Source organism: Sphaeramia orbicularis, chromosome 8, assembly GCF_902148855.1.
Source record: "Sphaeramia orbicularis chromosome 8, fSphaOr1.1, whole genome shotgun sequence".
Classification (NCBI taxonomy): domain Eukaryota; kingdom Metazoa; phylum Chordata; class Actinopteri; order Kurtiformes; family Apogonidae; genus Sphaeramia; species Sphaeramia orbicularis.
This window is the reverse complement of record NC_043964.1, coordinates 19181743-19251950: the sequence shown is the minus strand read 5'-3', so window position 1 is coordinate 19251950 and position 70208 is coordinate 19181743. Positions and strand designations below refer to the sequence as shown.

At 37.4% G+C, this 70208-nt stretch overlaps 1 protein-coding gene and 11 non-coding genes across 12 annotated transcripts; 4 read left to right on the top strand and 8 right to left on the bottom strand.

The window, feature by feature from the left end:
• Nucleotides 1–43094: 43094 nt before the first annotated feature.
• Nucleotides 43095–43166, top strand: trnac-gca (transfer RNA cysteine (anticodon GCA)). Its single transcript has one exon. It is a non-coding gene; the product is annotated as a tRNA-Cys (tRNA).
• Nucleotides 43167–43992: 826 nt separating this feature from the next.
• trnac-gca (transfer RNA cysteine (anticodon GCA)) lies at nt 43993–44064 on the top strand. Its single transcript has one exon. It is a non-coding gene; the product is annotated as a tRNA-Cys (tRNA).
• Nucleotides 44065–44411: 347 nt separating this feature from the next.
• On the top strand, nt 44412–44483 carry trnac-gca (transfer RNA cysteine (anticodon GCA)). Its single transcript has one exon. It is a non-coding gene; the product is annotated as a tRNA-Cys (tRNA).
• A 2309-nt stretch (nt 44484–46792) lies between these two features.
• Nucleotides 46793–46864, bottom strand: trnac-gca (transfer RNA cysteine (anticodon GCA)). The gene has a single exon. It is a non-coding gene; the product is annotated as a tRNA-Cys (tRNA).
• Nucleotides 46865–47996: 1132 nt separating this feature from the next.
• Nucleotides 47997–48068, bottom strand: trnac-gca (transfer RNA cysteine (anticodon GCA)). Its single transcript has one exon. It is a non-coding gene; the product is annotated as a tRNA-Cys (tRNA).
• Nucleotides 48069–48656: 588 nt separating this feature from the next.
• trnac-gca (transfer RNA cysteine (anticodon GCA)) lies at nt 48657–48728 on the bottom strand. The gene has a single exon. It is a non-coding gene; the product is annotated as a tRNA-Cys (tRNA).
• A 552-nt stretch (nt 48729–49280) lies between these two features.
• On the bottom strand, nt 49281–49352 carry trnac-gca (transfer RNA cysteine (anticodon GCA)). The gene has a single exon. It is a non-coding gene; the product is annotated as a tRNA-Cys (tRNA).
• Nucleotides 49353–50564: 1212 nt separating this feature from the next.
• On the bottom strand, nt 50565–50636 carry trnac-gca (transfer RNA cysteine (anticodon GCA)). The gene has a single exon. It is a non-coding gene; the product is annotated as a tRNA-Cys (tRNA).
• A 584-nt stretch (nt 50637–51220) lies between these two features.
• On the bottom strand, nt 51221–51292 carry trnac-gca (transfer RNA cysteine (anticodon GCA)). The gene has a single exon. It is a non-coding gene; the product is annotated as a tRNA-Cys (tRNA).
• Nucleotides 51293–52157: 865 nt separating this feature from the next.
• Nucleotides 52158–52229, bottom strand: trnac-gca (transfer RNA cysteine (anticodon GCA)). Its single transcript has one exon. It is a non-coding gene; the product is annotated as a tRNA-Cys (tRNA).
• A 286-nt stretch (nt 52230–52515) lies between these two features.
• On the bottom strand, nt 52516–52587 carry trnac-gca (transfer RNA cysteine (anticodon GCA)). Its single transcript has one exon. It is a non-coding gene; the product is annotated as a tRNA-Cys (tRNA).
• Nucleotides 52588–60880: 8293 nt separating this feature from the next.
• On the top strand, nt 60881–69971 carry lfng (LFNG O-fucosylpeptide 3-beta-N-acetylglucosaminyltransferase). Its single transcript, XM_030141488.1, has 8 exons — nt 60881–61422; nt 65240–65288; nt 65511–65613; nt 65697–65850; nt 65933–66018; nt 67177–67342; nt 67436–67521; nt 68391–69971. Exons 1-8 carry the CDS (start codon nt 61027–61029, stop codon nt 68455–68457), a joined length of 1107 nt encoding a protein of 368 aa, XP_029997348.1. The 5' UTR covers nt 60881–61026; the 3' UTR covers nt 68458–69971.
• The last annotated feature ends 237 nt before the right edge of the window (nt 69972–70208 follow it).

Below are 70208 nucleotides of genomic sequence, written 5' to 3'. Positions count from 1 at the left end.
ACTTCAACATAAAGCAACACATTAGATCAGATATGGATGGGAAAGTGACCTGCTTTAAGAGTAAGAGTTTCTTTGCTCTATTTATTATTACTGTGACTTAAAATGTTCAAATGTTCTTATCCTGTTTTTTTTATCCCAGACTGTTTTTATGTCCTCTGGGTTTTTATTGTGTTTTATTGCATCTTGTTTTTATTTATTTGATCTTATTTATTTATTGTATTCTTTTACTTATCCACTCTGCTATACTGATGAATGGTGGAACACCGAACACTTTTTGTCCTGTCTTTTTGTCCTGTCTGTAAGCTCAATCAAGTACCTGTCTAACACGTTCAATGTATGTCTTGCTGTAATGCCAAAGCAATCACCTCGACTGCAAAACAAATCTACCCACGGGTACAAATAAAGTAACCTTGAACCTTGAAAGGGAGAGCTAGCAGTTCTACTTTAACATGTCCTAGAAAAGATTACAAAGGCTAATTTCAGGGCGTATATTGTGTACAACTTTGCAACTTTTCAAGCTCCACTAAAAATAGACATGTCTTTGTGTTGTTTAATACATAAAGACCCAAACCTCCACTGGCATCCAAAAGCATCCACTGAACTAAACTGTTTAACACCTGTTGATCCACTAATCCTATCAATACATGTAAATAATTGGCGTAAAATATCGTTTTTTCATCTTTTCATGGCCATCAGATATGACCCATTTGGACGTTCAGAGGCTCCGTAGTTAACGTGGAAACACCGTCATCTTCTATAATATTGATTCACCACAAAAACCCATGGAGTTTGATCAATGACAGTGAATGGAGACACTTGTCTTTACATTCACTTATTGGTATCTGCTCTGAAAAAGTCACTTTTTCTACAGTTTTCTCTGTTTTGATGTATTAACCTTTGAATTAACTGAGTTTTCATGAACATCTAAATTAAATGTAGGAAATTAACTATAGGAAAATACATGCTTTACAGTGAAAAATGCAAAATACAGAGGATAATTTAATAATAAATGATGATGAAACCACTTAAGAAAGGTTAACTCAGGGGTGTCAAACTCATTTTGGTTCAGGGGCCATATTTAACTCAATTTGATCTCAAGCGGGCCAGACCAGTAAAATAATGACTTAATAACCTATAAATAATGACAAATCCAAGTTTTTCTTTATGTTTTAGTCCAAAAAAAACCCAATCAAATTATGAAAATATTTATATTTTACAAAAAAGATGTGAATAACCCAAAAAAACAGAAATTTCATTTTGAAAATTAGTGTAATTTGAACAATATTATGCCTTGACTCATTATTTATACATGTACATTTTCACACAATGTTCCATAAACATTTGGTAACAGGCAGAATATTGTTAAAATTTTGGAATTTGGAACTAAAATTTGAACAATTTCTACAATATTCCATCTCTTATTATTAACACAACTACAGATCACAGTGGATCCATAAATGCACAAAACATTTAGTAACAGGCAGAATATTGTTCAAATTGCACTATTCAGGTTGTTCATCTTTGTTTTTATTTATGTATTTATTTGAGTTTTATTGTGAAAGAATAGTTTTGTAAATGTAAATATTTTGACAGTGCAATGTTATTTTTTTCACTTCAATATTTTCCACATAATTTTTTACAAAGAAAATTTGTCGTTGTCATTATTTATGGGTTACTGTGTTGTTATTTTTACTTGAGATCACATTGGTCTGTATGTGGAACCTGAACCAAAATGATTTTTACAACCTTGACTGTTCAGGTTCATTTTTGCACTTTCACCCTGCGGGCCGGAATGGAACCTTTGGCGGGCCAGATTTGGCCCCCGGGCCGCATGTTTGACACCTGTGGGTTAACTGGAGAGAAAAACTACAAAACTCACACTGGGTTAAGAACATTATGTGATATAAATAAACCTATTTAGCTAAAACAAGTAGCATACAAATGCTCTTTTGCTGTAAAACATTACACCTCATCTTTAGTAAAGACATAAATCTTGCCACTAATTGCAAGTTTAGACTTGAATACAATTAAAACATGTTCAACAAGGTACATCACACCACAAAACAGATTCTGTTTCTACTTCATATGTGCATAAACTTTTTTATTAGGCATATACTGTAGCAGCACAACCTTGTCTGTCTTGTTTGATGAGGATGCATTTCATATCCTGTTGTGCTGCAAATATAAAGGGAAGGAAATGAGTTTCACAATGATCTGTTTCATTACTGGTTTCTATATGAACAGAAAAAAAGAGTATCTTCTTGCTTCAGTAAATTGCAGCAGAGGAGGGAACAAAAGAGATCAAATGGAAAGAGCACACCCAGTGATTGTCTGACTGACTTAAACTGTGTTCCCTTTGTAGTCATACTATAATATATAACCGAGAGAAACAATGGTTTTCTTTACATCTCACACAATGCAAAGAGAAACAGTGTGTCTTCTGTGTCACAGCTGATCTGTCGCAAATGTGACCTTATACAACATTAAAGTAAAGGTCACTTATTGTCAGCGTCTCCAAATCAGCCTGATTATAAGAGGATATGAGCCTTAACTCTTGTACTGTTTTACATCAGTCTTTCTGTTTCAGTGACCTTTGCTAACTTAGAAAAACAACACACCCTAAAAATATGTCTACATAAGTAACATATGGTGTTTTCAAGTCCAGAAACAACTCCCACACATGACCTGCAATGATATATTTACAATATCATATGTGATTATATCAGTGCTGGTAGGACGTTGTGCAGGAGTTACTTTTCAAGTTTTGATCCAGTCGTTCCCTTTGTTATGCAAAGTTTGGTTGCTTTTGGTTTGTAATTTCTGTAATTGTGAGATTATAAAGATTTCCCTGTTTGGATGAAGATCAGGAGGCTCAATTAAACCTCAAGGCCAGGGAAAACTCAACGGAGAGCAGTATTTTACAACCAGAAAATGATACATGTTCGAGATTTCTGTATCAGATAATGTTGTTAGTGTAGACGGGAGGTTCCAAACATATCTTTTGTGTCTTCTACTATGCTCCAAGAAGAGAACAACATTAAAAAAAGTACAAAAAATACACAAAAGTAGTAATTTTTGTACATTTTTTAAAAATGTTGTTCTATTCTTGTAGCATCTTAAATGCAATTTTAATATTTTACTTAGTTTTAGTGTCATTATATTTAAAGGGGTCATATTTTGCTAAACCCAATTTTAATTAGTCTTTGGTACGTTTATTTGTGTATTTGGGGACTAATAGTTAAAAAAATATATGAATATGAACCCTCCAGGTGCTGCAAAGCTATCTTTATATTCATTCTGGCAAAAACTGAGTGGATTTCTACAGCCCATTTCAATTCATTCTTAATTTGTTACGTTTTATAACTAGTTACGTCACAACATTTGTACATATAAGGTCAAGACTTCTGACAAACATTTCTCCGAGTATGACATAATTGTTTGTCAGCAGCAGCCGTTGTAGTAAAAACTGAAAATATGTCCAAACTTTGAGCCGATTACCTAAAATGTTCAGTTGTTGGTTGAACGGGACAGAGCAATGCATTCAACAACCTGGAGGGGGTGGGCCGTGAAGTGGCTCATTTGCATTTAAAAGGCTAGTGCTCAAAACCCCCCTTCCCCCCTTTGATGTCATTACTCAGAAATAGGGTTGAAGATGGACCTGTGGAGTTCAATTAATGAAGAATTCAGATCCAAGCATAGCATTTACAGTTTATGTAGACCACAGGGAAATGTTTGAAAATGCATAATTCTATTTTAAAAAGGTAAAATATCACTCCTTTAATGTTATTTTCATCTTTTTGCATCTTTTTTCTCCCACCTGCATTTGTCATGGCTTCGATAAGGTCATCATTTACAAACTTTTGCAAAGAATTCTTGTCTTCTATCTGATTAACCCTCTGGTATCCGGGTGCACCTTTTAGGCACACTTTGCACTTCGTTCTATAAAAACTTTATATTATTTTTCACAATTTAAATAAGGTTAGGATTCAAAAGTTGTTCATTTTTGCATGATCTTTAAAATTCTGGTCACCAACTAAAAATTACACATTGTAAACAAAAGAAAATTACAAGACTAGCATCTGTCTCCCAAGTGTGTCTAAAATGCACTATTTCTTCCATTTGATATGTATGATTAGGGCTGGCCTTGATTTACTAAAATAAAATCAAATTAGAGCAGAAAAAAAAATCAATATATAATATTTAATAGTTCGATTTATGGGTGTGCCTTTTTGGCACACTTGGTGACAGATGCTATTATTTTTGAACATTTGACTTAGCGCCAAAAATAATAATGCAAATTAACCAATGTTGGAGTTAATCATTTACATATGCCAGGCTGCAAAAATCAAATAATATGTGATCCACTTTTATGTAGTGTATTGAAAAAAATATATTTTTTTGTGTTTTTTGCATCTAAAAAATGGTTTGTTTACATTACAAACACGGCATTTAAAGGGTTAAAAAATGTGACAGTTATTGAGTATTTGGTATTTTTATTTACAGCTCAAGTTGATGAAATAGAAAAAAAGTGTAAAAGAATTAAACACAAACTGTATGAAATTCTTTTTTGACATTTTTCCACAAGTGTGCCAAAAAGGCACACTTGGTGCTTAGTAAGGGCCTTGCTGGACGGGATACCGGAGGGTTAAGCAAAATGAATTCATGTATCATGTTGTTGTGATGTATTAGTGATCTGATAAAAACACCTCTGCAGCCTATTTTGGGTCCTAAATTTGGGAAATCCAAGTACAGGCTGGTACTTTGACTGAATTATCATTTTTGTTCTTATAGAGGAAATTGTATAGTTCAGGGTCATTGGAAAACATACATCTTTGTTTGACGTCTGACTGCAAGAATTTGAAAAACCCCAACCCCCCCTCCTTGAAATGATGTCTTTGTGTGAAAAATGGAAACGAACATTTCCATTGAAAACACACAGAGGGCATGACCTCCTTGTCCTCAGCAGTATGGCCCCAGATGACATGGTTTTCTGCAGGAGAAAAAATGGAGCGGGACCCCCTCCCTGAGAAACAGAATGGGGGGTTTCACTGCAAAGAGAAGCTGAAGTGACAGAGCTGATAACCCTGTGCCATTGTGTGTCTGCCTGCCAAGCCTCTCTGTTTCACTGCAGTGTGTAAAACATGATGGAGATAACAGCAAACCCCAAACATTCCCCAAAAGAAAAAACAAACCCTGCATTTTTCACCCCTGCTTAAGCAAACACCATTGCTGACCGCAACAGTAAGACCACCGCATTTCAAAGAGAGGAAAATTTTGTTTTGCTATAGGGACAAAGTGGCGTTTGGGAATCTAATAGGAAAATATACTGTCTTTAAACAGAGAACATAGTGGTACATGCTGTTGAATAGGCTCATCCAGAGGCCAGTTCCTACAAAAAAGTGCATTTTAGTCTCACTTTCAGTTTACTTTAACCCATAAAGACCCAGTGTTACTTTCACAGTAGTTCACAGATGATTTTTTTTCTCTCCATTTAACCTTTGTTAGGTAATTTATCACAATTTAATATAATATTATCCTTTATATTTTTGCCTTTTTCAGTGAAAATCAGGTATTTTCCAATATTTAATTTACTGATCATATAGATGTTCATAAAAGCTTAGGTTAAAGTTGAGGTTTTTTATATTGAAAACAGAAAACTGAGGAAAAAGTGATGTTTTCATTGATCCAACTCCATGGGTTTTACTGGCGAATCAATGCTGTAGAAGATGACGGTGTTTCCATGCTAACTACGGAGCCTCTGAACATCCAAATGGGTCAAATTTGATGACCATGAAAAGGCGACAAACTGCATTTTACATCAGTTATTTACATGTATTGATAGGATTAGTGGATCAACAGGTATTGAACAATTTAGATCAGTAGATGGTTTTGGTCAGTGGTGGATGTTTGGGTCTTTATGGGTTAAAGGGGTCATATTTTGCTAAACCCACTTTTATTTGCCTTTAGTACATTTCTTTGTGTATGTGGACCCTAATACTTATAAAAGTTTGAATTTGAACCCTCCACGTGCTGCAAAGCTATCTTTATATTCATTCTGGCAAAAATCAAGATTTCTACAACCCGTTTTATTTCCTGCTTAATTTCTCACGTTTTATAAAAAGTTACGTTACAATATTTGCACATATAAGGTCAAGACTTCCAACGAACATTTCTCCGAATATGCCATAATTGTTTGTCAGCAGCAAAGGTTGTAGCAAAAACTGAAAATATGTCCAAACTTTGAGGCGATTAACTAAAATGTCCAGTTGTTGGTTGAACGGGACAGAGCAGCACAGCCAATAATGTGGAGGGGGTGGGATTTGAAGTGGCTCATTTGCATTTAAAGAACCAGCACTCAAAATGACCTCTCTAGTGTCATAACTCAGAAATATTGTTGAAGATGGACCTGTGGAGTTGAATTAATGAAGAATTCAGACCCAAGTATAGCATTTACAGTTTATGTAGACCACAGGGAAATGTTTTAAAATGCATAATTCCATTTTAAAAAAAAGCAAAAATTTCACTCCTTTAACACTTCAAATGTGATGTTTTGCTTATTAATGTATAGTATGTTACTTCTAAGAACAAACTAGTTTACGATATATACCAGTTATTCCATATGGTATTGCTAAACACTATAACACAATGAGCTTTAAGCATGAATCTGACCCGGAAAACTAAATGACCTCTGAACCCCTGACAGTTATTGGAAATGGGAAATATCTGCAGGCAAGTCATGCTTTCCTGAGTCATGTTCAGATTTATTTTCCTATTCTTGAGCCAGTGTTCATTACAATTGAGACAGTGTGTCTTTCATTTATTTGTATTACTGGTCTGCTTTTGGAAATTCATTTACATTTTTTAAATCAATTTTACCATTTTAACAATAGGAGACATCTGTTTTAGATGTCCCATACTAAAGCTGCTGAAAAAACATGTTTTCCCCTAAGTTAAACCCAATTGTACATGCATGCATTTCAATATCCAACCTTTGTAATGTGATTTATCACCATTTGATATAATATTGTTTCCACATTTTGCATTTTTCAGCATAAAAAAAGGTATTTTCCAGTATTTAATTATATTGTATTGTAATTTACTGATCATGTAAGATGCTCATCAAAGCTCAGAGTAAATTCTAAGATTATTAAAAGGGATTAACTGAAACAAAAAGGACTTTTCCAGCAAAATTCCTACTGCCATTTGTATACAAAAACTACATGGGTTTTAGTGGTGAATCAATGTTGCAGAATATTCATGTTTTCTTGTTAACTATGGAGCCTCTGAACACCCAAATGGGTCACATCTGATGTTTCTGAAAAGCTGAGAAAATGCATTTTACCTGAATTATTTACTTGTATTGACAGGATTAGTGGTTGAAAAGTTATTAAACGTTGTAGATCAGTAGATGTTTTTGTTTAGGTGTTATTTGTAATGTGATTTATCACCATTTGATATAATATTGTTTCCACATTTTGCATTTTTCAATACAAACAAGGTATTTTCCAGTATTTAATTATATTGTATTGTAATTTACTGATCATGTAAGATGCTCATCAAAGCTCAGAGTAAATTCTAAGATTATTAAGAGGGATTAACTGAAACAAAAAGGACTTTTCCAGCAAAATTCCTACTGCCATTTGTATACAAAAACTACATGGGTTTTAGTGGTGAATCAATGTTGCAGAATATTCATGTTTTCTTGTTAACTATGGAGCCTCTGAACACCCAAATGGGTCACATCTGATGTTTCTGAAAAGCTGAGAAAATGCATTTTACCTGAATTATTTACTTGTATTGACAGGATTAGTGGTTGAAAAGTTATTAAACGTTGTAGATCAGTAGATGTTTTTGTTTAGGTGTTATTTGTAATGTGATTTATCACCATTTGATATAATATTGTTTCCACATTTTGCATTTTTCAATACAAACAAGGTATTTTCCAGTATTTAATTATATTGTATTGTAATTACTGATCATGTAAGATGCTCATCAAAGCTCAGAGTAAATTCTAAGATTATTAAGAGGGATTAACTGAAACAAAAAGGACTTTTCCAGCAAAATTCCTACTGCCATTTGTATACAAAAACTACATGGGTTTTAGTGGTGAATCAATGTTGCAGAATATTCATGTTTTCTTGTTAACTATGGAGCCTCTGAACACCCAAATGGGTCACATCTGATGTTTCTGAAAAGCTGAGAAAATGCATTTTACCTGAATTATTTACTTGTATTGACAGGATTAGTGGTTGAAAAGTTATTAAACGTTGTAGATCAGTAGATGTTTTTGTTTAGGTGTTATTTGTAATGTGATTTATCACCATTGATATAATATTGTTTCCACATTTTGCATTTTTCAATACAAACAAGGTATTTTCCAGTATTTAATTATATTGTATTGTAATTTACTGATCATGTAAGATGCTCATCAAAGCTCAGAGTAAATTCTAAGATTATTAAGAGGGATTAACTGAAACAAAAAGGACTTTTCCAGCAAAATTCCTACTGCCATTTGTATACAAAAACTACATGGGTTTTAGTGGTGAATCAATGTTGCAGAATATTCATGTTTTCTTGTTAACTATGGAGCCTCTGAACACCCAAATGGGTCACATCTGATGTTTCTGAAAAGCTGAGAAAATGCATTTTACCTGAATTATTTACTTGTATTGACAGGATTAGTGGTTGAAAAGTTATTAAACGTTGTAGATCAGTAGATGTTTTTGTTTAGGTGTTATTTGTAATGTGATTTATCACCATTTGATATAATATTGTTTCCACATTTTGCATTTTTCAATACAAACAAGGTATTTTCCAGTATTTAATTATATTGTATTGTAATTTACTGATCATGTAAAATGCTCATCAAAGCTCAGAGTAAAATCTAAGGTTATTAAAAGTGATTAACTGAAGCAAAGAGACTTTTTCAGCAAAATTCCTACTGCCATTTGTATACAAAACTACAAAATTCCTGCAAAATTCCAACTACAATTTGTATACAAAAACTACATGGGGTTAGTGGTGAATCAATGTTGCAGAATATTCATGTTTTCTTGTTAACTATGGAGCCACTGAACATCCAAATGGGTCACATCTGATGTTTCTGAAAAGCTGAGAATAAGCATTTTACCTGAATTATTTACTTGTATTGATAGGATTAATGGTTGAAAAGTTATTAAACACTGTAAATCAGTAGATGTTTTTGTTTGGGTGTTTGAGGGTTAAAGGATTAGTATCTAGATCTAGTGATACAGTGGTGATTTTTTTTGCGGCAGTCTTCTTAAACACAAACTAACCAACTGAACAAACTCAGATTAACGCTGTATTGTTGCAGTCGATTACTTCATCGCTCATTTTAGGTCTTCTCCTCATTGAACTGTTTGTCCAAGAGCTACATCCTGCTCACCATCAGTAACAACAGAACCAATTTGTTTGCTTTTTACTTATCACAAGAAATTAAGACTTATTTAACGACACACAGAGTAGAAGAGAAAAAAAAATCAAAGCTGCTCTGCATCCTAGCGAGGTGGCCCCAACATAAACAGCGATCTGTTGAGCAGCAGAGTAAACTTCCTCTGCTTGCACTGGTGCACACACTTCCTGAGGGGATTGAGAGATGCATCAGACTGAACCCGGTTCTCCATAACGACTGGAAGTGTTTCACTCTGCAAGCAAATGAGTCAACCAGGCAAATTCAAACCACATGCTGATTGCACTTCCCTCTCCATCCTCACATGTTTTTCTGAATAAAACCTCCTGAGATAAACTAAAACAAGACTGAATATTTGTTTAATTTTACCTTAAGAGTATTGTCATTGTGAGACATTAACTCCTTATGTATCCTTTATATTCATCTTTTAACTGTCAAAGACCTAAAAGACCAAACACTTCTATTTATCTAAAATGTTTAATAACTTTTGAACCACTAATCCAGTGTTTTTCAACCTTGGGGTCAGGACTCCATGTGGGGTCACCTGGAATTCAAATGGGGTCGCCTGAAATTTGTAGAGAAAAATAAAAATAAAAACCTACTAAAAAAAATATATGGTGAGTCGAGAGAGACAATCACAATACATAAAAGACATGACAAACTGTGAAGCTGAAACTGAAGCACTGTGGTTCTGTTTATCTGTCAAATGTTCATTGTGGTCAATTTCAGATGCTGCAGCTCTTTCATAATTCATAGTTTAAGTTCTTGTTTGTTCAGTATTAATTGTCAGCCTTGTAAATCCAAGCTGGACTGACTGGACATATCCTGACCAAGGAAAATAAAATTCTCACTTTGTGCAGTAATCTACACCTGGCTTTTCTGCCTCCGTCCATAATAATATACATTATATAGACTAAATGTCATCTAAAATTGACGTTCATTTGCAACATAGTATAGCAAACTATTATATGATCAAAAACAAATTAATTTTAGCCCAAAAAAAAAAAGAAAAAAAGGCTCTGTTTTGAATGTCTTGAAATTTGTGATGTTAAAATGGGGTCACGAGCCAAAAAAGGTTGGGAACCACTGCACTAATCCTCTTATTGTACTGAAATAATTCAGGTAAGGTGCAGTTTCTCAGCTTTAAATATGTCTTTTTTGGACATTCAGATGCTCTGTAGTGACCATAGAAACGCTGATTGTCTGCAACATTGATTCACTAATAAAACCCATGTAGTTTGACAAATGACAGTGCTTGTAGAGGCTTTCTAAAAATATGTTTAGGATATATTTTGCTGAAAAAGTCCCTTTTTTGCAGGTTTGTCTGTTCTAATATAGCAACTTTTAAATCTACTATGAGCTTGTATGAGCATCTTCATGATCAGTAAAATAAATGAAGGAAAATATCTAATTTTCACTGAAAAAAAAAAACAAAATTCAGAGGATAATATTATAATTAACCCTTTCATTCATAGTGGACACTACAGTGGACAGCTATTCTACAGCTGTTCTCTTGTGTATTCATGGGTTTTGTTGTTTTAGTTCCATATCATTCAACACAGTGGACGCTTATGCACCATCTCATACACTGCAATTCATATCATTACTGTAACTTTTCTGATCTTGATAAACCTGATCTGCAGTAACATGTTTGAGAGTAAATCAATTACTAGTTGTTATTAGACTGTAATTAACAGTTTTCTTAAACACAGAGGGGTTTTTTTGTATATTATCTCCATGAAGTGAGTAATAACTAGTATTAGAGCATGCTAAAATCTGAGAAAACATCAGATTAGCGGCATTAAAAATGTTTTTATTTCATAGTTTTCACACAGTATGTCACTTTCTGATGATGGGTTTTAAATATGTGTTTCTTTGCTTCAAAAATTAAACATATGGTGTCCATCTGAGTGGACATTTTTGTAACTCCATCGAAAAATAGGTTCATGAAAAAAACCTCAATTGCATTTTTTTTCCCCAGATGCTTAAAGAGGAATAAAATCACTCAAAAAAAATATTGACTAAGGTTCTCATAATTCGTGCACGAAAGGGTTAATGGCGATCAATCACTCAGTAAAGGTTACATATCTAGAAAAAAAATCCTCAGTGTGTCACCACCGAAATAGTGTGTGGACTTTAAGGGTTAACAACACTTTTTTTTTGCACACTCTTCCGACAATGCCGTGTTTGGACAAATTTCCTCTCTTTAAGATGAGTTCAGCACTAACATGTTTTCTGAGAAACATGTCTGTCACTCGGTTGTTATGGTCAAAGTGGATTAACTAGCTGTTTCTACAAATTCAGTGCGTTTATTTTTGATTTCCTGCTCCATGACTGCAGATTAATATCTTTAATGGCACCAGCCCAACTGTAACAAACCCTTAACTACGAGGGTCTCGATCCTCAGCACCCTGAGAAACACTATAGCCAGTGAGAAAGTATAGTGCTGCATAACCGGACACATATCTACTTGGGAACAGTAGATATGTATGAGTTTTATCGGCCTGGGGGAGTCCCACCCAGGGAGACAGGAGAGGAAGCTGTGCAGATGGAGGTCAGAGTCGGGTGGCTCACATCCTACGCTCTATTTGTCCTGTTATTCCGATCTTCGCCAAGACATAGACAGAACCCTGACGGGGAATAATGTCTGGGGAATCTTCCCAAAATGCCTTTTTTTTTTTTTAAGCAGGGGATTTTTACTGTCAACATGACCATTTCATGACATGACACTTGGTAAGCCACAAGATTCCACTCGTATGAGGAGCTGCTCAGTGTGATCGCACAGATAAAATTGCCACAAAATCGCAAAAGTCACATAAAGTAGTGAAACTAGAAATCAGCTGGGTTCAGAACCTCCATTTGTCATCGAAATAGGCCCCTGATGCAACGTTAGCAGCATAAATTGGCACATGTAACATCCTCAAAGACTTTGAAGATCCTCCAACTAGTGTTCATCACTTCCATACATGATATCCCCCTGCGACTTCCTTCTTGTATTATGTTATTTCCAGGCTGTTGCTGGAATTGGCTAAAGGATGTTTGTCTTGACTTAAACAGGCACAGACCATCCTCAGATGTTAAATATATCTATATGGACATTAATCTTAACATTGCCTTGTTTTGGCATAGAATATTTCAAGAAGAGAGTACGTGTAATTATGGCCAGGACTTCCACATATTCCCCTGATTTGTTTTTGTTTCCTTTAACCCTTTATCAGGCAAATGACTATTTTTGGTCATTTCCAAATGCATTACAAGACACTAGTCACTTTTCCATTGGACATCTGTGCAAAACTTTACCAATATTTACTTAATGTCGAAAAAACAGAAGTGGGTAATGTCAGTTTTTCGATTAAATCACAAATGCGATGATTTGTTTATTATATATTGTTGTATGTGTTGTTGTTATATGTTTGTATATTATTTATTATATAACAGACAAACAGACAGACAGACAAACCCTGATGAAAACATAACCTCTGCTGTTTCACTTGGCGGAGGTAAAAATATCCAGGCCAGTATTTACAACATACAGACTACAAAGTCACAATGAAGAGTCTTCCTGAAGATGTGACCATGTTCACGTTGTCCTGCTCAGGTCATGGTGATACTTTGGCCAAGTTTAGTTGAAGCAGCAGCCGCGGTGGTGACCTGGGAAATCAGGATCTTTCCGTCAATACTTCAGAGACAAAGAGATGTCAGAGGATGATGACCTTTTCCTGTTAATCAGGGAGAGATTTGCAGAGCGGAAAAGACTCCTCCCCTCTGCTCCACCTCTGCTCAGCGTGATGAGGTTTCCATGTTTGTGTTGGCCGATGGCGGGATGAAGGTACCTGTATCCTATCTGGCAGAAGACTGGGATACACACACTTATCTCCTGGCTTTGTATGGAAAAGAGGAACTCCAAAACTTTATCAGTCCAGCTTGTTTATTATCCTTTGAGTTTTGGGCAAATATCCACATTACAGTCACGGAAAATAATACTAGACCACCTGTTGTTGTCTTCAATTTCTTGTTCATTTTAATGCCTGGTACAACTAAAGGTACATTTGTTTGGACAAATATAATGATAACAACAAAAATAGCTCATAAGAGTTTAATTTCAGAGCTGATATCTTGTCATTTTCCATGTTTTCTTGATAATAACCATAATAACATCAATATCTGTGGTGTTGTACTGCCAAAAACAGTGCTTTTTGGCATTCCCTGTTTTCTTTTCTGTCTGTTTTAGTCACATGATACACACAGGAGTTAGTACTTGATTACATAACCATTGTTTTTGATGACTTTTGATGGTCTAATAATTTTTTTCTGTGACTATATAACCCAGAATTACTCAGGGTAAGCACTCAAATAGATGCCAACATAATTCAGAAATACTCTAATTCAATCATTATACACCCATTTTTAATCCTTTTATAGAAATATCCTTCATACTGAGTTAAAGGTTTAATATCTACCATTTCTGTCATTAACCCTGCCATGTATGAATTGTGACAACCTTAGTCAAGATGTTTTCCTGAGTGTTTTTATTCCTCTTTAGGCATGAAAAAAACTATGCGATTGAATTGTTTTTAATGAACACATTTTTCGTGGAATTACAAAAATGTCCACTCAGCTGGACACCATGTGTTTAATTTTTAAAGCAAAGGAACATGTATTTAACACACAATATAAGAAAGTGATCTACTGTGTGAAAACTATGAAATAAAAACATTTTTAATGCTGTTAATCTGATATTTCTCACATTTGATCATACTCTAATACTAGTTATTACTCACTTCATGGAGATAATAATAAGAAAAAAAAAAAAACTTGTTCAAGAAAACTGTTAATTACAGTCTAATAACAATTAGCAATTGATTTACACTCAAACATGTGACTGCAAATCAGGTTTATCTAGAACAGCAAAGTTACAGTAATGGTATGAATGTCAGTGTAAGACATGTTGCATAAGCGTCCACTGTGTTGGCTGATATGGAACTAAAACAAAAAAAACATGAATATACAAGAGAACAGATGTAGAATAACTGTCCGCTGTCGTGACCACTATGTTAAACGTGTAACAATTCATTCATCAGTGTTATATTTTTATGGATTTGCTTTCTCAACAATGCTCAGAGAAATATATATATTTATTTGTGCATTTTATTTAGTTATCGTGCTTACAGGGAAACAGAAAAACACTGGATAAAACATCAGAGACACAGTAATAAAATGGAAGCAATAACTGTAATACAGCAGTGTTTTGGCTGCAGTGCATTTTTCCATCATTTATATGTCATTTTTTTGTTTACCTCCGCTATAGAAGGTACTGTAGCTTTATTGTGTTGTAATATTGTATTGTACTTGTACACTCTTGGCCGTAAAGTTGGAATAATTTAGTTTTCAGACATATTCCTCTTTTAATTCCTATTCATACACATCAGTAATCACCTTTGACCAGGTGTAATGGTTACACACTGAGTCCCAGTTACATTTTATGTATCAAGAATAAATCACATTTTCACAATTTCATGAGGTGATTTACAAATATTCTATTACAATTTTATGTGTTGTTGAAAGGCACTATTCTTAATACACTAAATGCATTTTTTTTTTTTTTTTTTTGACAGGTTGTGTTTCACGCCCAAATGTCTTTGAACTGGAGACTAAAAATCGTGAATCATTGTATTATAATCACGGTTGTTTCACTGTACATTATGATAAAAAAACACATAATAATAGCCTACACTGGCAAACTATAATGACTTAGTAGCCACTTATTAGTTGTTTAACCCTTAAATTTTGCTCTGATTTTAGTGTCCAATAGCCCTTTTTCCACCAGATTCCTGGGAACTTTTGTCTTAACGATACCAGGAATTAATCTACCTGGAATCTTTACCAAGAATCATTTGTTTTTGTTTTGATTGAGAGACCCCTCGCAGCACAAATTACATTCTGTGTTTCTTGGAGGAAAGCCACTTCTGATTTGTTTCACATGCACAGAGATCTCCAATGTGTTTTTTTATTGTATTTACTTTTTTTTTATTTTTACTTTCCATTAAAGAAAACATATTCTTCCATGAGCTGTAAACCTGAGGATCACAGAACTTTAAGAAAAAGAACTTCAGATTCACTTCGTCATTTGTATCCCAATATGAAACTCTTTGTGTCCTCCAGAGAAGTTCCTTCAGTTCTCCCAACAATAGCTCCATAGAAATGACCGGGAACTTTGAGGGCAGCCATTCATTGAGCTCTTTTCAAACATTATGGCCGAGCATTGGCTGAAGATGCATATCTAAGTATGATTTGACCTGAGCTTTCTTCGTGCCGGCTGAAGTTCAAGATTTGTCCAGAGCCCTGACCCACTTTCTTTCATTTACCCGTATCATGTTGACCGTGGGCTGTGACCCTGGTAATGTTATACAAATGTCATGCGTCACAGGACTGATGGCTCCCGTGGAAGAGGTTAGGAATAGAGGTATTGTCAGAGGGGCCTTTGTAGAAACATGCAAACCTCTAGAAAAATGAACAATGCAGGGAAAAATCCAACCAGAGAAGGGCAAAAACACATCAAAGTCTACTTAATACGAGCTACAAATGACTGCAGCCACACCATGCATCCAAATAAACTACAGTATTTAAATACTTTTGAATCTGGGTGCTTCTATGAAACTGGTCCCTAAAAACAGGACATGAGGGCTCAAAATTAACCTGATGTAGACTAATGTTATGAAGCAAGTTTGGAAGCACTTTGGGTCTATTTTAAAAATAAATACTTACTGAGATAAAAGAGAAACTATTTTTCAGATAAAACACATTTCTATATTATTTTACATTTTTTTGTAATACAAAGATTCGCATGTAACATGGTCAAAAGACACAAAAATTATACACTACTGTTTTATTGAATATCTCTTTATTCTCTCTCAGGTACATTTTGGGAATTGAACTAATTATGCAAGGCAGAGTGTTTCACAAAAATGTCCGCTGTTGTAAAATCAATTGCGATTTATATGCGTTTAACTGGGCAGGTTCCGCATGTAACACCAGTGGACACGATGGGTTACACACAAAACCTGGAATGAGACTGAGATTCATGAAAAACCTACATGTTTGGATTGGAAAAACCACTAGGATCAACAAATTTAACACAGTGTCTTTATTTATAGTGCTATATAAGACCATTTCAAGTCATGTTTTCGAGATCAAATGCACTGACACCTAGGTAGTTTTTCCTGTCCCAATTTTGGTCCTATTTTTGGCCCAAATATTTGATGAAAAATTAATTAATTTTGGGATGGCACAGAGCAAGAGTATAATTTTTTTTTGCATTTATCTGAGGTCATCATTAGGTACATCCTGGGGGGTGATTTGTCTACATTTGTCTTTTATTATTGGGTCTAAAAAAGCTGGCAAAGTGCAAGGTGCCAAAATGTACCCAGTTTCATAGAAGCACCCAGCTTATTTTACTTGAGTTTACTAAGTGAGCTGATAAAGTGTACAATGTCTGAGTCTAACAAGAATTTCCATAAACTACACAGTCAACAAATCAATATTTTTATCTGTCTCACAACTGACATCCTAATATATCCTTATGGTCTGTCAGATAACAGTGAATTGTTGAAGTAAAACCTCTTAATGACACATATTTGTATCCTAATCTATTCTTTTCAATGCTCAGTAACATTTGAACTTATTTAAAATGTTAGAGGTCAACTCTCTTTGAAACCAGATGTAATTTTTGATCATTTTCAGTCATTTAATGCTGTTATTTGTGTGTTTGATCATAATACAGTTGCATAGTTTATATGCTGGGAAAAATGCCATTGTGTACGTACTACCTCTGCCAATAAATTAGTATTCAAGAAGCAGATGACCTTATCACGTATGGTGCTTTCTGATCCTGCATGTAATGTAATGCTGCACCCAACAAAGACTTTTCAAGACTGACAGAAGGATAACAATTGTATGAAGATACACTCTTGCTCATAAAGTTGGAATAATTTCTTTTTTTTAATCTTTTCTCATGAAAAGATTGTGACAATGTGAATTATTCATGATAGATAAAGTGTAACTAGGACTCAGAATGTAATCATTGCACCCGGTCAAAGGTGATTACAGATGTGTATGAATAGGAATATAAAGAGGAATGAACAAATCATTGCATTTGTGATTTAATGGAAAAAAACACATTACGCGCTTCAGTTTTTTTGATATTTAGCAAATATCGGTAAAGTTTTACGCATATGTCCAATGGAAAAGTGACTTGTGTCATTGTAATGTGTTAAGACTCGACTCTTGGTGTGGACCCAAATGCACGAGACGCAATTGTCAGTGGTCAAAAAAGGATTTATTTTAACAAAAGTTCTCAAAGTACAAAAGATTAACAAAAAGAGAAAGCACAACGTGCTCTAAAAATTTCTAACAACAAAAGGAGAAGTACAACGTACTTTAAACAAACAAAAAGCCATGAGTAGAAAACATGGAGTTCAAGATTCTCAAGACTAGATACTTAACAGAACGCTCTTCACAAGACCACAGATAACGACGCACTGACAAGAGACAAAGGGAGCGGGGAGAATATATAAGGGAGGCAGGGATCACAAACAGGTGTGGACAATTATGAGGAGACAGCAGGTGCAGGCAATGATGGGACAGGGAAGACAAAGACAAGACTGACAGAGTGCAGACAGAACAGGAAGGAAACCACCATCACCAAAATAAAACAGGAAAAGACAAAAACCCAAAACTAAATCAACATAAACGTCGACGCATGACAGTACCCCCCCCACCAGGTCCGACTCCTGGCGGACCAGGAGAGGCAGACTGTCCAGAATGAAAGTCTCTGATGAGCTGCTTGTCCAAAATGTCTCTTGAAGGAACCCACATTCTTTCTTCTGGACCATACCCCTCCCAGTCCACCAAGTACTGGTGACCTCTGCCCCTCCGTCGGACTGCCAAAAGTCTCTTGACCGTGTAGACTAGACCCCCATCAACAGTCCGAGGCGGTGGAGGAGGCGTGACTGGAGGAACCAAAGGACTCTGGACAACTGGCTTGAGCCGGCTTACGTGGAAGGTAGGATGAACACGAAGTGACCTGGGCAGACGGAGACGCACGGATACAGGGTTAATCACCTTGGAAACTGGGAATGGTCCAACAAACCTGGGAGCGAGCTTCCTGGATTCCACGTTGAGCGGAAGATCCCGGGTGGAGAGCCAAACCTGCTGCCCCGGTCTGTACCCCGGTACCGCGCGCCGCCGGCGATCAGCCACCATTTTCATCCGAGAGGCATTGCGAGTGAGAATCTTGCGGGCAGCAGCCCACACCCGGTGGCATCTCCTCACCAAGCTATGCGCGGACGGCACCACAACCTCTTTTTCAGCACTAGGAAACAAAGGAGGTTGAAAACCATAGGCACAATGAAAGGGGGACAGACCGGTAGCAGCGGTAGGCAAGGTGTTATGGGCATACTCCACCCAGGCCAGGTGCTCACTCCAGGATGCCGGATTCTGCGACACCAGGCAACGTAGGCAGGTCTCGAGCTCTTGATTAAGGCGCTCCGTCTGCCCATTCGACTGTGGATGGTATCCTGATGTCAGGCTGGCTGTGGCACCTAGAAGAGAGCAAAACTCTTTCCAAAATTTCGAGGTGAACTGGGGGCCCCGGTCAGAAACAACATCTTTAGGTATGCCGTGGAGTCTGACTACTTCAGTAAGAAGGAGTTTAGCCGTTTCCTTAGCTGAAGGCAGTTTAGTCAAGGCCAAAAAATGAACCATCTTAGTGAATCTATCCACAATAGTTAGTATTGTAGTATTGCCCCTCGAGGGAGGGAGACCTGTGACAAAATCTAGAGAGATGTCTGACCATGGTCGGCTAGGGACAGGCAGAGGCTGGAGCAAACCTTGTTGTGGCCTGGAGGAGGTCTTATTACGGGCACAGATGGTGCATGCAGCCACGTAGTTCTTGACATCTTGGTCAAGGGAAGGCCACCAGAACTTCTGGCGAACCACAAACGAAGTTCTGCGAGCCCCAGGATGACAAGTCAGCAGGGAGGTGTGAGCCCAGTGAATGACCTGTGACCTTAGTGAGGAGGGAACAAACAATCGGTTAGGTGGACAACTGCTAGGTGCTGGACTCACACTGGCCTCCCGCTTGACCTGATCTTCTATAGGCCAGCTGACCGCTCCGACCACATTGGAAGGTGGAAGGATGGGTTCAGGGTCTTTGGCCATCGGCACTGGCTCATATAAACGAGAGAGAGCATCCGGTTTCCCGTTCTTGGACCCTGGTCTGTAAGACAAGGTAAAATTAAAACGGTTGAAAAACAATGACCACCTAGCCTGTCTGTAATTCAGGCGTTTAGCCTTACGAATATACTCCAAGTTTTTGTGATCGGTCCACACAATGAACGGTAACCGGGCCCCCTCTAACCAGTGCCGCCACTCCTCCAGAGCCACCTTCACGGCTAACAGTTCCTTGTTTCCTATATCATAATTTTTTTCGGCTGATGACAGTTTGCGTGAGAGAAACGCACATGGATGGAGCTTGTTGTCATGGGGAGAACGTTGAGACAAAACCCCTCCAATCCCCTCATTAGAGGAGTCAACCTCCACTACAAATTGCAACTCAGGGTTAGGAATGGTGAGTATGGGGGCCGAGGTGAAGGCTTTTTTAAGACGTTCAAAGGAATTGTTGGCTTGTTGTGACCAGACAAAGGAGGAATTTACTGATGTTAATGCATGTAAGGGAGCAGCCACAGAGCTAAAGTTTCTAATGAATTTTCTGTAGAAGTTTGCAAAACCTAAGAACTGTTGCACCTTCTTACGAGAATCTGGGACCGGCCAATCTCTCACAGCCTTCACCTTGGCGGGATCCATTTTCACCTTTCCTGGGGAAATGACAAAACCAAGAAAGGTTACAGAGGTGGTATGGAACTCGCACTTTTCTGCTTTTACAAACAATTGGTGTTTGAGTAAACGTTCTAACACCTGAGTAACATGCTGCTTGTGGGTCTCTAAGTCCTTTGAAAAAATCAAGATATCGTCAAGATACACATACACAAAACGGTTCAAGAAGTCCCGTAACACATTATTTACCATGCCCTGGAACACAGCTGGAGCGTTTGCCAACCCGAACGGCATGACAAGGTATTCAAAATGTCCTGATGGGGTGTTAAAACCGGTTTTCCACTCATCCCCTTCACGTATGCGGACCAAGTGATAGGCATTCCTTAGGTCTAATTTAGTAAAGTATTGGGCTCCCTGTAGCTGATCAAAAGCAGACGCCATCAATGGTAGGGGATGGCGATTCTTAACAGTGATTTCATTAAGAGGGCTGTAGTCTATACATGGACGGAGCGATCCATCTTTCTTAGCTACAAAGAAAAACCCTGCTCCCGCTGGTGAGGAGGAAGGACGAATCAACCCGGACTTAAGTGACTGTTCTATATATGCTTCCATTGCCTTAGTCTCAGTCTGTGACAAGGAGTACATGCGTCCCTTAGGGATAGGAGCCCCAGGCAACAGATCAATGGGACAGTCATAGTCACGGTGGGGGGGAAGAGAGGAAGCCCGAGACTTACTAAACACTTCCCTCAAGTGGTGATAGTGGGCAGGTACATTAGGTAAATCTGAACTCTCGGATTTCCCCTGATTCTGTGTGGTCATGGGTCTCTGGGAAAAGGAGGCAGTGGCTACATTGTGTTTGCTGCTGACGCAGTTATCCTTACAGTCTTTTCCCCAGGCCTCGATCCTGCCTGTGGCCCAGTCTATGGAGGGAGAATGTCTTTTAAGCCAGGGAAAGCCTAGCACAATGGGGTGAGCGAGTGATCTTACAATTTGAAAATCCACCAGTTCATTGTGGTCATCTATGTTCATCTGCAGGGGTTCTGTGTGATGAGAGACCTGAAAAAGTTCCACCCCAGTAATACCCCGAGCCGTGACCTTAGAAGGAAGCTCACACACCTTTAAATTCAAGCTTTTCACTAGAGCTTCGTCCATCAGGTTCTCATCTGCCCCTGAATCTATGAAAGCCCTCAACTCTACCCTGCTATTACGTAAAGTAAAAGTCACTGGAGTCAGAATGCGTCTGGGTGAGCTAGGAAGGGGATGTATGGTTGTGAGTTCTTGAAGTTCTGGAGAGAAACGAGGTTTTCTTACCCGACAGGCAGCCCTCAGATGTCCCTGCTGTCCGCAGTAAAAACAGCTCCCCTCCTGTCGACGGCGCTGCCGTTCTGCTGGGGAGAAGTGTGTGCGACCCAACTGCATGGGTTCCTCCTCTCCAGCAGGGGGCACCGAAGGAACGTAGGGTCTTGACGCAGATGTGGTTGAGTGTGGAGGAGCTGATTGGAACGAGCGCCTGCTGTCCTCGAAACGTCGCTCCTGGTCTCTCTCCCGATTTCGGATGTCCAGGCGGGTTGCCATGGTGATCAAGGTATCCAGGTCTGGAGGCTCCTCCAGCGGCGCAAGTTGATCCTTTAGGACTCCCGACAGCCCCCGGCGGAATGCGTCCTTCAAAGCCGCATCGTTCCAATCAGTGTTGTCTGCTGCTGAGCGGAAACGGATGGAATATTCTCCCACACTGAGGTTCCCCTGCCGTAGGTTCTCGAGCCTCCGGACCGCTTCACGAGTTGGAGCGACGTGGTCGAATACCCGCCGGAGAGCAGCGAAGAATGCCTCAGCAGACTGGCAGGAGGCGGCTCCCCGGTCCCACTCGCTGGTAGCCCACTCCGCTGCCCGTCCGGTGAGGTGGGATATGATGAACGCCAGCTTGGTATACTCAGATTCATAGATTACGGGAAACAGTTTAAAGTGTAGGTCACATTGAAAAATAAATGTTCTGCAGTCACCTGATTGTCCTGAGAATTTGTCGGGAGGGGCGAGCTGTGGCGAGGACCGGGGAGAAACGCTGACGGTGGGTTCGGCTGGCGGAGGCATTGAAGAGACGACAGGAACCATCCTGACGGGCTGGGTAGGAACCGCGTTCCCATGTTCCAGGTGAGTTAACATTCTATGCATGGTGTGATTCATTTCCAGAATCTGATTTGACATTTCCTGCTGGTCTCCTCGCTGCTGCTCTCTGAGCTGCTGCACAGCTTGGCTCAGAGCAGCAAGGTGTGCTTCCGATTCATAGAGCCGTCGTCCTTGTGCTCCTACTGCGGCCAAAACGGCTTCAGTCTCGGCTGGGTCCATTGTTGGGTCAGTGCGTACTGTTAAGACTCGACTCTTGGTGTGGACCCAAATGCACGAGACGCAATTGTCAGTGGTCAAAAAAGGATTTATTTTAACAAAAGTTCTCAAAGTACAAAAGATTAACAAAAAGAGAAAGCACAACGTGCTCTAAAAATTTCTAACAACAAAAGGAGAAGTACAACGTACTTTAAACAAACAAAAAGCCATGAGTAGAAAACATGGAGTTCAAGATTCTCAAGACTAGATACTTAACAGAACGCTCTTCACAAGACCACAGATAACGACGCACTGACAAGAGACAAAGGGAGCGGGGAGAATATATAAGGGAGGCAGGGATCACAAACAGGTGTGGACAATTATGAGGAGACAGCAGGTGCAGGCAATGATGGGACAGGGAAGACAAAGACAAGACTGACAGAGTGCAGACAGAACAGGAAGGAAACCACCATCACCAAAATAAAACAGGAAAAGACAAAAACCCAAAACTAAATCAACATAAACGTCGACGCATGACATAATGCATTTGAGAAACAAACCAAGAACATTACTCATGGTTGTTGACCTTCCACTGAATCTTCATTTTCTGAGCTCAGATCTCAACAAATTTATATCATATCACAGAAAGTATTTTACAGTACTTTAAACAAACAAAAATAAAGAACATGGAGTATTTTGGTTAATATATGATGCCATTTTCATTACTACAACCAAATACAAATGACAAACTGCGATTGTATTTTTCAAATACATATTTTAACCCTTTCATGCATAGTGGTCACTACAGTGGACAGCTATTCTACAGCTGTTCTCTTGTATATTCACAGATTTTGTTTTATTTGCTTAACAATCAACACAGTGGACGCTTATGCATCATCTCATACACTGCAATTCATACCATTAGTGTAGCTTTCCTGTTCTTGATAAACCTGATCTGCAGTAACATACTTGAGTATAACTCAATTGCTAATTGTTATTAGACTGTAATTAACAGGTTTTTTTTTTTTAAACAAAAAGATGTTTTTTTGCACATTATCTGAGTGTGTAATAACAAGTATTATTGTATGTTAAAATGTGAGAGAACATTAGATTAGCACAGGGGTGTCAAACTCAATTTAGTTCAGGGGCCACATTCAGCTAAATTTGATCTGATAAAAGAATAATATAGAAATAATGTCAACTCCCAACTTTTCTCTATGTTTTAGAGCAAAAAATTTAAATTTATGTTATGAAAACGTTTACATCTACAGACTATCCTTTCAACAGATGTGAATAACATGAACAATCTGAAAAAAATAAGTGTAATTTTAACAATATTCTGCCTCAGTTTATCATTTCCACATGTACATTAAAACTTACAGATCACAGTGGATCTACAAACACAGAAAACATTTAATAACAGGCAGAATCTTGTTAAAATTATAATTACTTCTCTTAAGATGTTTAAGGTTGTTCATATTTGTTCAAGTTATTCACTTTTTTTTTTTGCGAAATTATACTTTGTTTTTGTGTAAATACATGAAAATATTTATATTTACAAAGAGAGAAATGTGGAGTTGTCATTTCTATGTTATTACGATAGTATTTTATTGGCCCTGCCCACTTGAGATTGAATTGGTCTGAATGTGGAACCTGAACTAAAAGGATTGTTAATATCTTAGTGTAATTTTTGCATTCCACAAATTCATCCCAAGGGCCGGACTGGACCATTTGGAGGGCTGGATTTGGCCCCCAGGCCACATGTTTGACACCTGTAGATTAGCAGCATTAAAAATTTTTTTTTTTTTTTTCATAGTTTTTACACAGTATGTTGCTTCAAAAATGAAACACATGGTGTCCATCTGAGTGGATATTTTTGTAACTTCTTGAAAAATAGGTTCATAAAAAAAATTCAGTCACATTCTTTTTTTTGTGTAAAGAGGAATAAAAACACTCAGAAAAAAAAAAAAAAAAATCTTGATTAAGGTTCTCATAATTCATGCATGAAAGGATTAAGCACCTTTATTACATCATTGGTAATCTTAGTATTTTCCTTATTGCTCAAGCTGACTCATCCTTTGTGCAATAACAGAAGAACAAAGTTCTTCATGTTGCATTGTGATGTGGTTGATTAATACACAATAAAAGTTGCAAAACACATGCTCTTCATTGCCATTCCTAAGCTGTGATATTCACAATCAGCTGCTGAACACTATAATACACGTCACATTAGTAAGTAGTCAGTAAGGACAGACACTTTCGTTAACAACATACTGAACGTTAGTTGCAATAAATATGTGGTTTTCCCCTCACACATCAGGACATCACCAGGGCCGACTTTTTTATGACCCCTTTTAGTCCATACTGAGATAACCAGTGAATCTGATCAAAGACATCGGCAGACATCACATTCCTCTGCAGCCGTTACCTCAAAGGAAATGACTCACAGTCCAGCTACAGTAAACATTCACGACAACAAGCTGTGCTTTTTATCTTTGTCTTATTTCTGCTGCACCCCACGGCTTTGAAGATCCACAGCTATGTGCTGAAACCATCCCCAGACATTAAAGTTTCTTATTATAGCCCCTGTTTATTGGTCAGGGTGCAGTATTGTGTTTGTTTGCCAGACCTCCTGGATCCAGCACAACACTGTGAGAAAAGAATGATGGGAATGAGACAGTAATTTAAGTTTAATAAAAAAAAAAAAAATACTGTACAGAAGAATTAGAGGTGTTCATATCATTTATGTACATTAACCCTTTCATGCATAGTGGTCATTACAGTGGACAGTTATTCTACAGCTGTTCTCTTGTATATTCATGGGTTTTGTTGTTTTAGTTCCATATCAGCCAACACAGTGGACACTTATGCGCCATCCCATATACTGACATTTATACTATTACTGTCACTTTACTGTTCCTGATAAACATGATCTGCACTAACATGTTTGAGTGTAAATCAACTGCTTGTTATTGCTATTAGACTGTAATTTATAGTTGTTGTTTTTTTTACTTTTTTTTTTTTTTTTGCATATTATCTCCATGGAGTGTTTAATGACTAGTATTAGTATATGTTAAAATGTGAAAAAACATCAGATTAGCAGCACTAAAAATATTTTTATTTCATAGATTTCAAACAGTATATCACTAAATACATTGAAATATTATTTTAATTTAGATAGTTAAAGTCTTAAGTTTAATCACATATTAGTCAGTAGTCAGTGTTTTAAGATAGGATTCCTTTGTTTCACTTAGTAAGTTTTTAGGATGGTATAGGTTGGTTGTAACATCTTGGTCAGCATACATTTCCTCCTTGGGGTGGATCCTTCGTACTAAGTAATGCTTTATTTGTGGTCAGATCAAGTCAAATAAAAAAAAAAAAAAAATGAGACCGAGACGAATCCAGACTTATTCTTGGAGCTTCCAACAAAGGAACATGCTAACAGCATGTTTCTTTGCTTCAAAAATTAAATGCATGATGTCCAGCTGAATGGACATTTTTGCAACCCCATGAAAAATATTAAAATTCAGAATATCCATATGTGGGGGAAATAAAACATATAAAGATGGCTAAGTCATATTCCAGCTGCAGTGTTGCATAGTGCATAAGAATACTAATAAAAAAATAAAATTAAATATTTGTGATCTAACAAAAAGCTGTGATGTGACTGGATTAGGGATGTAACGATTACCGGTACAACAATAAACCGCGGTAAAATCACAGACGGTTAGTACTACCGTTTAAATTGTAATTATCATGATAACCGTGTTTGATTACCGCACTTTTAGGAGAAAAAACACCTATGTAAAGATCTGCTTTTGTGTCAAATATGTGAGTATAGTTTTAATTTATTGCAATTTTGATTTTATATACCTAATCTTTGGAACCAATATTCACTTTTTTAGGTTAATAAACAAATATTCAATCGCATTATTTTTTTAATGCCTGAAGAGGAATAAAAACACTCAGGAAAAAACATCTTGATCTTGATCTTGAAGGCTCTCATAATTCATGGATGAAAAGGTTAAAGTACTAATGCATCTGTGAACATTATAAGTAGTGTCACCAGCAAAATCTACAGTAAGTATGGAGAGTAAAACCTGCATTGAAATAGTGGGTTTTACTGTAATATATGATGATTTTGATTAACTTTACCGCTGCGTTCATGTGTATTTTGCATTTCACTGCCGTTGCTGTTTAAAGTTGCGCTTATGTAAACTACTTTATACACTGTCGGTTGTATAATCTACAGCAATGAATCAGATTTTATAAGATCATCATGTATTTGTAGCATCATTGTCCTTTAAGACCCTCTTATGTCTTAAGAGTCAACTCCATAAACAAATCTGAATCCAAGAGGGTTTTTAAAGAGTTTATTTAGTCTGAGAAGTTGGAAAATTTACTCAACCCATGAAGGAACATTTAATCCTTCAGTTCATCACAAACATTCAACATTCACTTACTAATATGTCATTTTTTTCTGTACATATGCACTGAATAAACCACAAACTGTTCATCCAGAAAGGGTTTAAATGAAAGTATGTGGTGTTTGAACTCTAGATCACAGGTGTCAAACATGCGGCCCGGGGGCCAAATCCGGCCTGCCAAAGGGTCCAGTCCGGCCCTTGGGATGAATTTGTCAAATGCAAAAATTACACTGAGATATTAACAATCCTTTAAGTTCAGGTTCCACAGTCAGACCAATTCAATCTCAACTGGGCAGGACCAGTCAAAAAATACTATCATAATAACACATAAATAATGACAACTCCAAATTGTTCTCTTTGTAAATGAAAATATTTTCATGTATTTACACTAAAATAAAGTATAATTTCACAAAAAAATCTGAATAACATAAACAAATATGAACAACCTGAAATGTCTTAAGAGAAGTAAGTGGAATTTTAACAAGATTCTGCCTGTTACTAAATGTTTTTGTGTATTTGTAGATCCACTGTGATCCTAAAGTTATAATGTACATATGGAAAGGATAAACTGCAGCAGAATATTGTTAAAATTACACATATTTTTTCAGTTTGTTCATGTTATTCACATTGTCTGAAAGGATAGTTTGTAGATGTAAACCTTTTCATAATGTAATTTTACTTTTTTCACTCTTAAACATAGAGAAAAGTTTGGAGTTGACATTATTTATATATTATTATGTTATTATTTTACTGGTCCGACCCACTTCAGATCAAATTTAGCTGAATGTGGCCCCTGAACTAAAATGAATTTGACACCCCTGCTCTAGATGAATACATATGCTTCACCTATATGGTTATTTGATGTAGTTGCATGATTTTAAAGTCTGTTTTCTATCACTCAGTCAAATTCCTCATAATTGAAAACTTTGCGAACCTAAATCTGATTCCTATTTTTGGGATTGTTTGCTTTCAGACGTTGAATAAAAGCATGTTTTTTCCACTGATCCCAGGGCCTTAAGTCCCTGTTTTATATCCCGGAGAACAGACGGCCTTTAGTGATGCTGGACGTGCAGCCTGTTGCCGTGGAAACCGTTGAGTCTGTTGTGTTGGCTGTGTCAGAGATCCGCCCTTTTGCCCTGACCCCTTCTCTCTATGGCGGCACACTTTCCCGGGGGGATTTCACATACAACATCTGCCCTGTTCCCCTTCCCCTCCTCTGTAAAGCCAGAGAGCTTCTGGACTGGCCTTTCACAATAAAGGCCATCTACACACACCTGCTGAGAGGGTCAAAGGTCAACGTCCAAGCATGAACACATATACCATGACCCGGCAAGTCTCCCACCTACGTAACATTCTCATGCAACACTGCCAAAGAGATCATGTTTAATGACAGTGACCAACAGAAAATTACACAATCTTATGTTTACTGAGGATAAATACATCACTTGTCCTACTTTAATCTATTGGTGGATTAAATCTAAACAACTTTTTTTGACAGAATGTCTATGCAGATTTATTAAAAGTAATGGAAATTAAGAGTAAAACTAAAAAATTCTGACAAAATGACAAAAAGTTGATGAAAATCACATGCAAAATTCAAAGCGAACAAAAGAAAATAGAGCTGCAGATTAAATCAGTTTAGTCTTCTTCTAAATAGTTTATAATAAATAAGAAAAAGATGTTTGAGTGATGTTTTTTGTGAATTATATTTGTTTCTTTCATCCTGCCTCTTTCAGCTTCTATAAATCAAGGCTCTGCTCATAATAGAATATGATAATATGTGAAACTAACACATATGTACTCATGTAACTTACTAAAACTAAAGTGAATTCAAGAAAAATGTAAAAACACATGGGAAAACCAGTGTCTTCTGTGATTGCAGTCTTAGTAAGAAGTTGAAAACTTATACTGTTGAATGAGTTTCTTTCCAGTTTTACCCTCCATATCACAACAGGTGAACAATTATATTGTAAGAAGTCAAATTATATCAGCAAATTCTTTCAACTTGAAATAAATGATGTGTATTATGATATAGTATATGATATAAGGCACAGGTGTCAAACATGTGGCCCGGGGGCCAAATCCAGCCCACCAAAGGGTCCAATCCGGCCCGTGGGATGAATTTGTGAAATGCAAAAATTACACTAAGATATTAACAATCCTTTCAGTTCAGGTTCCACATTCAGACCAATTCAATCTCCAGTGGGCAGGACCGGTAAAATACTATCATAACATATAAATAATGACAATTCCAAATGTTTCTCTTTGTAAATGTAAATATTTTCATGTATTTACACTAAAACAATGCATAATTTTGCAAAAATTGTGAATAACCTGAAATGTCTTAAGAGAAGCAAGCACAATTTTAACAATATTCTGCCTGTTACTCAATGTTTTGTGTGTTTGTAGATCCACTGTGATCTGTAAGTTATAATGTACATGTGTAAATGATGAACTGAAGCATAATATTGTTAAAATTACACTTATTTTTTCCATTTGTTCATGTTATTCACATCTTTTGAAAGGTTAGTTTGTAGATGCAAACCTGTTCATAATGTAAATGAACTTTTTTTGCTCTAAAACATAAAGAAAAGTTTGGAGTTGATATTATTTATATATTATTATGTTATTATTTTACTGGTCCGGCCCACTTCAGACCAAATTTGGCTGAATGTGGCCCCTGAACTAAAATGAGTTTGACACCCCTGGTATAAGGTATAAGTTTTCATGCAATTTCACAATTAATTCATGATATCAGTGATATATTCTAAAATATTTCCAAAATAAATCTGACAGTATAGTAAAACAAATGTGACCTTGCTATATTTGTAGCTGCTGAATCAGTTTTTAAACTCGAAAAATATGGTGAAATGCTAAATACTAAAAGTTGTGCTTCTTCCTCTCATTAAAGCATTATTTTTGTCTGTTACCTGTTTAATCTATCTTAATATTACAGGAATATCCTAAGAAAAAGATTGATATTTATGCTCTTTCTCATCCCATTTCACTCTTTCGTGTAATCCTTTTTTTCAAGTGTTGGAGTCTGAGAATCCCGTTGACGCACCCAGACACTCTCCCTTTTCATCTTCCCAGGTTGCACCGTCTCACGGCTCGGTCATGTGACTGTTGAATGCGGAGACAGACGGAGAGGGAGTTCCCCGCGGTGTCTGGTCGGCCTGAAGCGCTGCCTCTCTAGGCCCTGAAGGAATCGCCCGGCTCTCATCAATCTGCCTCCGCATTCCACAATAGCTGACAAAGGGACTCCACTCTCTCTGTGGCAGATGGCTTACCCTCAGGCTTTCCACGCCAAGCTCCCTTTGTTTAGGCTCTGGGGTTTGATGCTGAGACCTTTGCTCCTCCTCCTCCTCCTCCTCCAGTGTCAAAAAGGGATACCAGGGAGCAGAAGTTGAATTCAGAACGTCCATATGTGGGGGAAATAAAACACATAAAGATGGCTGAGTCATATTCCAGCTGCAGTGTTGCATAGTGCAAAAGAATAATGATAAAAAAAAGAAATTAAATATTTGAGTTCTAATAAAAAGATGTGATGTGACTGGATTAGGGATGTAACGATTACCGGTACAACAATAAACCGCAATAAAATCGCAGGCAGTTAGTATTACCGTTTAAATTCTAATTATCATGATAACCGTGTTTGATTACCACACTTTTAAGGGAAAAAACACACCTATGTAAAGATCTGCTTTTATGTCAAATATTTGAGTATAGTTTTAATTTATTCCAATTTTGATTTTATATACCTAATATTTGGAACCAATATTCACTTTTAAAGTCTTTGAAAAGGTTCGTTGAGCATCTGTGTGTTATTTATGCAATAAATTATATACATTTTTCAAATCGGACGTTATATATTTTTTGCGTTGCCTGGGCTTTTATGTTTATATAGTAGGTTAAAGTGAAAAAATAATAGGCAGATGATATAGATGAAGTTGTGCTGAAAAAAAAAAAAAAGATACCAAACATGGGTACAGTAAACATTTGTTTATATAGTATATAAAGGCAAAATCAAAAGTACTGAAAAATGGACAAAATAGGCTCAGACCACTAAGGGTTAATACTTGAATGTTTCTGCCAACACAAGGTACATTGTGCCTGTTATTTTATTTTATTTTTATTTTATTTTGTTTTATTTTGTTTTATTTTACTTTTAAATACAACTTGGTTAAATTATTTCAGTGTGTGTATCAGTACTTTTTGAACATTTTGAACACAATTTTGATAATACTGCGATAATAATGATAACCGTGATAATTTTGGTCACAATAACCGTGATATGAAATTTTCATATCGCTACATCTCTAGACTGGATTATGCACAGCTCTATTTCCCACAGGAATACAGGAGGTAAGTGTGGCCCCAGCAAACAGCAAGATGCTGCTTTCATACTAGAACTCCATTGTTGTCTGCAGCCAAGCAACATCAAGCCAAAACAATATGGGTTTGAAGAAGCATAAAGCTGTATTTGGTATCAAAATAGTCACCACTTTTAATTATGGTGCAGGCCATAGTGCTTTGCTGTGTGTAATTTGCATTGTTGATGTTTTAATTGTGCAGATGAAGATGAGCTTTGGGCTGACTCTGGTAGAGTTTATGTTTGATACTTTACATGTAATCAAAATAAATACAGGGGTCTTTGCAGGATAAACAGTTGCAGAAACAATTATTAGACCACTCTTGTTTTCTTCAATTTCTTGTTCATTTTAATGCCTGGTACAACTAAAGGTACATTTGTTCGGACAAATATAATGATAACAACAAAAACAGCTTTTAAGAGTTTAATTTCAGAGCTGATATCTATTCATTTTCCATGGTTGTCTTGATAATAACCATAATAACATCAATAGCTATAGCATTGTACTGCCAAAAACAGTGCTTTTAGACATTCCATGTTTTCTTTTCTGTTCGTTTTAGTCACATGATACACACAGGAGTTAGTGTTTGATTGCATAACCACTGTTTTTGATGACTTTTGATGGTCTAATAATTTTTTCTGTGACTGTATAACCCAGAATTATTTGGGGTAAGCACTCAAATAGATGCCAACATAATTCAGAAATACTCTAATTCAACCATTATACACCCATTTTTAATCCTTTTATAGAAATATCCTTCATACTGAGTTAAAGGTTTAATGAGTACAACTAAAGGTACATTCGTTTGGACAAATATAATGATAACAACAAAAATAGCTCATAAGAGTTTAATTTCAGAGCTGATATCTGGTCATTTTCCACGTTGTCTTGATAATAACCAAAATCACTTCAGTTCTTATGTCAATATCTATGGCATTGTACTGACAAAAACAGTGCTTTTAGACATTCCATGTTTTCTTTTCTGTCTGTTTTAGTCACATGATACACACAGGAGTTAGTACTTGATTGCATAACCATTGTTTCTGATGACTTTTGATGTTGACTGTCGACAAGTTTTTTCCACAACTGTAAAAGTGCAGTTCGTTTAAGGACCTTGTAACAATTTTATGGTCCGAGTGAAAGCCTTTTATTTGCATTTCTCTTCCCCTTCTGAAAGTGGAGGGAACTTCTCTCTTCTTTTACGATGTTAGATTTTCTAAAAGCCTGCACCATCTTTGACTGACTCCGCTCACCAATTAGCATGAAGCTTTCTCTCCAATAGAGAACACGTAACCCCGGCTTTTTGTGACGATGCAGCCTACGTTTAACACATCTGTTGTCTCCGATGTCTGAGCAAACCCACAGACAGGTCTGGTTTTAGTGATCCTTTTATTCAGCTGTGAAAGGACCTATAGGGTCTCCTGATAGATAGCCTTTATTCCAATGAAAATGGCACGCTGGATAAAGGGAAGAATGGGGAGCCACCACTCCAGAACACCCCCTGCCTGAAGCCCCTAAACATCCTTTTAAATGGCTCCTCTTAAACAGTTGGAGCTGAGCTGAGCCTAATCACGTTGAATGGAGAAACCATGTCTAAGCAAGTTTTATTTCCCGCCTCTGGAGCTTGGGCTCTCTCCTTTAACATCTCAACAGTCTGAAAAAAAAAAAATGGTTGGAGGAAATATTCATCTACAAGGAGTGATTTCCAAAAGACAAAACAAGATCCAAAAGAGAAATTTGGCAACTCTTTGCAAACTTGTAAAAATAAGTCATGAATGACCATAGATCTGTATTATTACTTATTCTCTTTTTTATAGAACTTTTGCTGTTTTGTATTTTTTTTTTTTTATGTCATTTTAATCTTGTTACAACCTCCCTTACATTTCACATGGCTTTTCTTTTGTTTTGATAAAGAAAATTCATCCAGATGTTATATCTAAATGTAATTTTTGCTATATACTGTGTTTTCCTCTGCCAATTAGTTACACAAAAAAACAAGAACAGCCATTTTAGATCCCGAACCTATGTTTTGGAAACATAAATCCAGAGAAAAATGTGAAATGTGAAATTAAAATTACTGGAGCGGTGTTTTTGTGAAATTGTTTGTATCTTCTTTCTGCTGCACACAAACTTCAACACCCATTCTGAAAAGGTTTAGTTGTGTAAAATTTTATTCACAATATGAAAAGTTTATTCACAATATGAAAAAAACTGAGAAAATTGACTATTTTAGGAAAACAAATGGTCTAATAAGTTGGAACGAGGCCTTGTTTACCACTGTGTAGTATCCTCTCTTCTTCTAAAAACAGTCCATTAACATCTGCGAACTTTAGAAATACTTTTTCACAGATTGATAAACTTCTACCCATCTTTACTGCCTCTCTAAGAGGCTCTTTTCTATCCAGTCATGTCACCAGTCACTTTTCCATTGACCCTCAAATTGCATGAATGTAACTTGCGCATAAAAATTTGCCTAAAGGAAAAACGGCAATTGTGCCAAAACTTGTTTTTCGATGAAAAGTTTTTGTGCTGGCAAAAGATGGTTTTTCAGGTAAACTGGTAAATCATGCAAAACTGCAAGGGAAAGACCTTTTCGCACAACTAGAGTCACATGAACAAAAAAAATGGATGTTGATGGATGTTACAACAAGCAAAAAAGAAGAGTTTTAAAACATAGTGCGTTTTGTGTGGACACATGATAAAACTGAATCATTTTTGAATTTAGGATGGGACAGAGGGGTAACAAGCCTTCTAGATTCAAAACAACAGATATTTATGTCCATTGCCATATTTGTCGAATGACTTCTTGTGTCATCTCGCAATAATAAATTTTTAAAAAATCATCGCATTTATGATTTAATGGAAAAACCAACATTACGCACTTCTGTTTTTATAACATTTAGTAAATATCAGTAAAGTTTTGCATATATGTCCAGTGGAAAAGCAACTAATGACCTGTTGCCTATATCTATAATTATTTGCAAAATGTATGGTCCTTCAGTTATTTCTTTTAGTTTTCCAGCTTTTTGTTACCTTTGTCTCAACCTTTTAGAAACATGTAGCTGTTACATTCCACAGTACCTTATTTTTGGTACATTTCTCAGTTTAAACATGTTCCATTGTCAATTAAATATCGGTTTGTAAGATTTTGTTTTTATTTGCATTTACACAGTGTCTCAACTTTCATAGAAATGGGGTTGTTTATACATATCACTCATATATTCACTTGCTTCAATTTTAATAAGTTCTTATACTGTTTACACATTCATACAAATATGTCTTCACTCGTTTCACTTTGTAAATTCAAAGTATAAACATGTGTCACATTTGCATATGGTCTGAGTTACTGTATCTAGGAGGATTAAGAGCAGGGAGGGGTGGGTTCCAGGGGTCAGAGGATGTTTACTGCAGCCCTTCAGCATCAGTGATCAGGACAGTGCGAGGATGGGAAGACAATAGACAAAACAATGTCCTATTTAAAGATGGGTCACTTCTATTTTTATAACAGTAAAGAGGCCACCGGACATGGGTCATAGACACAAATTAATACTTGTCTTTGTCTAATTTATTTCTACATTCCGCTGATAAATATACTGGGGAAACATACTAGACGGAGGTGATTTCAGGCCTAATGTTGTTATTATTTTAGAGACGTTTAACCCTTTGATGCATGAATAATGAGAACCTTAGTCAAGATTTTTTTTCCTGAGTGTTTTTATTCCTCTTTAGGCATGAAAAAAAACCCTAATGAACCTACTTTTTATGGAGTTACAAAAATGTCCACACAGTTGGACACCATGAGTTTAATTTTTGAAGCAAAGAAACATGTATTTAAAACTCAATATCAGAAAGTGTTATACTGTGTGATAACTATGAAAAAAAACCCAAAACATTTTGAATGCAGCTAATCTGAGGTTTTCTCATATTTTAACATACTCTAACACTAGTTATTACTCACTTCATGGAGATAATATGCAAAAAAAAAACTGTTTGTTTAAGAAAACTGTTATTTACTGTCTAATAACAACTAGCAATTACTTTACACTCAAACATGTTAGTGCAGATCAGGTTCATAGAGAACAGCAAAGTTACAGTAATGGTATGAATTACAGTGTATAAGATGGTGCATAAGCGTCCGTTGTGCTGGCTGATATGGAAATAAAACAACAAAGCCCACAAAGATGCAAGAGAACAGCTGTAGAATAACTTTCCACTGTAGTGACCAGTATGCATGAAAGAGTTAAGGCAGGGCTGTCAAACTCATTTTAGTTCAGGGGCCACATTAAAAGCCAAATTTGATCTGAAGTGGGCTGAACCAGTAAAATAAAAATATAATAATATATAAATAATGTCATCTCCAAACTTTCCTCTATGTTTTAGAGCGACAAAAGTAAAATTATGCAATTAAAATGTTTACATCTACCAACTATCCTTTAAAACAATGTGAATAACATAAACAAACTGAAATTTCTTAAGAAAACTGAGTGCAATTTTGACAAAATTATGTCTCAGTTTATCATTTAAATGTATAAATTACAATTTACAGATCACAGTGGATCAACAAATACACAAAAGATTTAATAACAGGCAGAATATTGTTAAAATTACACTTCAGACATTTTAACCCTTTCGTGCATGAATTATAAGAACCTTTATTAAGATTTTTTTTCCTGAGTGTTTTTATTCCTCTTTAGGCATGAAAAAACAAAACAAAACAACGTGACTGAATTTTTTTTTTTTTTTTAAATCAACCTGTTTTCCATGGAGTTACAAAAATGTCCACTCAGCTACACCATGAATTTTATTCTTGAAGCAAAGAAACATGTATTTAAAACCCAATATCATAAAGTGATATGAAAACAGTGAAATGAAACCATGTTTAATGCAGCTAATCTGATGTTTTCTCACATTTGAACATATTCTAATACTAGTTATAACTCACTTGATGGAGATAATATGCAAAAAATAAATATTAACAATTGATTTCCACTCACGAACCAATCAAGAACAGCAAAGTTACAATAATGGTATGAATTGCAGTTCATGAGATGACGCATAAGTGTCCACTGTGTTGGTTGATATGGAACTAAAAACAACAAAAACCCATGAATATACAAGAGTAAAACTGTAGAGTAACTGCCCACTGTAGTGACCACTATGCATGAAAGGGTTAAAATGTTCATATTTGTTCAGGTTATTCGTGTTTTTGTGAAATGTTAGTTTGTTTTAGAGTAAATGCAGTGAAATGACATGAAAATGTTTACATTTACAAAGACAAAAATTTGGAGTTGTGATCATTTATAGGTTATTATGATAGTATTTTACCTGAAATTGGTTTGTATGTGGAACCTGAACTAAAATGATTAATGTCTTCAGTGTAATTTTTGCATTTCACAAATTCATTCCAGGGGCCAGACTGGACCCTTTGATGGGCCGGATTTGGCCCCCGGGCCGCATGTTTGACACCTGTGGGTTAAGAGGTTTGATTGAGCCTGTTAGTTCAGTAAAGCAGCAGGAAGTGTTGTGTTCATACTCTGACATCATCTCATGCAGTTGTCCCATCAGGCTAACATCCAGGAGGATTTTTCAGATATCGGTGACCGTCCTGGACATATCCTGTGTGTTTTTCCTGTTGTCAGTGATGTTCTGTCTTCATTGTCTGTCCTGCTTGTGAGATCCCCCTTTAAATCAAAATAGACACTTGTGGCCGGACACAAAGAGCCGCATTGTTTCTCTGTGAAAGGACAGCATGTGCTTTGCTAATGCCGCACTTGCAGCAGCCAACCTCCGGGACAACTTCTACATTCAGCCTTTGATTAAGGAGCACATTTATGCATGGATGACTTCCTCCAAGGTGTCTGGAGGTTGTGGGAAAGGGCCAGTGTGTAAGTGTGGCCTCAATTGGGGGCCACTCCTGCTTCTGCCAATAGATGATGGAGGTCACATGACTGTCGCTGTTGGACAAATGCAACTCTGTGGTTATAAAAGGACAGTCACGATGGACTGCTTCTGATTTCTCCCCCTATTTAAAAGGACACAAAAACAGATTTACACATTTACTGGTTGGAATCAGTATGCTTGTTAGGGTCATGAATGAGCCCCAGTAGACTATTAAAACATCAAAAATAAGTTGAATTTGGCTTTTAGGTTTAGGTTTTTAGTACATAATGCTGGAAATTCTTCAGAAAAAGAGATTAATGTTTGGATGATGAAAAGCTTAAACCAATATTTGTGAAATAAGTGTGAAACAATTGCCAAATTTCCTGAAAGCTGATAAAGAAATGATGGTTCAGCACATTTAACCCATAAAGACTCAGGGTTACTTTTCAGCAGTTCCAAAATAAATTTTTCTCTCTATTTAACCTTTCTTAAGTGATTTATCGCTATTTATAATAATACTATCCTCTGTATTTTGGGTTTCTTCAATAAAAATCAGGTATTTTCCCATATTTAATTCACTGATCATGTAGATGTTCATAAAAGCTCAGATTAAAGTTAACTGTTATATCAGAAACAGAGAAAAATTAAGAAAATGTGGCTTTTTCCGACACAATTTATCATTAACTGAATATAAACCAAGTATCTCCATCCACTGTCATTGATCCAATTCCATGAGGTGTTAGTGGTAAATCAATGTTGTAGAACATGACGGTGTTTCCATGGTAACTACGGAGCCTCTGAACACCCAAATGGGTCATATCTGATGACCATGAAAAGATGACAAACTGAATTTTACACCAATTATTTATATGGATTGATAGGTTTAATGGATCAGAAGTTATTAAACATTTTATATTGGTAGGTGATTTTGGTCACCAGTGGTTGTTTGGGTCTATATGGGTTAATAATGGTAATAACAAGTTAATAGTATGAACAGTACAGTATAAAGATAGAAGTTCTAAACACTTATGTTGCATCAATATTCTGTCGTACAGTGTGGATGTGTGCTTGTCGTTCCTCAGTGAGTTGGTATGTTTTGTCCTTTATCTTCTGGTATTGTCCTTGTTATTGCTGGTATGTGCTGTTCTTTACCATTAGTGGTATTCTAAGTTTTTATTTATTTATTTATTTTTACCATTATTATTATAATTTAAGTTAACGGTTAACTGTTACCTGTGATAACGCCACCATGAATGTACTTTGTTTTGATTTTTCACACATATTTCGGTTAAATAATGCAATACTGTTGAATGAGTTTGTAATATATTGGTATAGGCCTTTTTGTTCATTGTCTTGGTTTGAAGTTTAACCCTTTCATGCATAGTGATCACTCCAGTGGACAGCTATTCTCCAGTTGTTCTCTTGTACATTCATGGGTTTTGTTGTTTTAGTTCCATATCAGCCAACAAGGTGGACAGCTGTTCTTGATAAACCTGATCTGCAGTAACATGTTTGAATGTAAATCAATTGCTAGTCATTATTGGACTGTAATTAAAAGTTTTGTTGCATAAAAAGTTTTTTTTTTTTTTTGCAAATTATCTCCATGAACTGAGTAATAACTAGTATTAGAGTATGTTTAAATGTAAGAAAACATCAGATTAGCATTAAAATTGTTTTTATTTCATAGTTTTCACACAGTATATCACTTTCTGGTGATGGGTTTTAAATATGTTTCTTTGCTTCAAAAATTAAACAGATGGTGTCCATCTGAGTGGACATTTTTGTAACTCCATGAAAAATAGGCTCATTAAAAAATTTCAACTGCATTGTTTTTTTTCATGCCTAAAGAGGAATAAAAACAAAAATATTGACCATGGTTCTCATAATTCATGCATGAAAGGGTTAAAGACAGGAGTGAGTACTTGAAACTATATTAAGTTATTGATAAGAAATGGGGGTGGGATTAAATACATTTTCTTCTTCCCACTCCTTTTCGAACATTAATTAGTGTATTTGGAATATTGTACCTGCATGTATTCTGTTGATTGAATTTGTTGTATGCAGGTCATTTGTGTTGTAAATGCTTACTCGGTCAGAATAAATGAATAAATGGAATGAATGCATTCAATCACTAGAGATAAAAACCAGATATGTTAACAAACTGCAAAACATGTCCAACCTCACACATGCAAAAAACTATGTAAAAACTAGAAAAGCACTCGGAGAGCGCAGATCTCCGCCAAGGCAGATCACGGCACATAACTTTTTGAGTTATCTTGCACACACACACACACACACACACACACACACACACACACACACACACACACACAGACAAACCAACGCTGGCAAAAACATAACCTCCTTGGCAGAGGTAACAAAGATGAACCAGAAATATTCCAAATATGATGCTAAATACCAGCCTAATGGAGGCTTTAGAAAGGTTTTGATGAGTCCCAATGATGCAGAACCCACAGATATTAGCCAAATATAGAGATTAAATTCAAGATCTTGTCTTTTGCTTTTGCCGCTATATATGAAATGGATACCTGATATAAAATATTCCACTTTGTTAAAATTGCCATAAAATTCACTCCTTGTTCACACCATAATAACAGATAAGAGTTTTTGATTACAGAGGATTCCAGCTTCAGTGATTCAAATCCCTGCACTGCAAAACACACGTTATTATTATTATTATTATTATTTTTTTTTCTCTGCAGATGTGGTCTGTAAAGTTGGCAAAAATACAGTTTCAAAAACCCTGAGGATGTTCCTAAATCAGGCTGAGACTTAATTTTTCTGATAGTCAAGCCAATACAAATACTAATACTTACACTAATGCCAGAAACAGACGAACACACATGCTTAATAGTACAGAGCTCAGGGACGGGGGGCTGATGGAGGGTCAGGGATGTTTGTGCGCGGTGTAATCTCATTGCATTTGAGTTGTTGTGAGGACCCAGGCCACAGACGGCCTCCTGTTAAACAATGTGATTAGAGTGGCGCCCGTTTGGAAGCCTGTGATAGTGAGGGGTGGCTGCCTTCAGAGGAGATTAATGGAAGAGTGCAGGCAGGGAGGAACACCTGCCATCAGTCGACTTAAAGAGTGGCAGGAGAGACCATCAGATCTAACGCTATCTGTGTTTGAAGTGCAGTGTTCATGCAGGGCAAGAAATGTCATTTAACAACCTGATAAATCCTAGTTTGATTCTTGGAGCAAAAATGAGCAGTGAAATAATTCTCGCCAAACAATCTAATGTCCATCTTTCATGTGATTTTTCTCGATATCTGTAACATGATCTGCTCTACCACAGTCATGCCATGCAGTATTTGGGTCCCGGCCTAACCTGGCCCTCTCGTGGATGTGTCATAATGACTTACTTGGAAAAAAAATATAGCTTTTTACATGTGTACAGGCTATTACCAAGGATGTAGACAAACAAAATTACTTCAAAGGTCAAGTTAAGTCATTAAACTACTTTATTAAATGTATATATTGAGGTTAATTCATAAATTACATGCATTAAAAACACTGATCTATACACATTTATATTTATTCAGTTAAAGTTTACATATATTTACTTATTTATTTTAAAATAGCTTTGATAGTAATTGTTGAATCTGCTTCTGTGTTTCACATGCATTTACCTGAGTATTCCTGGATTTTCATTAGTTATGTTCACAGAATGAGGTGACACACACCTCATTCAAACACCAACTCAAATCTCAAATCTCTCCTTGTTTGATTGTTGTACGCAGGAGCAAAAATGAGCAGTGAAATAATTCCCGCCAAACCATCTAATGTGCATCTTTCATGTGATTTTTCTCGATATCTGTAACGTGATCTGCTCTACCACAGTCATGCCATGCAGTATTTGGGTCCCGGCCTAACCTGGCCCTCTCATGGATGTGTCCCGTGGGAAATCAAAAAGCTTGTAAGCAGCGCTAATGCTACAGTTTCCCACGGATACTACAAGAGCTAAACAAGGCTGATACTCTGAGGTCAGATAACAGCCATGTTTTTGACACTATTCTGCAAATAGACAAGAAGAAAAGAAACAAGATTGACTCACATTTGTTGCTGAATTATGTTTTTTTCATTAAGTACACACTATATTTACATTTGAACATTTTGTCAGGGGAAAAAAGCTACATCCCGATTCTTTTCACAAGGTTCTGACAGTAGAACAAGGCCTCTGCTAATCCATTTAATATGAGAGGATCAGCTCAGTTGGACCCACCACAAGGGATAAACCGCTGCTCTGTGGGGTGGAAGCTTCTCTTGTTCCTCTGGCTGGAGCTCAGCCAGAGCCGGTGCCAAGAATTAATCCTGCTAACAAACAAAACGGATTCCCTCAATTCAGGTTGGTCAGCCTGGAAAGAAGGTGTGTGTTGGTGGAATCAGTAATAATGCAGGATTTCCTGACAGGTGGTATGTTCAGTACATGCCATGTGCTAACCACCACTTAGCCCTGATACGCTTGATATCCTTCTGTTCACCATTTTGCCAGATGTTTATGTAAATTAATTTATGGTAATTAATGTTAACAGCCTTCGCATCTGGATACAAATTACTAATCCTGTATTTACAACCACGCAGGGGACAGATTTGTGGATTTCTGGGTGTGTTTTAAAGGTGCAATTTGTAAGATTCACATGTGATGTTGTGAAGTTTGTCGTGCTGGGACCTGTATAGGACAAGGTTGAAAGTTTGACTATCATTATTGTGAAAAAAATATTGTAGAATAAATGTATGCCTTTCATGCAGTGTCTTGTGTTGAATTTATTGGAAAAATTGTGTAGTTTCAGAATATAACATCAAAAAATGTGTATCACTTGTCCTTGTGTGACTTTTTGCATGATGTTTACTGAAAAGTGGGCAAAAATTACCCTTTTTCAGTGACAAATAATTTGAAAACCCATATTAATCCTGTTCTTGCAAATTTTCATTGAACTTGCTTACTTTTAACCTTAGAAGAAGAGCTTATGGTTTGGCCTTTTGAATGAGGATCAGTTTCAGTAATTTCAGTTCAAAGTCAATGACGTCCAGTTCCTCAGAAGACGTCCTGTGACAATTTTGTTTGGATTTTTTGGCTTCTAGGTAAGAATTTGACTTATAATTCTTTATGTAGAGTTGATATTATCATAAATCTGTATGTATTAGACACCATTCTCTTTCTTTTTCTGTTGTGAATAAAGCATTACCCAATAATTAAGTATATTCTAATATTAGATCAGTAAAATCATTACTTTTACTAACCCTACCCCCATCAGTTTTTAGTTTGTGAAAAAAATACTTACCATTGTAAAAAAAAACAAACAAACTTGCATTCACTCAGTTTTCAATATCTTGCCTCCAAAATGTAATCAATTACGCCTACCTACATGGGCTACAATTAGTTTATATTATTTAGGCCCATTTACTTTCCTAAAGTCAGATCAAGTTTTTTTTTTTTTTTTTCCACCAAATTTTCAGATTCGTTTTTGAAACAGCCCACCAATTTGTTAGATTTTGACTTGCTCTGTCAATGATGAAGCCAATTTAACCAGAGATTTTGCATAAATAATTTCAGATTCCGATTCCTGAGAAAATTTGACCCTAAACTGATATATTTTCAGTCCATAACCAAGAACTTGAATTTTTGCCCTTAATGTCACTAAAATGCAACGCAAACCTTGAACCTTGTCGTATTTATTGTGACACATTTTTACTAATTTCTTGCCACATATTGAGACTTGAACATTTTGATCATGGCGTCTATTTAGAGCTTTAATTTTTGGACATGCAGAGGTTTTGGTTGGCACAGTGAGAGTTTACCATTCCATCCAGGGGGTATAGCTCAGTGGTAGAGCATTTGACTGCAGATCAAGAGGTCTCTGGTTCAACTCCGGATGCCCCCTCTCTGTTTATTACAAGTAGTTAAACATTTACAGAAATGACTGAGTGGGAAAAAGGAGATAACAACTGCATATAAACTACACTACACACTTACAACAATATGATGAACGTATATCTGGAAGAACAACAATGGGATTTCAACCAGTTGAGCATCTGTGGCCAAGAACACCTGCAGTTACGGAGATGATCTGTGTAAAGCTCATCCTTTTTTTTTTTTTTTTTTTTTTACTCATGAACAAAATGTGTCAATCTTGTTACAAGGCCTGTTTTGACCATAACACATAGAAACAGACCTTATATAGTTTATGTAGAGTTGTTTCCTGGTCATCTGTTTTTTTCCCACTCAGTCATTTCTGTAAATGTTTGTCTATGTGTGTTAAGGAGAGAGGGGGCATCTGCAGTTGAACCAGACACCTCTTGATCTGCATTGAAATGCTCTACCACTGAGCTATACCCCCTACACAAAAAGACAATCCTAATCTTTTTTTTTTTTTTTTTTTTTTTTTCAATATGCTCATGAACAAAATGTTACAAATGGATCAACATTTGAGGCCTGTTTTTACCTTAATACATAGAAACCTGACTATTTCAGAGAGACTGGCATAGCTTATGTGCAGTTGGTACCTGATTATGATCATATATTTTTATTTTATCATTTATTATATCATTGGTATATCATTCATTTGCCTTAAATAATGGTCTATTTCTATGTGTTAAGGTAAAAATGGGCATTGTAACAACAGAATCTCCTCAAATATTGACACATTTTCATCATTTTGTTCATTTGTCCATGAGTTAAAAAAAGGGTGAGGTTGGTATGTTTATGTAGGGGATATAGCTCAGTGGTAGAGCATTTGACTGCAGATCAAGAGGTCTCTGGTTCAAATCCGGATGTCCCCTGTCAAGTTTTAAAGGATACATTACTATGTCATCCCAAATTTAAGGAACTCTTTCCTTTGTTTGGCATGCTGTCATCATCACCCCAACCTCCTCCTGTGGAAGTGCTTTCTAGTGTCACAGTTCGGTGGTAGAGCACTTAACTGCAGATCAAGAGATCTTCAGTTCAACTCCGGATGCCTCCTGCCAAACTTTACAGCATCCAACATTACAAATAAAGGGAACCCTTCCGTTTGTCTCAAAAGGACCAAAACCTTTACAACTTTCCCACTTCCAGAGCCTTGGGTTTTGTGGTATCCTCCAGTACACGCAGAGGGTGAAAAAAAGGGTGAGGTTGGTGGGCCTGTGTAGGGGGTATAGCTCAGTGGTAGAGCATTTTACTGCAGATCAAGAGGTCTCCGGTTCAACTCCGGATGTCCCCTGTCAAGTTTTAATTGATAGGGAACTCATTGGCATGTTGTAATAATCACCCCAACCTTCTCTTGTTAAATCGCTTACTTGCGTCACATTGCCCTTGACATCTAAATACTTACTTCTTCGGTTCACTTTGAAAATTAATGTTATGTGGAACATTTGGTTACAAAAACATACGACATAAGTTACCAAGGAATTGGTAGTATGTGATAAAGTTGAAGTGAAAACAAGCTCTTTATTGATATTATTAATTATTTATTGATATTTGACTCCAGAAGCTAATGATAGTGCATGTTATACACCTTTATTATAGTACAAGAGCAGAATATGGGTATTTAAAACTTTGGGACTGAGCATAATGACATACTTGGAAAAAAAACAAACAAAAATTTTACATGTGTACAGACTATTACCAAGGATGTAGGCAAACAAAATTACTTCAAAGGTCAAGTTAAGTCATTAAACTACTTTATTAAATGTTTATATTGTGGTTAATTCATAAATTACATGGATTAAAAATACTGAACTATACATATTTGTATTTATACAGTTATATTTTATATATTTACTTACTTATTTTAGAATAGCTTTGATAGTAATTGTTGAATCTGCTTCTGTTTCACATACATGTACCTGAGTATTCCTGGATTTTCATTAGTTATGTTCGCAGAATGAGGTGACACACTCACCTCATTCAAAAGCCAACTCAAATCTCACCTCTTCAGATCATCATTTGAAAACTGACTGCCTGTTCCACCTCATCCACCCTCATCTACCTTCTCGTGTGTTTTCTTTTTTCTATGTTTGTCTCTGTATTTGTTCTTTTATTGCCATTTAGTATTAACTCCGTATCTGTTTTCCTGTTTGATGTGAGTTCGTCCCTTGGCTGTTCATTGTAAAGCCTCTTTGAGTACTTAGAAAAGCGCTAAATAAAGCCGATGTATCATCATTATTATTATTATTATTATTATTATTATTATTATTATTATTTTTATTTTTTATTTTTCCAGATATAAAGTCACCTTCAAGTCAGGACTTAGGAAGTAAGTGTAATAGTGAAATGTAAATGTGTCCAGTTTTGCAGCATATGAAATTGGACAGTAAAGTTTCACTGCTCTCTGAAGTTAATTCACCTCCTTTCTGCTGATTTTTTTTTTTTTTTATTAAGAGTAACTCATCATCTACCAAACATGCACATTACACCAACATCTGTTCCAATTTTTATATCCACCAATGCTACAAGAAGGTTTCATTTACAATACTTGGGAGCGAAAACAGAATACTTTAAGGCTGACTTGCTAGAGAAACTATAATTTTGTAATATGATGTGATGAAATATGACCACAGCAATTATATTTTAGTGTCATGTAAACCTATGGGAGTTATTTGCTTTGTGAGAATGACAAAATAAAAGTCATGAATCAAAAAATATATCAAGCAATGCATGTCTCACCAATTATCAGACTGTCTTTGACACTTAACCAGGATGCTTCACACTGTCTCTCACTGTTTTCACAAGGCAATAAAGTAATTTGACCACCCCATAGCCACATCTGCTTTTCATTGTCATGGCTCCTTAATTTGTCTGGGCTCTCATGTTGCTGTATATCACCCTGCTCCCCGTGGAGTTCACTCTTGGTAAACAATAAGGCATGACTGAACTTCGCCACTCTGCATTGCTCAAAAATGAACTAACATCTACCAGTCACAAAAAGAGCAAGCCAAAGGTGGAAATCTTGTAGACTGTGAAATGTGAACGGGGTAATTACCTCAATTCCCTGAAAATTATTCTTCGGTTTAGTTTCTAGACCTCTGGCTGCAGAGCAAAACATGCATTAAAGCTCTGTACACATGTGGTTTTGTGTAGGAACTGGAAATCGAGGCTCATCTGTCATCTCTCTTTCTGGAATATCGCAGTATCAGAGGTAAACACTGTGATAAAGTGCAGAGCAGACAGGAGCCCAAACTTCTCCGAAACACTGTGGATGGTGAATGTTCAGTTTCCTCTGCGTGGAACTGGAGGATACCACAAAACCCAAGGCTCTGGAAGTGGGAAAGTTGTAAAGGTTTTGGTCCTTTTGAGACAAACGGAAGGGTTCCCTTTATTTGTATTGTTGGATGCTGTAAAGTTTGGTAGGGGGCATTCGGAGTTGAACCGGAGACCTCTTGATCTGCAGTTAAATGCTCTACCACTGAACTGTAACACTAGAAAGTGCTTCCACAGGAGGAGGTTGGGGTGATGATGACAGCATGCCAAACAAAGGAAAGAGTTCCTTCACTTTGGGATGACATAGTAATGTATCCTTTAAAACTTGACAGGGGGCATCCGGATTTGAACCGGAGACCTCTTGATCTGCAGTCAAATGCTCTACCACTGAGCTATACCCCCTTTGCAATGATTTGTACCACATCCTTATTTTTTTTTTACTCATGAACAAAATTATGACAACGTACCAACATTTGAGTTAATTTCTTGTTATAATGCAGTGTTTTTCAACTTTGGGGTCAGGACCCCACATGGGGTCGCCTGGAATTCAAATGGGGTCGCTTGAAATTTCTAGTAATTGATTAAAAAAAAAAAAAAAAAACTGAAAAAATATATGTTGAGTTGACAGAGACAATCCCAATCCATAAAAGACATGACAAACTGTGAAGCTGAAACTGAAGCACTGTGGTTCTGTTTATCTGTCAAATGTTCATTGTGGTCGGTTTCAGATGCTGCAGCTCTTTCATAATTCCTAGTTTGAGTTGTTTGTTCAGTATTAATTGTCAGCCTTGTAAATCCAAGCTGGACTGACTGGACATATCCTGAGCAAGGAAAATAAAATTCTCACTTTGTGCAGTAATCTACACCTGGCTTTTCTGCCTCTGTCCATAATAATATACATTATATAGACTAAATATTGTCTAAAATCAACATTTATTTGTAACATAGTATAGCAAAGTATTACATGATCAAAAACAAATTAATTTTTAGCAAAAACATGTCTCTGTTTTGAATGTCTGGGGTCGCCAGAAATTTGTGAAGTTAAAATAGGGTCACGAGCCAAAAAAGGTTGAAAAACACTGTTATAATGCCTGTTTTTATCGTAACACATAGAAACCTGACCCTATTTCAGAGAGCCTAGTATAGCTTATGCACAGTTGGTACCTGATCATGTAAATATCTTTTTGTGACACTCATTAATTTCTGTGCATGTCTAACTGCTTACAGTAAATAGAAAGGGGGCATCCAGACTTGAACTGGAGACCTCTTGATCTATGCCCTACTTAAATCTTATCTTTTTACTCATGAACAAGATGATGAAGAACAACAATGGGATCTCAACCAATTGAGCATCTACAGCCAACAAGACCTGCAGTTATCCTGTTTTGATACTTCATGTTTAACAACTCTTCAGTGAGTACTAGTTATGAAGTTCTATTCAGAGTAGGGTCTCTCAAGTTTTGGGTTAATGTCTATATATTCTGACATTTTTCAGATCGATATATTAATCACGGAGTGTTTAGTCTAAAGAGAGAGGGGGCATCCGGAGTTGAACCGGAGACCTCTTGATCTGCAGTCAAATGCTCTACCACTGAGCTATACCCCCTACACAAACTCATGAACCTCACCCTTTTTTTGTTTATCATGCACAAACTGCCTTTTCTCGTTGCATAGAGTTTACATCACAGACATGCACCAGTACAGGAAAACAACATGTCGGATTATTTCCTTGTGACAGACCTTCAAGTTGCCCGAGCCGCACTAATTTACATCCAAGAGTCATTTCAGCAATCGTCATGAATCTTTATTAAGTGTAGGTCTCCGATGGCAGAGAAGGCACATTAAATCCCTGTTCCGTTTCCTGTTTTGTGATTGTATTTCATGCTATAGGAGAGAGTAGGAACAGAGAAGTAGAAAGGTTCTATGCAGGCCCTTGGTCTTGGTCCACCTGGCTTACATACTACATCAATAAAAAGGAAATTTCAAACACTTTTGTTTGCCCTTTTGCGTGCAGATTTTTCCCCCAACAAATGCATATAAATGTGGAACACAACCCCACTTTTGCATTTTCATTTCAGATGTTACCATCTAAATGTTGCCTAAGTGTATGGTTTAAGTACAGTTGTTAACTGGTCATCTATTTTTTCCCTCAAAGTCATTTCTGTAAATGTTTATCTAGTTGTTGTAAAGAGAGAGGGGACATCCGGAATTGAACCAGAGACCTCTTGATCTGCAGTCAAATGCTCTACCACTGAGCTATATCCCCTGCATGAAGTCAAAAACCTCATCCTTTCTTGCCCTCATGAACAAAATTCTGAAAACGTACCAACATTTGAGAGGATTTCTTGTTATAATGCCTGTTTTTACCTGAACACACAGAAAACTGACCCTTTTTCAGAGAGCCTAGTATAGCTTATGTACAGTTGGTACCTGATCATGTAAGTATCTTTTTGTGACACTCGTTCATGTCTGTGCATGTCTAACTGCTTACAGTAAATAGAAATCAGGCATCTACACTTGAACTGGAGACCTCTTGATCTCCACCCTACTTAAATCTGATCATCTTTTTACTCATGAACAAAATGATGAACATATATCCATAAGTACAACAATGGGACCTGAACCAGTTGAGCATCTACGGCCAACAAGACTTGCAGTTATCCTCTTTTGATACTTTGCATTTAACAACTCTTCTATGAGTAGTAGTTATGAAGTTCTATACAGAGCAGGGTCTCTCAAGCTATGGGTTAATGTCTATGTATTCTGATATATTTCAGATCTATATATTAATCACGGAGTGTTTAGTTTAAAGAGAGAGAGGGGGCATCCGGAGTTGAACCGGAGACCTCTTGATCTGCAGTCAAATGCTCTACCACTGAGCTATACCCCCTGTGCAATGCTTTGGAGCTCACCTTTTTATCCCACTCATTTGATGAACTCATGACCAAATAAGCAACATTATGAAACATTTGAGGGGAGACCTGTCAGAGGTGAATTCTCATGGACTGCAAAGGAAGCTTGGCTTCCCCTAAAATTATGAAAATTAAATGGTTAAATATGTACGGTTGTGTTGACATTTCATTGACTACAAATGTGTTAGAACACGTTCATCTCACAGACGACTTCCTTCAGAATCAGCTTTATCACAAATCAATGGACTCCATGTTGTTCACTTCTCATACATTCCTGTTGTGCTGTTTTCTCATTCGATCTCTGCTCATGGCATTTGCCCGTAGCCGCTCAGCATCCATGCACTTCAATGGGACTGAGTGGAACAGTTTTTTTCATTGCCTCAAAACTGGACGGTAATTGGATAAATGCCATGATGTTGTCCCGCCCCTGTACGCTCAGCGTCTCTTGGGGTGAATGGAGCTGTGGGCGGAGCTCGGCTGGGCTGGACGCCGGACTTCCACGTGCTGATTGGAGGATCAGTCAAAAGGCTGAATCTCGTTGATTGACAGATATTTTGAGATCTACTCCTTCACTTCACAGAGTTCAGTTTAATACCATCACACATTCTGTTTGTGAAATTGAGAGAGAAACCACTACGAAATTACTTGTTCATTTCTTGCACTGTAAATAAAACACAGTCATTGTACTTCCTTGTTTCAATTTAACATAATTTCAATGTTTTCTTGTTTGGTTGGTACGATAAGGTCACTGACCATTTTCTTAAAAAGGAACGGAGGGACGAATTTATGTTTAAATAACTTGACATTTTTTTTAATGTTAGCCGACAATGAGCTTCCCCTGTCTGAAAGACGAGCAGCCGCCACTGCTGTTGATCCACACCCTACTTAAATCTTATAATCTTTTTTATTGATGAACAAAGTGATGAACATATGTCCAGAAGAACAACAATGGGATCTCTCAGCCAACTGAGCATCTGTGGCCACCAAGACCTGCAGTTGTGGAGATATTCTAACCGTTTATGATCTGTTTTTTTTTTTTTTTTTTTTTGAACAAATGAACAAAATTATGGAAATAAATCAGTCTTGTTACAATGCCTGTTTTAAGGGAGGTAAGTGTATAGATTATGTACAGTTGTTACCTGTTTTTTCCAACTCAGTCATTTCTGTTTTTCTACTTGTAGTAAAGAGAGAGGGGGCATCCGGAGTTGAACCGGAGACCTCTTGATCTGCAGTCAAATGCTCTACCACTGAGCTATACCCCCTGTACAAACCTGTGAACCTCATCCTTTTTTTTGTTTATCATGAACAAATTGCGTTTTCTCATTGTGTAGAGTTTACATCACAGACATGCACCAGTACAGGAAAACAACATGTCGGATTATTTCTTTGTGACAGACCTTCAAGTTGCCCTAGCCGCTCTAATTTACATCCAAGAGTTGTTTCAGCAATTGTCATGAATCTTTATAGAGGGTAGGTCTCTGATGGCAGAGAAGGCACATTAAATCCCTGTTTCGTTTCATGTTTTGTGATTGTATTTCGTGCTAGGAGAGAACAGGAACGGAGAAGTAGAAACGTTCTACGCAGGCACTTGGTCTTGGTCCACCTGGCTTACATACTACATAAAAAGGAAATTTCAAACACTTTTGTTTGCCCGTTTGCATGCAGATTTTTCCCCCAACAAATGCGTATAAACATAGAACACAACTCCACTTTTACATTTTCGCTTCAGACGTTACCATCTAAATCTGGCCTAAATGTATAGTTTATGTACAGTTGTTACCTGGTCACCTATTTTTTTCCCACTCAGTCATTTCTGTAAATGTTTATCTACTTGTTATAAAGAGAGAGGGGACATCCGGAATTGAACCAGAGACCTCTTGATCTGCAGTCAAATGCTCTACCACTGAGCTATATCCCCTGCATGAAGTGGAAAACCTCATCCTTTCTTTGCCCTCATGAACAAAATTCTGAAAACGTACCAAAATTTGAGGGGATTTCTTGTTATAATGCCTGTTTTTACCTGAACACACAGAAAACTGACCCTTTTTCAGAGAGCCTAGTATAGCTTATGTACAGTTGGTACCTGATGATGTAAATATCTTTTTGTGACACTCGTTCATTTCTGTGCATGTCTAACTGCTTACAGTAAATAGAAATCGGGCATCTACACTTGAACTGGAGACCTCTTGATCTGCAGTCAAATGCTCTACCACTGAGCTATACCCCCTGCACAGTCTTGCGAACCTCATCCTTTTTTTTGTTTATCATACACAAACTGTGTTTTCTCGTCGCGTAGAGTTTACATCCCAGGCATGCACTAGTACAGGAAAACATGTCGGATTATTTCCTTGTGATGGACCTTCAAGTTGCCCTAGCCACTCTAATTTACATCCAAGAGTTGTTTCAGCAATTGTCATGAATCTTTATAGAGAGTAGGTCTTCGAGGGCAGAGAAGGCACATTAAATCTCTGTTCTGTTTCCTGTTTTGTCATTGTATTTCATGCTAGGAGAGAACAGGATAAGAGAAGTAGAAAGGTTCTACGCAGGCACTTGGTCTTGGTCCACCTGGCGTGCATACGGTATTGGTAAATAGGAAATTTCAAACACTTTTGTGTGTCCGTCTGGATGCAGATTTTTCCTCCAACATGCACATATAAACGTGGAATTAAAAGTGAGAATGCACTGTTACTTTTGGTTCAGGCCGTTAGCGTCTAAACTTAGCCTAAATCTACAGTTTATGTAAAGTTGTTACCTGCTTTTCAATCAACTTGTTGTAAAGAGAGAGGGGACATCCAGAATTGAATTAGGGACCTCTTGATCTGCAGTCAAATGCTCTACCACTGAGCTATGTCCGCTTCATAAAATTAAAAATCTCATCCTTTTTTTTTTTTTTTTAAATCATGAGCAAACCACACTTTCTCGTCACGTAGAGTTTACGTCACAGGCATACACCAGTACAGGAAAACAACATGTCAGGATATTCCCCTGACACACCTTCAAGTTACCCTAGCCACTCTAATTTACATCCAAGAGTTGTTTCAGCAATTGTCACGAATCTTTATGGAGAGTACATCTATGTCTTAATCATCTGATATTTTCAGATCTATATTTTATATCACAGAGCGTTGAGCCTAAAGAGAGAGGGGGCATCCGGAATTGAACCGGAGACCTCTTGATCTGCAGTCAAATGCTCTACCACTGAGCTATACCCCCATATATTTACAATGGACGCGACAATGCTACTAGAATTTCATTGAAATAGTGAGAAAAGCAAATGTGTTTTTTTTTTGTTTTTTTTTAGGTAATTTGTTTTATTTCTGACAGTCGTCGCATTATCTAATGTAACTCATATCATTTTTAAGTCAGGCTCTAAACACTAAACCCACAATTCCACTAGGATCTCTATGTGGAAAAAAAAAAAAATGACACAATGTGTGTAAAACCCGCATAACACTCCCTGAGTGTAACCTCAGCACTTTCCCACCAGAGCCTCTCTGTGCAGCTCCACTTTGCCTGCCGTCCCGTGAGAGTCTGATACGTCGGACTGCCTTGTCATTTTCACAGTATCAGATCCCACAGACCTATTCTTCCCTCACAATACACACACAGATCATATCGCCGCACCTCTTCATGTTCCACAACACACACTGACATAAAGCCGTGTCTGAGAAAAACAGAAAACAAATAGGAAGCCATGACAATCTGCCCCGTCATTCATTCATAATTTAGGACGTCCCAAATGCATTTCTGTTGCAGCCACAGTTGTGAGACTGTGAAGACTAGACTACAGTCCTACCAATTTAATGTGGTGATCATTTGATGTTCCCAGAACAACAGGGGCCTGCACAAAGAAGAGAAAGTGCTGGGAAGCATTAGGCTGACGGAGTGGAAGTAGGGCAGGAGCAGGGGGTGAGCAGGTCTGAACAGTTATGCAAATGTGCAGCTTTCGCCTGGTGATGGAGAGAGAGTGAAAAGAGAACAATTATAACAGGGAGGGGGTGCAGTTTGAAATGGGACATCACCCACCAGAGTTTCCTGTTTTCATTGGACGTGCGGAGTCGAGCCTTTTTCTCCTCAACTCGAAAACATCCCTCTCCTCAGAGCACTCAGTTGGTTTATTTAACCAAGATATTGCACGTAAACTTCATTGCTACTGATACAACCTCGGAAAAATTAAGTCAACTAGCGCTGATATGGTGATTCTGCATTCAAAACAAACCGAACACACATGTTGTCTTTCATATAAACAAATCAGTGCTATATTTGAATGAGAGAAGAGCCACTGAATACAGACAATAGACCAGGGGTGTCAAGCTCATGTTAGTTCAGGGGCCACATGCAACCCAATATGACCTGCAGTGGGCCGGATGATTAAAATAATCACACAAAAATAACATCAATTCCAAAATTTGTATGTCTAATTTCTATGTTTTGGAGTGAAAAAAGTACAATTATATTATCAAAATTTTTACGTCCTTTAAAAAAATGTGGAAAAACATGAACAACCATGACCAAAATGAAATTTTGTTAAGAAAAAAAGTGCAATTTTAACAATTTATGCCATTATTCAGCCTCAGCTTCTCATTTTCACTTGTTCATTACAACTTACAGATCATGGTGGATCTACAAATACACAAAACATTTAATAACAGACAGAATATTGGTACAATTATTCTTAATTCTTTTAAGACATTTCAAGTTGTTCATATTTGTTCAGGTTTTTCACATTTTTTGTAAAAGGCTAGTCTGTAAATGTTAACATTTTTGTGTAATTTTACTTTTTTTTTTACACTAAAACAAAGAGAAAAATGTGTGGTTTTCAATATTTATAGTTTATTATGATAGTATTTTACTGGTCTGACCCACTTTAGATGGAACTGACCTAAAATTATTTTGACATCCGTGATAGTTAATATCTTCAGTGTAATTTGTGTTTCACTAATTCATCCTGTGGGCCGGACTGGACCCTTTGGCGGGCCAGATTTGGCCCCCGGGCCGCATGTTTGACACCCCTGCAATAGACAATGTCTGGGATCTGCTGTGACTCTACTGTCTTTCCTTTGTCTAATGGACCTCCAATAGGATTTCCCATTTACACACAAAAAACAAAAAGACACCGTTAATGGATGAAGGAAAGTACATTAAGGGATCAATTCATAGACTTTCTCGGTCCACATCTTTTCTCTTATGCTTTACATTATGTTGTGGGAATAAATCAAAGTTGTCAACAGGTTTTAGAGGTCCCTTGAGTTCATTCAGCTCTTAGTGGAAATTTAACCTGAAGGGTCTCCAGCGAATATCTCATTTCCACTAACCACATGTGAACTCACACAGAATAAAATAAATCATTCTGCTGTTAGACAAAGAGGGGTTTCTCTGCCTTATTATGACAAACAAATTGATGTAATCTGACTACAAGGATGACTAATAAATGACTAGTAAATAGGTGATTAATTATAGCTTATAGATAGAGTTTTATAGATGCTAATCACATCCAGACGTGCCAGAGTGTATGCTGACATTTTGGTTCTGGTTCTGGTTGAAAAACTTTACTGCTGTTGAGTAATGATATCATAAATACCATTCTGGGATTGGTATAAATGACCTCTTTTGTTCAAGCTAAAGGTTTAGTCTTGTGTTTACCTGGAGGTGGTCCTTTCAGACGTATGGGAACTTCATCTGCGGATCGATAAAAACGGGTCGTATTTATTTGTCTCTCCAGCAGCTGAAACATTCTCAGACTCAGTCCTTGGAGAGTTGCCTCTAAAGTTGCATGAGGAGGGAAACTGAAGCCGGGTTCTGAGGGGATACCCAGTCCCCCGACTCTCACTTCTGGTGCGACCTGTAATCCCACCAGAGCTAGTGTGTCCACACAAGGAAAATAAACAGAACCGAACACTGATCCCACTGAGTGACTCTCAGCCGCTGGCCTCTATATGCAGACGGTCTAGTCTTATACAGTCTTTACTTTTTCTAGATCCTGTTTACAGTCAGAAAGTTTAACACACAATTATGACCATGAAACAGTGAATTTTAAATCTTTTAATTCTCTGAGGTTTTACTTGTAGCTGCTCCTATTTTAGATGACTCAGTTATTTTGGAATTAAAGGTACAACATGCAACAAATGTATTATTCACTTTTTTAGTTCATATTGTGATATTCCTTAAAAATTTGCACGTTCCCAGTTTCTAAGTCATGCACATCCATGATAACAACATAAAGATGTAGAGGACTCTGCCCAAATTTCTGCAAAAATGCAGTGGTTGATGTTTATGGTCAATGCCTCTGTGCCTCCTGGAGGATTCTGTTGGGTTTCTGTAAATTGGCTTAGAGTCTGGTTTTGACCAACTCTATATATAAAGTGTCATGAGATAACTTTTGTTATGATTTGGCGCTATATAAATAAAAATTTGATTTGATGTGATTTGATTTGATACTCTTTCGCTCTTTTATAACAGCAGCAGTGGAAAAAATGAAGTCTGATAGTGTCAACATGTACAATTGATACTAGACACAACTTAGCTTATGTATGACAATGTTTTTCTTATTTATCTTATCCCACTTTTTCTCTTAGGCTTTTAATCAAGTATGAGATGTGGATTGTATCGTTGTTTTGTCCTTGGTATTTATTGTATTTTTTATTGTTCTGTTTCTTAGTAATATGTACATTTATTTATTGCAAATATGTACAGCACTTTGGCCAACCTTTCTGTTATTTTAAAGTGCTTTACAAATAAAATTGGAATTTATTTAATTGGTACAGGTTTTTATTGTTTTTATTGTAATGCAAGTTGTTATACCAATTTCATTGTATAGGTAACTATGAAATGGCAATAAAGACTGTCTTATCTTATCTTATCTTATCTTATCTGCAGTTTTTACGTTACTGAATTGTTTTTTGTTTTCCATCACTATATGATATAATTGATCTAAGCTATAGTGGTGAAGTCCATCTCCTTCCAGTAAGCTCTATGAGGTCTTTCTTAAAGGTGTGGGAGACTTTCGTCACCAGTTTTTCATCACATCTGTAAAACCCCAGTCATATCCTCAGTATCATGAATCCGTTAGTCTTTCTGTGATTACTCACCTGAATCTCCTCCTTCACGGTGAACAATTTCGAAGTGCCATCCACCATAAACAAACCATGTGTTTACAAACAGAGCCGGGAGGTAACTCGGGTATCTTTGGAATTTTGTCGCAACGTGCATTGTGGGAAGCGAAGGTTCATGCAGCCACCTAGCAGCAGCAGCTGCAGTACAACCATATGATATATGGATGAAACAAACATGACACAGAAACGGCTGGAGCTAAGCTTCCCACAATGCATATATACATCAAACTCAGTACATTCATTTACATACAGCATATTAAGTTTCTCAATATAAAATATAATTTTCCAAGTTAAGAAACTTACATTTTGGGGTCAAGATAGTAACACCTCATTTAGTTTTGTACAAAGTAGCACAGTGGACTGCATCCCTAGGCTCGAAACATACACGTTTTCCTCCAGAATAAGTGTAAAGCATTAAAAGAGACTGAAATCACAACCCAAGTCAGGTCATTTTCAGAGCAGTTGTAGTCTTTCTGTTATGTTTTACACCTTACATATCATCAGTTTTATGGCAAAGTTGAATTTTTTTTATTTTTAAATGGTCAAACACCATATGTGTGATTGCAAAAAAATAACTATCGTACTTTTTTTGTCCCGTGAGGCGCAACAGATGGAGGGCAGCTTTTCACCTGTCTATGATAAAAATGAGGCCTTCAGTTAAAATGAAGACAGAATGGATGAACAATCCTATGTCCAAATACTGTAAGATGCACATATGCGATGGAGACCAGTTATTAAAACTATGACCGGTTAGATAAAAGTCAGCTATCTGACCTTGCACAGCAGCATCTTGGACCACTATGCGAAAGACTGGAATTTAATATATGCATATTTGAAACATGGTCTGATAAACAAAAGCTTCAAAAAGCAGAAACCATCCTGAGGAATGTTAAACATCAGACTGAAATAGAAGATAAATCATAACAATATGAGCTCAAAAGAAAGATGTGGCTTTGCGCTAATGTCTCCCATGTCCTGTTTCTCTTCAACTTGCTGGATCTATACACATTTTTCAGAGTATCAGGTTATAGTTTGGTGCGCACATATGTTTCTCAGTGTGTATCAGTGAATAGAAGGACAAACTGACACAGAAATGAGCCTGAAACACTGATTATACTCTGACAGCATACCTACTGTACGTCCATTATCTGGTATCTGCAAACACAAGAACTATAAATAGCAGCTCTTTAATGTTAACATGATGCTATGATCAGAGGGAAATTAGAGCGGTGTTTATATGTGGGTTTGTGGCCACTATGGTGAGGAAGTGGGTTTTTCTGAAGAAAGGGGATTTAATCTCAGTGGAATTCAGCAGTAATGTGAGAAAGGCGGTCGTATAAGAGACACAGGGTAATTTTAAAAGTTTTTCTCGGCTTTTGTCATTGATAGGAGCATATATTGTCAGCGGAGGGAGTGGTTGGAGTCGATACAACTGGAGAACTTTACTTTTCACTTGCTGTTTTAACAAGTGACATTGTTTTCGGGAGCTCAATGGACCAAAAAGAGTTTCCGAGGTGGGACGAATGCCCTGCAAGCCGAACAGAAAGAGCTGGTTGATCGAAGAAGAAAGAAGGCCGTGGAGACAACCCCCTCTGCCTGGTTTCTTATACTTGCTTTTTACACACATTTCTAAAAGGTGAACAAAAGGCCTTGTCAGGAACAACAAAGCGCAGAGGTAACTTATGTCCTGTGTGTCCCAAAATTAAAATGAATCAAACACCTGCAGTGGAAAAGAACATATTCTTGTGCAAATGTATTTGAATGTCGCACATCGACTACTGGTGCAAATGCAAGCAAGTAAAAACAGGAGTTAACTACGGAAGCAGAACGTTTATCCCCACAGTGAACTCACCTATCGTCTTTGTACAGATATGATGAGACTTCAGGTATCGGTACTTGAACAGTTACTTTCCTCTTTTTCTTTTCTCTACAGCCTTGTTGGGTACGGTTACATGATGTTTTTTAAATCTGATTTATTTTTCCAGAAGAAATTAATGCAGAACTAAAGTACTTTCTCTTCTGTTTACATGGAAATGTTAAACCTGAAAAAAGGTTTACATGTGAAACATTTATTCGGTTCTCGCAGCCCTTCTGTTAGCTTAGCTTAGCATAGTCACTGCATTTCCATGGTCACACGTAGCCAGTTTTTTAAAGGTGATTTGTAATCTTTTGTAAGTGATTTTGAGAAATCCGATTCTCCCGATTTATTTCTTTAGATCCGCGACTTACTGCACTCATACAATCTTGGGACTGTTGTGTTGACGGAAGTTGGAAAATCTTTTGTTGGAAGGGATGCCTTTTAGTTCAGGTTCTGCATTCAGACCAATTCAATCTCCAGTGGGCAGGACCAGTAAAATACTATCATAATAACATATAAATAATGACAACTCCAAATTTTTCTCTATGTAAATATAAATATTTTCATGTATTTACACTAAAACAAAGTATAATTTTGCAAAAAATGTGAATAACCTGAACAAATATGAACAACTTGAAATGTCTTAAGAGCAATAAGTACAATTTTAACAATATTCTGTCTGTTACTCAATGTTTTGTGTGTATTTGTAGATCCACTGTGATCTGTAAGTTATAATGTGCATGTGTAAATGATAAACTGAGACAGAATATTGTTAAAATTACACTTATTTTTTCAGTTTGTTCATGTTATTCACATCTTTTGAAAGGATAATTTGTAGATGTAAACCTTTTCATAATATAAATTCACTTTTTTCGATCTAAAACATAGAGAAAAGTTTGGAGTTGAGATTATTTATATATTATAATGTTATTATTTTACTGGTTTGGCCCACTGCAGATCAAATTCATGCCGCATGGGGACTTTGAAAGGGATACTTTCTACTTGTATGCTCTTTTGTACATTTCAACACTTCTATACTTTAAAGTGCAGTTGAATCAGTACTTGTAGTCCTTCATGATAATGTTTGAAGACTGTCTGTTCTCATGCCATCTCCTGTGAATCCTCTGTGTGCACTTGTCTGTGATAAAAGTACACACTCTAGACAATGATATGAAGTCTTGAAAGTCCTGTAAGAGCAGACATTTTTTGAGGATAGGGTATTGCTGGCACTGGGGGTTTTCTGAGGCTCCGCCAGCTGCATGTTGGTCTAAATGGAACCCATGTCTTTGGTCAGCGTCCCAGCGCCAGACGGCACTCAGTCATGAGAGCCAGAATTTGAATAACAAGTGTTCAGGAATGGCCAACTGTTTAGAGTCCTCACAAGGTCAACGAGGAACAATAGAGTCTGTTTCTCTGGTGAACACCCAGCTCACACCCCACTGCATTCAAATAGTTTCACCTTGAAGAAGAAAAAAAAAAAAACAAAAAACAGATCTGTAAATTAAACCCTTTCATACATAGTGGTCACTGCAGGGGACAGCTATTCTACAGTTGTTCTCTTGTATATTCATGGATTTGATTGTTTTACTTGCATATCAACCAACACAGTGGACACTTATGCATCATCCCATACAATGCTATTCATACCATTACTGTTCTTGATCAGCCTGATCTGCAGTAACATATTTGAGTGTAAATCAATTGCTAATGGTTATTAGACTGTAATTAACAGAGTCTTTTTTAAACATTTTTTTTTGCATATCTGAGTAATAGCTAGAGACCCAGGAAAGGAAAAATTTTGGATTTTTTATTTTTAATAATTGTCTTGATTGGAAACAGCAAGATGCAACAGTTTTTTTCAGATTTATTTATTTATTTTTAATTATGGGATGTCCTTTGCAGTGGCCAGCATTTTTTTTTTTTTTTTTTTTTTTATAAAGCATTAAAACTCTTGTCCCCTACAGAGGACAAAAATGCATTGCTGGGTCTCAGGAGGTTATAGAATGTTAAAATGTGAGAACAGAGTATGTGTAGTTTTCACACAGTATGTCAATAAATGCATGGTGTCCAGCTGACTGGACATTTTTGTAACCCCATGAAAAATAGGTTCATAAAAAGAAAAAAAAATCAATCATATTGCTTTTTTCATGCCTAAAGAGGAATAAAAACACTCAGGAAAAAAAATCATGATTAAGGTTCTCATAATTCACGCATGAAAGGGTTAATTCAGAAAACAAACCATTTTTTAAGAGTCACCACTTTGTGTGAATGGTGTGTTTTTTTTTTCTCCAACTGCTGCTGAAACACCTAAAGCCACCTGCAGTTTTGTTTTCATTGAGGCAATCTTGGCAATGACCTGAACACACTCACTTACGTGCACGCGCACGCACGCACGCACACACGCAGCTTTAACCACGCCCAAATACAGCGTCACTGACTGGCATGCTGCGTTCAGGGACCTCCCATGAGGCGTGGCCACCATAGAAGCTTATAAATATCTGCCGTGGCACAAATTACTTATTTGCAATTCAGCAATGTACGCGGAAGGAGGGTTACTTTACAACTTTATCTTTTGTTAAAAATAGGAAAACATATGGACTTTGCGGTGCATTGGGGATTCGTTGCACCGCTTTACAACTTTTAGTATTTTTTTTTTTTTTTTTTTATTAAATAGATTTAACCATGTTTAAAAATAATGGAAAGAAGACCGCTATTTCTATAGCCAGTACAGCATGTCTTTGCCTGCTGTTGGTCGTAGTTGCAGTGCAGCATCACCGCTTTCAAGTGGATGGAATAATCGGGACGGGGACTCCGCTCCTAAACGCACCGGACGCAGCGCAAGAAGACACCGGGAGCGCACAAGTTAAGAAGGGATTCTCTGCGTACTTCACCAAACTGACCCGCGGACGGAGGGAGGTGGAGAAGCCCACACGCTCCTCTGAGTCCACAGACGACCCACCTCCAGCTGAGGACATCAACCCAGATGACATCTTCATCGCAGTGAAGACCACCAAGAAGTTCCACCAGTCCAGACTGAACCTCCTTCTGGACACATGGATCTCCAGAAACATGCGTCAGGTAGATGCATATGTTTATTTGACATGATTTCAGGGGATATATCTGTTATTACATGCATTTTTAGATTGAATCATTCACACATCTGCACATGCACAATCTGGAAACTGAAGGAGCAGTTTAAAGTTTAATAGTAATGATGTGTTTGTTTGTGCACTGGTTTCAGTCTGTGCTTCTGAACAATAATAGGCCAGATCCTCATGCAGGTGATACTGGTGTGATTGCTGTTTACAGTGCTGTATTGCCCCCCCCCCCCCCCCCCCCCCTCCTGTCACCAGATGACACACTGAAATGGCCACACAACCCCAGTGTAACCATGCTGAATTTCCCTGGCTCTGTCACTTTTTATTCTCCTCTGAGTGATGTCCCTGAGAACGAAGAAGGGAGCAGTTTCAGGACTCCCTCTGCTCCCTCTTTCAGCCCCCCTCTCACCCCTCTTTCTATTATCCCTCCTCTTTTGGGTGTCCCTGTGAATGCCCGGGTGTGCAATGGATGCTTCACAGCACCGACTCCAACGCTGTCCCCCTTCCTGGACTAACAAAGCGTCTTTCTGAAGGGGGGAAGAAAAGCTTTTCCCAGCCCCTTGTCTCCCCTCTCTCCATGGGAACGTGGGAGCTGAGTCTGGGTCAAGCTATGGAGGGATGGGAAAACGGGGGCTTCGTTAAGGGGATGCCTGGGACAAAGGGGTGCATCTATAGGCAAGTTAGTGCTGGGAAGTAGCACGCTGGGTATGAAAATGTGGCCCTGAGAACCAAGCCCCTTTAGGAGTTTCACAAAGAACTGCAGTGTGGAGAAAAAAACTGAACAGTCAAAATGATTTTAGAGGTGTCACATGTGTTGTTTTGAGTCTATTTAACTTGCACTGGGCCCTGTCAAAAGAGAATTTTTCAAAGCTTCTGTTTTGTCAAAATTATGGAGAAGCTTTAGCCTCCATGAGCATGAGGTTGGGCTGTGTTTGTGATGATAATAGCCTGTCAGATTCACTTAACTTGCAGTAATTGTGATCAGACATAATACATTACCTGTAAATACTGTACTAATGTCCATCCCAGGCTCTTCCACATCTGCTTAATAGGTGGAAAATGCTGGTGTTAATTGGTTGTAATGATGGTACAGGATGATGTTAGTTAACCCATTCTGCAGAGTTAACAGCAGGGCTGGTAGGCAGGCAGCTGGTGGGTGGCTGCAAACACAAAAAGGACAGACTGAGCCCACAATGCAAGAGGGAGTTCCTGGAGTAAAGGGTGCCAGGTGGTCAGGAGAGACAGAACAAAAGACAGCCTTAATGCCAACCATATGATGCTTTGAGTTCCCACCGTGTGCATATGTCCATCCTCAGTATTCAGGTTGGATTCTCACGCTCAGCTGATGAACATCTGTGTAGATGGGATCATGGTTTTTAGCTGGAAAAAAAAAGATTATTTCAGTAAAAGCCCTTTTTTTAACTTTTCAGGGCTTTCTCTTTACTTGTATGCAAATTGATTGGCTATCAGCTGCTGTTTACATGACAACAGAGGACAGATTATCTCTTTGATAACTGTGTTGACAAAGTATAATGCCAGAGGGCTGCCTAATCTTTGAGATCTATTTTTTATCTTCATCATCCCCTTTAGCTGTAAAATAAATGTCTCAATAAAGAACAAATCTATAAATCAACAACAAAATTAGTTGCAGAGCTGCATAAAACTGGAGGCACTAGACCCCTGACTCCTTCTTTTTCCATGCTGATTTGTAAAACTAGCACATAGCTGCTTTTATCAGAGGCTAAATTCATTTTGCTAGTGTGCGGACAGCTGGCACCGACATCTTCATGGTGGTGTGCCATGCATTCCTCTCTTAAGAGTGCGATAATGAGCCAGCACTTCAACAATGAGCGCTTTTAGCATTTCAAAAAACACACACTCACACACTGGCTGCAGTGGTTAAGCAATTAAAAAGGCTTCACTATGAGGTAGTAAAGTACAAGTGGTCAGAAGGAGGGTGGGCATCACTGGCGGATGTTAAACATGTGCCTGTTGTTTATGAGATGAATTGCAATGCATCCTTTTGCTGTCTGTAAAATCATTTCTCCTGATAGGACAATGTTTTGCTTAAATGTCTGGAACGCAAATAGGAAAGGAGGGTGGAGGTAGATGATGGAGACGGAGGGAGGGGAGCTCGGTGCCCTTCCTTCCCATTGAGTTGGAGACAGTCAGGCACCAGGTCCAGCTCAGACGGGGCCGTGCCAGGCCTTCCTGTGGTCAGGCGTGGACCCTCCCCTCCTCTTTGCTCTCATCTTCCTCTCCGCCTCACCCTATGCCCTCTCTCTTCTTATCTCCGCTTCACACACAGGCGTCTCTTTTCGCTGATAATCAGTATTCTATAAAAGTAACTGTGCTCTTTAAAGTTTCAGTTAAGAAACAAAGGCAGAAAAAAAAACTTCCCCGTGAGGCGTCTCTTTAGTTAACTCCTGCAGCTGTATGCAAATGCTGGCAAACATATTTAGAATTTACCCAGTGGAGACTTTACCCAGCATGAAAATTCACAGCATTGTTCTATTCAAGAGGCTCTGGCCGTGTATGTGGCCCAGAGGGGGAGGAAGAGGAGGAGGAGGCAGGATGAAGGGGGTGTGGGGTGGAGAGGGGGTGAATGGCCACACACGGTTTCTGATTTACTAATCAGCAGTGAGATTGCAGCCCTCATCCTGCCTCCCTCTCTTTCTGTCAGTGCCCTGGCAGCTCTGGCAGCTGCCTCAGTGATTAGGCTGTATATTCAGCCGGCTTTAAAGCAAACAGCACAGGCCTCTTATTCCTTTACCAATGAAACCACCAGCCTTCCTTAAACAAATACAGGCTCATGGCTCCGGCATCAAGCAACATCTGCTCAGAGTTTGGCCCTCAAAAGTCGCGGAAATAGCCAAACCGGAGCGGAATGATGTGTGTTTTCATTTTCTTTAAGTCTTCTTGGATGCACATCACAGACACATTGGTCTGGTTTTTCAGGATTGTGGGTTATAGCTGATTAAAAAAAAAGTGCTTTGTCACTAGGGGTTTAGGCACCACGACCTGGCATGTAGAGACACGTGGCGTAGATAAGGTAGCGTGATGTTCGGCAGGTGCAGCCTCACCTGAAGTGAAGAGTAAACAGACCACTGGCGGTTTCAAAGCCCAAGGCCGGCAGCTTTTTCATCAGCACCATTCACCACCTTGCACCTGCTCAGTGTGAGCGGTCATAAAGAGGCGCCTAATCTCCCACTGCTCTTTAAAGTGTGTTAAAGTCCCCTTTGTTGCTTTTATGACTAACAGCTACATTTAACAAGCGCCTGCCTGCTGTCTTGTGGTTTGATTCCTTGTAGTGTTTCAGTCATACAGGAAAGAACGTTGCGTCAGTGTTTGATCAGATAACTGCAGCATTTCTAACCGTATGACACTGTTTGAGTTGTATTCAACATGTTGAAGCCCGGCAGCAGGTCGAGCAGAGCGGAGGGGCTCAGCCGGGGGATGGGATACATGAATGGGGTGTGTGTGGGGGCGGACAGTCTGCCTCCTCTTTTGTTCTATGTCTGGGATGCTTCGGGGCGGCTGCATAGTTGCCATGGAGAGAGTGAAACGCGGGACAAAAGGCCTTTATTGGAGCAGGGGGTTGTTTAACTCAATGTGTTTTCCACTGCATAAAAGACACGTTGATTGATGCTAATCACACCGGGCTGGAGACGAGGAACAAGGAGTTTGGACATTGTTAAATTAGGGTCGATCGTGTGACTCCTTCACATGATCATCTGAAGTGGTTTTGAGTTTATGACCATGCAACTTAACTGAAATTTTCCCTTGTTTGTTCACAGACGTACATCTTCACAGACGGAGAAGACGAGGAGCTAAAAAAGAAAATCGGTGAGTTTTATGATGGGAATTTCATGTTTGGAACAGAGGTGAATATTGTTTAATTATAAAGAGGCTTGTTTTGAATTGATGAGAACCAAAATCATACTTGCAACCATAAAAAAATAGCTTTAAGCTCTTAGATTTCAGAGAAAGATGGTATTAAAACACATAGAGCTTCCATTCATGGTGTCATATTTTATTATAACTCATTTCTTCTCATTGATGCCACAGGGAGTCATGCAATCAACACCAACTGCTCTGCAGCTCACAGCCGACAAGCTCTGTCTTGCAAGATGGCAGTGGAATATGACAAGTTTATAGAGTCTGGGAAAAAGTAAGTTATGGTCTCTGTTTTTTTTTCTCTCATAGTTGTATCAGTTAAAATGTTTCCAGGTCTAATAATACTTCTGCTCTCAGGTGGTTCTGCCATGTTGACGATGACAACTACGTGAACGTTCGGACTCTGGTGAAACATTTGTCCCAGTATCCTCATACACAGGACATGTACATTGGAAAACCCAGTCTGGACCGGCCCATAGAGGCCACAGAGAGGCTTGGGGACAACAAAATGGTATGTAACACATTTAGTTTTTGCTCAAGAGAAAATCTAAACTATTGCAATCTACTAATAAACTTTAAATCTGCTCTTATAGAAACCAGTCAATTTCTGGTTTGCTACTGGAGGGGCAGGTTTCTGCGTGAGTCGAGGGCTGGCGCTGAAGATGAGCCCATGGGCCAGGTAAGACCCAGAAACATGGATTTATAATACACATTCACAAACCAGAGCTGCTGTCCCTTTAGCGCTCTGTGTTATGCATTCTGTTTTATTTAATTGCACATGAAACTGTATGTAAAAGGTCAGCTCTTTGGAAATGAGTTAACCTCTTGATATCCATCAGGTTCTTTTAGGTTTAGAGTTGGGGTTGGATCTAGTGTTACATTTGAGCCATGTTTATAGTTATTTACTGTGTTTCACCCACATGGTAAACTGAAAAACACCTCACACTTCATCTGTTATAACCCATAATTCATAGTCTATGACAGGGGTGTCAAACTCATTTTAGTTCAGGGGCCACATTTAGCCAAATTTGATCTAAAGTGGGCCAGACCAGTAAAATAATAACATAATAATATACAGACAATGTCAACTCCAAACTTTTCTCCATGTTTTAGAATGAAAAAGTAAAATTATATTATAAAAATGTTTATACCTACAAACTATCCTTTAAAACAATGTTAATAAGAGAAACAAACTGAAAGAAAAATCTTAAGAAAAATAACTGCAATTTTTACAGTTTTATGCTTCAGTTGATCATTTACACATGTACATTATAACTTGCAGATCAAAGTGGATCTACAAATACACAAAACATTTAACAACAGACAGAATATTGGTAAAATTGCACTTCTTAAGACATTTCAGGTTCATACTCATTCAGGTTATTCTTTTCTTTCTATGAGAAATGATAGTTTGTTTTAGTGTAAATACAGTAAAATGACATAAAAATGTTTACATTTACAAAGAGAAAATTTTCAAGTTGTCATTATTTATATGTTATTATGATAGTATTTTACTGGTCCTGCCCACTGGAGATTGAATTGGTCTGAATGTGGAACCTGAACTAAAATGATTAATATTTTCAGTGTAATTGTTGCATTTCACAAATTCATCCCACAGGCCGGAATGGATCCTTTGGCGGGCCTGATTTGGCCCCCGGGACGCATGTTTGACACCCCGGGTCTATGACCTGGTGGATGTTAAAATGAAGTAAATTAAGAAAAAATACAAAAGTACAAACATTTAGAAAGTGAAAAAAGACAATAGATGCATACTCAAGATTTGAAAATAATTGCATCGTCATTAATCAGATGTCTCCTTATTTTCCGTCTTCTTTAGTGGCGGTCACTTCATGAACACGGCAGAGAAGATCCGCCTGCCTGACGACTGCACCATCGGCTACATCATCGAGTCGGTGTTGGGGGTTCCTCTGACCCGCAGCAACTTGTTCCACTCCCACCTGGAGAACCTGCAACAGGTGTCAAGATCTGAGATTTATAAACAGGTGAGAAACTCAGTCCGTATTACTCACAATTACAAACATCGGGGTGATGGTGCTTATTTCTGTGTTGCTTATGCGTATGTGTTCTTCCTCCAGATCACCCTAAGTTATGGGATGTTTGAGAACAAAAGCAATATCATCAATTTGAAAGGGGCCTTTCCTGTGGAGGAGGATCCATCAAGGTGAGAGACTGTGATTAGATTAGATTAGATTACATTACATTACATTACATTACATTACATTACATTACATTAGATCACATTAGATAGAACTTTATTGGTCCTTTGGGCAGAGCTCTCAGGACATTGAGGTTCCAAAAGCAGCACAACACCAAATATACATATAAGAAATGCCACAAGAAAAAAGCAATACAATAACTATAAAAAAACAATATAAAAGAAAAAAAAACAGTAGTGAAAAATTGCAATTGTAGATTGAAAAGTACTAGTAGAAACAAGTGGCAAAGTACTAATAACAAAAATAATGATAATATTAATCATAATTAGTAGCTTATTATGTTATAATTCAGTTTCAGTTTAGTTTATTTCGAATATGCAACAAAACAAAACAATAATATAACAATAATAAATAATATTATAGTATATACAATATCTATATGTATAGTTTAATAATCACAGAATAAGTGATTATTAAACATCAAGTTGCAAAGTAGTAAATAATAATAATGATAATAATAGAGATAGATTGTTATGTTACAATATATAATATTATAGTATGCACAATATGTATATGTCTATATATTTTTTTGATAATCACAGAATAAAAGTTATAATAAAGTGATATTAGCAATAATAGTCATAACAACAATATACAAGTAATATAATAATAATAATAATAATAATAATAATAAATAATAATCAGCGGTGAGAGAACTAAATTACCAACAGCAAGAAAACAAACATTGCACACTGGAATAAACAATAAACCACACTGCACCACAGAACTGCACAGATGTGTTTACTGGTCACTTTATATCTCCGTTTCTATATTTGGTTAAAATCCTAAATGTCCCCTCTCCTTCTTCTTGCAGGTTCAAGTCTGTGCACTGTCTCCTGTACCCAGACACCCCGTGGTGTCCCCCTCAGGTTGCCTTTTAGGGCAACCGCTCCTTTCTCATCCTCGTCCCCGTCGTGCCTCGGTATCTGAAAGGCTCGTGGGGACCAGTGTTTGGTATTAGACCGCGTGGCTGCTGTGTTGTCGCTGCAGCGGTGCGTGGTCTTTAATAGTTTTACTGGGCTGCTGTGCGGCCCGCCTCGGGACTATTCCTTCCTGTCCGACGCCAGGACCTCGTCCCATCATGCTTGAGGGGGATGAGGAACCCAGCTCTCGGCAGGAAGTAGCTTTCAGCGTTAAGCTTTGCAGGCAATCAGTTGAGCTTTGTGATGTATATGTTGCTTGTAAATGTATCTGCAATTCTCATAGAATGTATTGTCATATATTCAAGCCTTTTGCCAGCTTTACATTAGCATTTTTATTTCCGCTTTTAACAATAGAAGTCCGTACGAGCCTAATGTACATAGGCTTTTTGACTTTTATAACATTTAATTGGCTTTTTTAATGTTTCTGTTCAGATGACTCCGGACGAACGCTCTACTATGAAGATGTTTTTGTGCTTTTTTTAAGTTAACAGTGTTATTTCTCTCATAACCTGAGCTGGCAGTAGGCAGATTTCCAAATGCATCCTGTAGGTGACCTAATCTGAAGTATGTCAGGACAAAGCACTTTTCACTTTTAAAGTTAGACCTAATTTACGTCCTCTAATGACATGTTTCAGATTTGTGTCCAAACGAATGAAACTAACCCCTCAAAATCTCAGCTTCTACTCATTGTTATGTATTTAAAAACAGCCCTTGCATTTGTCACAATCAGGGAAAAGATTAAAAAAAACAAAAACAAAAAACAGCTGATGGGTGGATTGATGGAGATTTTGATTCGGGGTTACAATCAGCTTTTGATTTGCTTTGAAAAAGTTTGTTGTTTGAAAGTTGCACAGCTGAGTTTCAAATGAGCTGATGTTTTGCTCCTGGAAAGACGCTCCCCTCGTGGGTTTTAAAGAAGAGCCTAAAGTAGCTAAAATGGTCTGATTCAATAGCATCTAAATGACAACCACATGTGTAACAGAAGCCACAGTCTGTAAAAAGTTTGCACAAAAAAGACTGATGAGCCCCTCTGTTCCTTATTTATACATAATGTTACCGCTGAGGCCTGCGAGGTGAGAACTTAACAGGAGCAACGTCGCTGTTTTCACATGGAGGCGCGTCCTTCCTCCGTGTCGTCTCTCACCCATATTGGGTTACACTGTACATCTTGATTACAGTATTGTGTACTGTGCCTATTGTTTAAATGCGTAGCGACTGTACAGTTTATGCTTAGAATGTAACTTCCCCTTTGTGGTTTACATACGCTTTTAATGACCTGGACGTGATTTTTGTACTGCTTTGAACTGTGTTAAAAGACTGTGGTGTTTATTCTCCAGTATCTGGAGGGTTTGAACAGTTCATTCCCAATACTGGCTTCTCAGGGATTCTGAGCTGATCCTGGTATTAACTACCAAGGGACCCACGGCGGGACCTGAAATGTTGAATAAAATGCATAACCACTGAGAAATTGACATATTTGGTCATGTTCTTTTCTTCCATGTGCACACAGATACATTTAGTTAACAGGAAACCCACATAAGAAGCAAGGTTATGATAGTTTTGGATTTTTCATTATAGTTTAGTTTTATTTAGTTTTGACCTTTTTGTCTCTAATTCAGTTAGTTTTAATTTGTTTTTAGAACGGGTTTGACAGTTTTTATTTATCAGTTATCAATATCTTCAACTGTTTTCAAGTTATAGCACTTTGA

Excerpts from the sequence above, each read along its gene's own strand:
- lfng (XM_030141488.1), top strand. The coding sequence starts at position 61,027 with ATGTTTAAAAATAATGGAAAGAAGACCGCTATTTCTATAGCCAGTACA. Across the intron at positions 65,614-65,696 it reads TTTATAGAGTCTGGGAAAAA|GTGGTTCTGCCATGTTGACG; the intron begins GTAAGTTATGGT and ends TTCTGCTCTCAG. Across the intron at positions 66,019-67,176 it reads AAGATGAGCCCATGGGCCAG|TGGCGGTCACTTCATGAACA; the intron begins GTAAGACCCAGA and ends CGTCTTCTTTAG.